Source organism: Tetrao urogallus (genome assembly GCF_951394365.1).
Source record: "Tetrao urogallus genome assembly, chromosome: 1".
In the NCBI taxonomy this organism is placed as follows: Eukaryota; Metazoa; Chordata; class Aves; order Galliformes; family Phasianidae; genus Tetrao; species Tetrao urogallus.
In genome coordinates, this window is record NC_136813.1 from 158652538 (window position 1) to 158724626 (window position 72089).

Genomic DNA, 72089 nt, shown 5'->3' on the forward strand with positions numbered 1-72089 from the left:
GCCCGCCGCCTCCGCCGCAGCTGGCGGTGCGTTCGCCTTTGTTATTTATTAAGACCGTAACGAGAGCGGTGAATTATTGATGGCTCTTCGCCGGCCGGCTCGCTCGGTAACACGAACCAAGGGCAGCGGACCTGCTGCGAGTCAGAGGCACGGCAGGCCCGGCCCGAGCCCCCTCGCTGAGCGGCTCTAACAACAACAATAAAATTACCACAGCAGCACAGCAGCGGGCTTTGCCCTGCGTGTCACTGACGAACGCAAACACCGAACAGATGGCAGCCGCCAATGCAGGCTTCCAGACCGAACAACCCCACGTCCGCCTGGAAAGAAGAGCCGGCGACCGCACGGCCGGCCGGAACGCCGCCCCGACCGCTCGAGGGCAGCGCCGCGCCTCCCAGCAGCGCCCACAGGTGAGAAGCGCGACCCCGGACACGGAGGGCGGCGGAGCCGCCTCTCCGCGCCCCGCTCCGCAACGCTGCGCGACGGCGGATCCGACACCCGGCGACCGCCTCGCCGCGGCTCGGCGACGACAAATCGACCCGAGCACCGCTCGCTCGGCTTCCCCTCACGCCACACAACAAACTCTGCCCTCGGCGCTCCGTCCCCACCGCGCATCCCCTCACCCCCACTTCACGTCCCGCCGGGTCCCGCTCCCGGCCCCGCCCGCGCGGCGCCCCGGCGGCACTGCCCCGCGCTCCGTACCTGCGCCCAGCCAGCCCCAACCTCCGCCGCCGCACCGCGTCCCTCCGCCAACCTGAGGGAGGCGGGCACTGAGCCGCCGTCGCGCATGCGCGCCGCCACCGGCCGGCCCGCCCGCTGGGAGGGGGGCAGGTGCGCGCCCTTCTCTGGGCTGCGGTTGGCTTCCTAATGGTGGCGGGGCCTCCAGGGAGGAGACCGCCTCGAATGGGAGGCATCGCCCTCACACTCTCGTAGCCGTGGCTGCCCGCAGTGAAATGCTGCGCTGAGAGAATTGGTGTAAATGGTGCCAGGCGCTTCGTGAGAGACAGCCCCGCGACGTCAGGAGGGATCCGGCGGCATCTCTGTGCTCTTCATCTGGAGCGAGGGCTGAGGCACTGCTGTGTTCAAGGCTGTTCAAGGACAGGGCTACTAAAGCCTGAACGCTTTTTTACTGTGGAAATGTAGGGAAATCGATCCTCCTGTGGTTAGTGGCACACAGTAACAAAGGTGCTTTATTGCACAATTAAAACTGAGAAAATGAGGCATGTGGCAGATCATTCTGTGGTGGTTTTCACACGGTGAGGCATGTGCTGTCCCCAGTCCAGCTCTGAGCCTGTCCACTGCAGTCATACTGAGCTGCGACGTGTGTGCGTGAGACTTGTGAAATTAGGCCACATACACAGCTAAAACAGTTCGCACGCTAAAAGGATGTGTTGATGTGTTTTTGAGCTCTGCTAATTTGTCCGATAAAGAGAGATTACTGCGACTTCTTGGTTTACCTCCTTCCAAAAGCCCTCATTTCAGTTGCCTCAATGGAGCCCAGGAAGAGCCAGCAGTTCTCCAGCTGCATGGAGGTTAACACATGGCCTTCACGGGTTTTCTTGCCTTGGACTGAATAATTTTATGCTTTATATACCTTTAAAAGCAATGGGCAAAATGTTGGAAAGCTGGTATAAACAAGACTCCATTTTACCACTGGCCTAATTACACAGGTTGCTCCAAAAGTAATGCCTCCTACTTATTTCCATAGAAACTACAACCAGTGCAAAGAGTATGATAACATTAATTGGTAGAGCAAATTCTCAGCTATAAAACACTATTTTTCAACACAGTCGGCACCATTAGCTATGCATTTTTGCCACTGAGGAACAAAAGCCTGTATGCCATACTTGCCAAATTTGCTCCAGTAGAGGTGATCCACTATCGCTTTCACCACTGCTGAAACACATCACCCACTGCCTCACTGTGCTCACATCCACTCTTTGGTCTTCATAAACATTCAGCAAGTGTCTATGAATGTTGGTGGGTGCCATTTTTCCCGAATGGAATTCAGTGACACACCTTCGCTCAGTCCGCGGTTCCATGTCAGATGCCATTCTGTCAGACAGCCCCTCTCCTGCCATCTGTCACACAGCAACAACATGGAATGGGATATTGGTGAGAAGGATTAACTTCTACTGCCACACCACCAACATCCGCCTGTGGCATCATCAGCCAACATAATAAAATAGGAGGCATTACTCAAGCAAAAAATACATGTAAACAAGGTCTTGTCCTATTCATCAGTCAAGAATCCAGGCCACATTCTAGTCAATAATTGAAATGTTAATTGTCTTGACAGCTTTCTACTGAATGTGAAAGAATCCTGTTTGACCAGTCCTAAGGACACAGCCACAGACAAATCATATTCTCTGTGATGCATTAACTACTGCATCCACCAAGCAAAGTCTTCACTTGGGGCAAAATAAGATGACAAATTAAGATGAGAAAGGTGAGAAAAACAAAAGAGAAACACTGATGTAGTTCATCACAAAGTAGATTTATTAACTATAAATGGTAAGATATTCTAAACCACTTTTCAGCATGTAAACCTACAGAGGAGGTTCAGACACCAAAAATGGTTTCAGAGAATCATCACCCTTTCTGGATGTAATTGAAAAACTGAGCAGTGCAAAGAGTGGAGTACTCAGATAGCAGTATAACCTGAAGGTTGTTGCACAAAGCCTCATAGAAAAGAGATTTTCAGCTTGAAGAGCTGCGACCTTTAAAATGATTTAATTTGCTAATATTGCCATGCAATAGAACCCACGCAGTGCTATCAGAACACAGGTTTGCCAAATTAGAAGATGCAGCAGGAAGTTCATTAAAACAGGATTGCAAAGGAGACGTGACAAGTGTAATCAGAAGTTGAAAACAATGTATTAAGACATGGTAAACTGACAGGAGTCTATAATTAGGATCTGTAATCCTATAGTTCTTAATCCTGTACATGACTGTATTTGGCATGACAATCTGCTGTCTTAACCAGATTAGACATCTTGCATTTCGAGAAATAAAAGCAATACTCTTCCAAAGACATTTGACTGCGCTAAAATTAATCACCAACAGATTTATTTTGTCAGAGTATTCCAGTATTATGCTGTATGTAGTCAGACAGCGTCAAACTACAGAAACTGTGGTTAAAATTAAAAGCTGAAACCATTTTGATTAAATCCAGACACATAAAAAGAAAGAGTAAATTTTTTCCCCCCAAAATATCTGTTTTAAAGAACACTTTCATTCAACCCATGGTTCCTTCCCAAGCTACACATGAGTAGATCTGAGGTTCATCCAAGGCAGTAACAATCAGGGAAGGCTGTTTAGTCAAGACAACCCAAAACAAAGTGCAAGCAAATCCTGGTGACTTGGGAGCTTAAAGGGAGCCCTTGAGCCTCTGCCTCTTCCCATACAGGGAGAAGGTGCCTGGCTAGGAGCTCCGACTAAGTCTGATCAGGGCAATTAAGTCCTATCTGTTTCCTTAAGGGGCTTGGCAATGAGAAAAGCTGGAAGTCCTGTTAGAAATAAAAGCACACATCCCCCTTGTTCTTAACAAACAGAGTTGCTGCTTGTGATAGAAAGTGATGAGTGACAGCTTAAATCTTTGGTGGGACAGTATATGCCATCGGTGCTGTCTCTGATTAAAAAGATTTAATCTGACAGGACTGTTCAACAAAACCACACAATGTATAGTATGTGGAAGACAGACTTTGCCGAAAGAGTGTTGTTTCTGAAGACCACTACTATATGCTGCTCCCACCAAATCTATTCATTCTGCTTATTAAATCAATTTGAATTAGTTCAAGTTTCTCACATGTACATGCAAACACTACGTATGTGTTCCAGCCAAGGAAACCTTTCCTTCTCTAGGTTGGGAGGAAAAGGAAAGATGCAATTTTTCTCTTAACAGATATTTGAGTGTGTGTCGTGGAAGGGTGTCTCAAACATCTCACAAGTAAATAAAGCAGATGAACTTTGAAATTTTATTTTTACTTGCTTGTGGTACTCTTTTCTAATTTCTTTTGTTGGTTTTTAATACTGAATAAAATGTAATCAGAACTTCAGTTTCAAACAAGATGTCATAAAACAATCAAAACAATGAACTCAAGGAAACCACTCGATGAACCTACTGATAGAAGTCCCACATAGTTGCAATCCCATAACACGATGAAAAGGAAGAAAGAATGTTCTGCTACGTACAAAAAAGGTACAAAGACTATAAATATTATCTATTCTAAAGATTTTTTTCCTTCTACTAGTTCAAATGAAACAGTGCTAGCAGTTTTTCAACCAGAGAACAGTGAAGAATTCCCCGGTCTAGCATATCTCCTCAGCATTTGGAATGCAACTCTACTAACACTGGCATAAATAAGTATCGAGATTATGGAGTCTTAAAGTGACTTAAGTGATTATCTTTTTGCTACTTTCTCTGATTCAAGTGGTACAACATGATATCTGTATTTTTATTCAAATTTTGACACACGTACACCCAAAAAGAATAGCAGCAAGTAGGCAAGGTTGATGCTAACTGTTGATGCTAACTGCTGCTGAAACTCTTTCTTCAGGCTTCCAGTGGTGGAAGTCACACAGCCTCCCTAAGCAGTGCATTCCAATTCGAAACTATTCTCAAGTTAGAAATATTTCCTAAAGTCTAACCTATCTCCTTTGCTGCGGCATGGGACAAGAGATAATGAGCTTATATCAGTGGTTAACAGAAACAGTCAGTTTGATGGCATCATCTATCCTCTCTGTTTTCTTGAAGACTAAACACTGTTATTTTAATCCTTTCTCATGGCTTATGGCTTTATTCTCTCTGAGCTTCTTTCTGTTGGACATCATTGTAAAAGGGCGATGCTCAAGTCTGGGTACAGCACTCCCGCTGAGGTCTGAACAGCACTAACTACTATGTCACATGCCTGCTTCTATATCTCAGCAAAAGCTTTGCTTTTTTTTCCCCCTTGGTAGCAGAATGCTGCTTAGCCAGTCCTCATCCTGTTTGTATGTGATTGGACTTATGAACGTACTTCTATGTCCATTGCTTCTTATTAAAGCCTAACACATTCTGAACAACAAGAAAAAAATTTCTGGACCTTCCTATCCTGCAAATTTAGTAAGTGCACTTCCTATTCCATCAGCCAAGTCATTAATTAAATTATTGCATATTATCAGAACTAGGATGATTCTCTGAGATGATATGCTTTAATAGCTAACCATTCAAAACTGTGGTTTGAGCATGGTTTTTAAAACAGTCATGTTCTGTCTTGCAGTAGTTGATGCCAGATGGATTTCTCCCTTACTTCTAATGACATGTCATAGTAAGGAATTTCAAAAGCCTGTCTATATCACATGAATAGCTCCTTTCCTATTTCTCTTGGAATTAGTCAAATGATTTGCTCACATCAGACAATAAATCTGTTGCAGAATCAAAACCCAAAACAGTTCATAGTCCTCTGCTGGAAACGTCAGCTGAATCAGCATGAGAAATGAGGGCTTGAAACGGTGTCTTAAAAGTAAATGTTCATGAAGGACTTGTATTCCTTAATAAAATCGAGAGTTAAACTGAAAAATGCAACACTAGGAAAGAAATTCCTTTTGTACACTGTATGCATCTGTGCACAGCCTGCGGAAAACTCATCGACACAATAGAAGAAGAATGGCAAATTCTTGGCCATGTTCAAAAAAAAAGATTATCATACTTCTGTATGACTACACAGAACCCAGCTTAATTAGGGAAAAATATAAATGAATGAAGAAAGAATACCAATTCTCATTTTTGAGGGTACAAAGCAACTAATAAGTAACAAGGATTAAAAAGAATTTTCTCCTTTGAGCAGTTTGCAGTTGTCCACTTTGACCATAAGACTGATTTTGCAAACAAGTTGCTGGGCTAAGCAGATTCTTCTGTTGCTTATAAAACAAATAGTGCTTCTAGGTTTTTTGAAGGTGCTTATAAATGTAATTAAATACTGAACGGAAGGAACAAAAAAGCTGTAATGGCCTCACGAACTTATGTAAGGACTGACGTGTGGTCTCATTTATCTTTAGAAGCAAGCCAGGGACAGATCGTGAGTGCAATTATAAATAGTACGTGTTCATCCCTGGTTGGAAAATGGCAGAGTTGCCAACCCTGATCTCGGAAATCAGACAGTAAAAATATGAAGTGCGTTTTCACCTGAAAGTTTACTCTGTGAAAGTCTAACAAACTTCATAGTCCTGGTAAATCATAGAATCGTAGAATGGCTTAGGTTGGAAGAGACCTGAAAGCCCACCCAGTTCCAATCCCCTGCCATGGGCAGGGTTTTCCATCCTCCAAATCAGGCTGTCCAGTACCCCATCCAACCTGGCCTTGAACACCTCCAGGAAGGCGTTCTTAGTATCCAGTTCATTCTCTGAATATCTTCTGTCTCATCTTTCCCTTTCTCATGCTGTCAGACACTTACACAACTTACACCCTTTGCCCAAGACACAACTGAAAAAAATCCCCCATCCTTACACTCCCAGTTGCATTTGGTGGCAACATGTCTGCAGTTTCGTTTGAGTCCTCCTATAATTTGAGTGCAAGTAATGAAGAGATGAAGAGTCTAGTTTCTCTCATCAGTGCAGCAGTGTGCTTCATTCACACAACTACCAATGGCAATATGTTGCACCAGTGTTGCTTTACACCATTCATTACTGCACAGTGCATTTCTCTTGGTTGTACACTAACCTGGATCTCTATTCTCGTGAATGATTTTTCACATACGCAAATCAAAATACATTCATAAAGAGTATTTTTTCAAAGAATTAGTAAAGTTGTTCTTGTAATTATTAAGTGGGAGGAATGCAAGGGTTCATTTATACTATTAACCATATTGTTCATTGTTACATGCTATTATTATTACGTTTCCATATAGGGAACAAGAGTTTCCATTTGCTACTCTCAGGGACTTAGCACCACCCACTCAAAACCTAGCCTCTTGAGCCATATAGAACATAGAATTGTATAATCACCAAGGTTGGAAAAGACCTCCACGATCATCCAGTCCAATCATTCATCTGCCGTCAAAATTTCACTCTAAACCATGTCCCTCAGCACAGCGTCTATTTCTTGAGCAACCCCTGTGCAGTCACTTCACCACCTCCCTGGGCAGCCCATTCCAGTGCCTGACCACTCTTTCAGAAGTATATTTGCATGTTATAATTGGTTCTCTTGCAAAGTGGAATGGCACTGGCTTCAAACTGTGTTAGTGACCAACCCACACACGCTGTTCCAGATGAACAATAGCACTTCTGAGAAGCAGACCTGAAGTCAAGAAAAAGCTGACCTGACATTCAGTCCAGGCGCTGGATTTTGAGTCCAATTCCTAGTTACCTTACTCTCAGCTGCTTTGTCAATCCCATCTCTGTCTGACAGCTCCCACACCATGACATCAGTTTGCTTTTGTGGGTGTGTATTCCTTCTAGGAATAAAGGGACTGTTGAGACTGATAGCAATCTCAGCGATAACAATATTTCTCATACCAAACTCAGCGTTAATACATAAAAAATGATGTTTATTTCATTGCAACGAAGTTGCAAATAAAGTGTTTCTGAACACGGTTTTGTGGGACTGAGAATTAATCTGTCAGGGCAGCCAGCTTTATTCTGCAGACAAATTCATTTGTAATCCTCTGAAGTATTTTACCATGTGACTTCCAGAGATAAAACAGCCTGCTTTATAGTGTATTTTCACAGCCCACACTGAGTGATGCTAAGTATGGCAGTATCTCTCTCACTAGATTAACTTTTAATTATTGCTATTTCTCTCATGAAAGTGACTGTGAGATATGAAAGCAGCTCTCCACATGTTCCTTCTAAGGTCAGAGGACATTTTATGTTAATTTGTTCATTTATTCATTTGTTTAAGACAGGAATTCTAGCAGCAAGTGACAGTAAGTAGAAAAATAAAGCAAAACCCAATCCATTCTCATCTGAGAAAATCTGACAGCAGCTTCTTTAATATTGCTCTCTTCCTAATATTCTAATTATTCACTTCCTTTCTATGAAAGGATTCTTTCATGTCTTTCAGACCACATTTTTGCCTAGTTGTCATGGCATTTCTTTGGATATTGGCATAATGTGGTGTTGTTACAGATATTGATGTGTTTGCTTGAAGATTCACTAACACACGACATGAATCAGTCTTTCTTCCAGAAATCTTCCAATCTAGGAGGAAAACCAAAAGGAAAACAATGGAAAATAAGAGGAACAGGAAGCACAAAGAAATGAAATGATTTGTATATGATAGATTTTTACCTGCTTCACTGGTCTTGTTAAACACCTGCTGATAGTATCAGCAGAAACCTGTCTAATTATGCAGTGCAAAAATGTTTTTGTCCCTGCATCATTTATGTATGTTCAAAAGACATCAAGAGAACATGAATGTAAAATATATCATTTGTAGTGACTGTCAGTGGAGCTGTGCATTTAGAGGAGCTTCTGACAATTGTTCCTGCAGATGAAACTCAAATTTTTGTCTTCCATGTATGCTTTTTAGGCCAAAGGACATCTTTTGCTCGTATTTGGGAATGATGCAAAGGATGCTCGTCAAGAAAGATCTCAAAAAGCACAGGAAGTGATAAAATTAGACCAGTCATTGCAAATGTGAAATACTGTTTCACACACTTCACAAATCCAACAGTGTTTGATAATCTTTTAAAAACGTGCTGTATTCAAACAGAATTTCTTCATGCTACCTGCCATATGACGCCTGTTAAAAATAGAAAAGGTGTGAGTATCTTAAACAAAGTATTACTCACTAATCATTTCCTGAAGATATCTTCGTTTGGATTAATGATCCATAATAAGACTCCATATCAGTTTTGAAAGGTATGCAAGATTTGCAAAATCATTCCTTAACTACCAGCGTGAAATAATGAGTTGTTTCAAGTGTAAAGATCACTAGAACTCTAGCAATAATTTGCAGGTCCTTACTCATTATGATGAGATGTTAAGAATGTGCTATAAAACATCTTCGTTCACTGCATTGCACTCAGTTACATTTTTAAATCATCATTTTAAAATGATGATGAACATCCACGTATCCTATGGTGGAAGCAGTTACACAGCAGGGTGGGGAAAATAAAAATACAAATCCTTACAGAAGTCTTCTTGTTTATTCTTCCGAATGCACTTATTTATTTATTTCCCGTGTTACGTTGTACACATCAGCAGCCTGCTAGCCAGTTAGTTACTTTGCAGCTTGTCTATCTGAGCATACAATCATAGAACCACAGAATCACAGAATGGCCTGGGCTGAAAAGAATCACAATGATCATCCAGTTTCAACCCCCTGCTATGTGCAGGGTCACCAACCACCAGAAGAGGCTGCCCAGAGCCACATCCAGCCTGGCTTGAATGTCTCCAGGCAAGGGGCATCCACAAATGACTTCCAGTTTGTAGATGGGCAGAATTACTTATTTTCAGTGCTAGTGGTCCCAGGAGTAAAAGGAGTCTGTGTGGAGGTGGTGCACGCCTGGTAGCCAAAGGCAGGTGGGGCCAAAGGTGATATTTAGATTTAAAAATCAAAGAGACCTCTTGTCGTATTGCTATTTACCTGGGAAAAGAGGCAGACTTCCACCTAGCTATACAGCCTCCTGAGCCTCCTCTTCTGCACTCTGAACAGTTCCCTCAGCAGCTCCCCATAAGACTTGTGTTCCAGACCCCTCATCAGCTTCACTGATCTTCTCTGGACACACTCCAGGGCCTCAATGTCTTTCTTGTAGTGAGAGGCCAAAAACTGAACATGGTACTTGAGGTGTGGCCTCACCAGTTCCAAATAAGGGGGGCAGAGGCTACCAAAATTTTATGGTCAGCAAAAAAACAAAAAAACAAAAAACAAAAAAAAACCAACTGTGTTTTAAGTCTGAGTAATTCTCTTAATAGCAACCTTAGAAGATCCCCGTCGTTAGGAGCTTTCTGGCAGAGGGCAGTCGCTGTAATAGGATCGGGCAGCATGTTTCCTTATGCCAAGTCACCAAATGCTAAAATGATTTGTCATCTTTCACTGCAGGCCACAGCCTGAAACACACATGCCCCAGTCTCATGTCTCACCCGCTTTGACATCTAAGTGTCTTCCTCCTGCAACTGCCAATGAGAAGAAACGCAAACCATGATAGCGACTCATTTGCTTTCAGAGAGAGTTTTAATTAAATAAGTGCTCTTGGATAGTTCTTGTGCCTTATAATGGGGCTGAGGCAGGGGGAAAAATCTTTCATCATAAAATGTATTAAGTCTATAAATCTTGCTTACTCTGTCCCCCTGTGACTTCTTTATTTATTTCATAGTCACATTATTCCATTCTCCATAGAGATTTACGTCAACATTTTATGACGTCTCCCAGGCTTTCAGTCTGTCACCTTTTACAGCTGCCTCTTAATGCCAGGAGTCATTAAAGAGGGAGTTCATCTCATTTTGCAGAGGGGAAGGGGAGAAGGAGTTCCCTCCAGCCACACAAAGGCTGTTGTGAGCAGGTTCATTTAGCCCAATATGACTTCCTATAACAACAACTACACCTGTTTTGAGGAATGGGTGTTTTCTGCAGTGTGCCCTGCAGTTCTAATTTCCCAATTCCAGGCAGCAGGTCAGCAAGAGAACAGCAATGAGCCCCAGGGGGTGATCCAAGAGCAGCTGTGGCACATCCCCCAGTTTGTCCCAGATTTGCCCAGGTTGTCCAGTCTTCCTATTTAGGTGCAGTCTGTGCCATTCCCTAACATGTCTCTGCAGAGCTAGGTGCAAGGAGGCAAATCTTTAAAGGTCATGGCGGAAAATGCTTCTTGTCTGTCCCACTTTGGGACAGGGAGTAAAACGAAGAAAACGGGAGGTGCCAGCCAAGCCATGGCGAGATTCTGCATCCAAATGAAAGGGGTCCTTCCGACGGCAACCGGCGTTATAATTATAGACTAGAAAAGAGCAAGATCAGCAGCTGCCGCTGCCGCTGCTGCTTGTGTTTGTTCCCTGTGTAACTGACAGGACGGAGGACTTGGCAAAAACAGCCTTCCCGAAGTGGAAAGTCATTTTAACCCCTGTGCTTGTCAGTCCTCTCTTCCCGGGACTGAGTGGAAGCAACTCCCTGCTCCAGGTTACGGGAAGAGCACAGGACGACAGCAGCCCAAGCGGATCTCCGTGTGGGACATCAGAACAGGAGGAAGGGTCTGGGATTTGCCTTCGTGCCTGGACTGCCAGATCCACGCAGCAGGTCAGTGGGCACAGAGTGCTCAGCGTGCTTTTGTATTTGGTTAGCGTGAATCTCTCTCTCTTGCTTGTTTTCTCTAATGTATCATACACTCATATATCAGATAACTCAGTGACAAGGGGTAGGTCTGTGCAGAGGCACTATTTATTTATATGTTCTGTAATGCCCCTTTAATGGTCAGTTAGGGAACACTGATTGCTGTTATTTTTTACTGTGGTTTCTCTCTGAACACTAATGCATCCTGAAATTCTCAGCCAGGCAAAAAACCCATTTACATTTGGTCTCAGTATCAGAAGGGGAAAAAAATCTTTTATTTTTAGGCACTTATGTCTAAGGGCTTCTGATGATCTTAGCAAAAGTGAAATGCTTTATAACTCACATTTCAGTCCAGGCTGGAGAAAGTTTCTTGAGCCAAAGAGAAAGCAATGTCACAGATGCGAGCCAATGCATTTGCTGGCACAAAAGGTGTATAACTCGTGTCTCATGTCATTGAAACCCTCAAATCCAAACCAACAAAAAGCCTAACCCTTTATCTGCTGATTGAGGCAGGGCAATGCGATTGATAGGTAAGTCTGCAGCAGCAGTTACTGTGGTGTCTGATCCAGAGCTCTGTCCCTCTGTGCCCCAGCCAAGATAGGCAGGAATGCACTGGAGGCATTGGGATCATTTGCTCTTCCTGTCAGCCTCAGCTTCAGCTTTTTAATTTCCTGTTATCATGAGTAATGTTAGAAGGACTCTCAGGCAAATGCTGCCCATGCCCCATGAGTTGGAAGCACCGGGCTGGAGTCAACCATAGATTCACACGAGAACTTGACACGTAAATGTGGGTGTGCTGTACCTTGGTGAGGGTAGCTGTTCATGGAGGAAAAGCACAAGTGTAGAATTAAATCTGTGTTTGAGATGTTGTGAGATCTAACCAGACAGGTATGTTGCTGTCATGGCTTCCTATAGTCCAAAGCGATCTTCAATCACCTAACATGACCTAATGTATATTTTAGGACATTACATTTCACCCTGAATACCCTGTATGAACATAATGAGAAATGTTCAGTAAAGCATTTTCTTAGCAGGAGCTTAAAATACAGAGTGTCTCAGGAAAGGAAAGAAAACAAAGGCACCAGAGCCTGAAACTTCTGTAAGAGTCCCACTTCTATTTGCCCCATTCCAGAGGCAGAAATAAAAATTTGCTGGTATCCAGCACCTCCTGAACTCATGTGAAGATTTTCTGCTCGTAGCCAAGGGCTTCAAAGTGCTAATAGAGGTGGCAGGAATCTGATTAAGTGAAATGTAGCCTCTGGAATTAAGAAGACACACTGCAGAAAAATCACCTCTCCTAGTTTAATGTAGGGGAAAATATTTAATCTGGAATCCTGTTACCATTACATCTCTGCAGCTGTAGCCAAAATCCACCCCCTAGGCATTGCTGCAGGTCCTCAGAGGAGGTGAACCCAATTTGTCCAGCTAATTAGTGCCAATTTTTGGCACCATACAGTCTTTGATGTTTCAGAGGAAAGCCAAGGGGAACACACTACATACACAGATCTCAGTGATGGGGAGGGAAGTGGGGGAAGAAACACAGCCCTGTGCCCAATTCAAGGGAGTGGCAGTGATGGTGGTTTCTGAATTCCGGGCAGAAACAGCTATGGGTTTGATGTGAATCACTGTCTTCCTGCACAGCTGCAGTCCTTTCTCCTTCATGGTCCATGACAGAGGAAAATAAACAGAAAATTTCCTGGAGACCTCGACACCAGAGGAGACCAATTCCAATGTTTGATTGCCTCCCCAGTCAAGAATTTATGTTTTACTTCAGATTGCGTTTGTCTGACTTCTCCTTCTGTTCCCTGCACCCTGAAAGGGTACCAGCCTAGCTATTAAGTCATCACATTATCAGATATCTTGTCAATATCTGTGCCTCTATACAGTTCCATTATGAGCTGTATATTAGTGGGGAGAAGGTTGCTTCACTGTAATGTTTGAACACACAGTTTGTCATTCACAGGCAAGGGCAGAATTCTTCTACAGCCTTCTCAGGACACTCAGTGTGCACTGACAATGCTTTTCTACCCTATTCCCACCCTGTAGCTTAGCCACAGACTTCTCTCCGTGCTTATAAAGCCCTGTTTCTGCTCAAGAATGGAGATCTCTACTTCCATTTTCTTAAATGTTGCACGCTGACCACAGGCTTCCCAGCAGAAGGGCTGCTTGCTGCTTGCCAGGCAGTCAGCTTGGCTCCCAAGATGAACTTTCTGGAGTTCAATGACAACAATGAAATTGAAAGAGATGTGCCAAGTCCTAGAAGCAGAAAAGCTATCATTTGGATGCTAGGGAATAAAAGCTATGCAACTCAAAAAAAAAAAAAAGAAAAAGAAAAAGAAAAAAAAAAAAAAAAAAAACACGGAAAAAACAAAGATCTCAGAGCCCAAGCTGGCAAACTCAAGCAGACATTCGGCACATGGGAACAGACAGTCTGTCAGTAATAGGAGGCTTATGGTGTCTTTTCTCTGCTGATTCCCTGATAAGTAAAAGAAAAAGTGGCACTTTTACAGCTGAATTTTAATGGTCTGTTTTTACGCTCTGCATAGGAGATGTAGCCAAACTGCATTAAATACTATCTAGCCATCAATTAACCATGGGTTCATATTTTGTTCTGAGAGTTAATGACCTACCCTGGCACCAAGAAAATACAGCCAAGAATCACATTTAGGCTAGAGTCTCAATGATGACTACCTTGAGGCTTTGCACTTGTCTTGTTTGCTCCCTTTCTTAAGTGCTGTACAAAACTGCTGTCATCCATATTTAGAGTTTTCTGTAAGCACATAAAAGCTGCTGTGGCATTCCTACGCTCAGTAAGCAAGAATGAACACCAGAGCATACTATTTACCTGTACTTTTTTGGCATTGCTTTAATTAGGCTGCATTGCACACTGTGGACCTGAGCAACCTCATGGCTCTTTGCATGGTCATGCAATGCCAAAGTGAAGTGATGAGCATGCCTGGCTGCCAAGGAGCCAAATAACAGGGCTCCCCAACCACCCTCAGCTGCTGTCGTAACTATTAATGAAAGAAGCTGCCTCCAGATCTCATTTGCTTCTCGATGAACATAATTACCAAAGCCAGCTAAAAATACTGGCTGGGGAGGAAGGGGTATTTACAAATTTTAGCTTTGCTTCTATTGCTGGAGCACTGGAAATTTTTCAAGCAAATTTGCTTTCTTTTCTTTTCTTGCACCAGACTGGAGCAAACTGGGAGTACACAAAAGCTTTGGAGGTGTGATGCATCCCTTCTGGCACTGCTGCTGCCACCCAAGGTTCGGCACTGGCCGTGCCTTTGGCTGGTGGCTGGGGCCATCCCCAAGTGCAATGCTGCATCCATCGACCTGCAGGTCTCAGCGAGGCACAAAACCACAACACCTCCACACTTCTCTCTCTTTTTATATATAGAAAAAACAGCATGTATATCTGTATACATCTAGCATTGTATGTCTGTATGTGTGTGTGTATCTGTGTATCTATCTATCTATACATGGCTGCATTCAGGTTAGGATATGCTGTCTAAAATGTTGTTGGTTTCCTGCTTCTCTTCTACTGTTTCTAGGCTCAGCCTGCCAAGACGATGACAGTCACTTATTCCAGCAAAGTAGCAAATGCCACTTTCTTTGGATTTCACAGATTACTCCTAAAGTGGAAAGGCAGCATCTACAAATTGCTGTACAGAGAATTTATTGTTTTTGCTACCCTTTACACAGCGATAAGTGTATTATACAGGTACACCCTTTACAATTCACATCTCATTAAATGTTGTACTGAAGTTTCACACTTCATAGCATTAGGCTGATAAATGAGTTTGGGGCGGGGGGTACTACAAAGCTGGCTTTTCTTTGGACATTTGTAATGTCCTCTCATTTCCACATTTACTTTAAAGTTCCATAGGAAGCATGTGGAGTGTAAATAAGATACAGTCTATCATATTTGAAACGTTTAGATGTTGTAATGAGGAACATGGTTTAGTGGGGAAATACTGGTGATAGGTGGATGGTTAGACTGGATGATCATGGAGGTCTTTTCCAACCTTGGTAGTGCGGTGATTCTATGACTATGATTTGATTTGAATGAGCACAGTCCTTTGCCTGTGTTGAACAATTCTTCTGAAGTTAAGCCAAATAAGATAGCCTGAATTAGTTATGACAAACAAATGCCCACAGCTAGCCCACAGTTTCTACCTGGTTATTATTGTTCTGACAACGTGCCTCTCTTCTCTGATGAGAATAGGCCTTTCATTCTGCTTGCTGTAGTTTGACAGCTACTCGGAGATAATTTCACTGACGACACAGAAAGGATTAATTTGAGGCAGAGGTTATATTTAGTCTTTTCTCAGGAACTGTGAGGTTTTCCTTCAAGCTAGAAGAGAATGCCAACCTTTATTTTAAGGACCTAATTTTGCAAGACTGCATGGAACACGGCTGTGGTTATTGCCTGTATGCAGAACAGCACCAGAGGAACATCTCCTTATTCTATTGAGGTGTGAGTTAAGCAGCAGCCATGCATCATTTAGTGCAGTGAGCCTTTAATTGATGAAGTGCACTAACATTAGTATCAAAATCATGATTCAGCTCTTACCTTGATGTGTAATTAGATCGCAACATTTTCTTTTTATGGATAGCAAAGAAAATTAGCATCTGTTTGTCTATATTTAATCAACAATTTGGCAACACATTCAGTGGTCTAACCCTGTGCATTCAGAAAGAAAACTACAGTATTAATACATTAAAAGAACACCACTGAAGTCGGAAATTTATTAAATTAACTAGTTTCACCGAAAAGTTAAGCAATTAAAAACCATAGTAAATATGGAATGGAAAGCGTTTCATATGCACTTTAGACTTTACTACAAAACCGTAAGAAAATCCACTAAATATTTGCCACGTGAAATCAAAGAGTGGCTGTAATACTCATATATTCAAATAAAATAATGGCTCATATTTTTGTATTTCATTAGATAACTCGCGCCATGGGAAAAGCTGCTGAGCTCCACTCATTTTCTACTATGTGGTGAATCTTTTCCCCACTATAAAATAGGCACTGTTGCATTTTTCTTTGGTGGATAAGCAAAATTTTGTGGGAGTAAGAGCAAAAACTGCTGCAACTATGTGGCATTTTCAAATAACAGCCAGTAGAGATTGGTAACCTTTTGCAATTCAAGCAGCCCTGAGCTTTTTTTTCAAGCAGCTCTCTGGAAAACAGGAGAGCAAGTTCTGCTTGCTGACTCACCTCTTACTATCATCATTGGCCTCGATGGGATAGCTTGCTAGTTCTCAATGTGCACTGATTTTAATTAGTAGTGATAGTTGAATTAGGAAACTACAAAAGCAAGAGAATACTATCGTCTTCTCCAGTTTCTTTATTACATGCTACAAGTGTTCAGCACTTTAAGAATCTGCCTGGAGACGTTAGCCAAGCTTGCTCTCTTGTATGTATTTGCACTCTAGCAAGAGCCAGAATACTACAAAAGGACATATACATTTTATTTTTGCTGCAGATTTTTTCTTACAGGAAGCCAAAAGCGGTTCTTTGAAAAATTATCAATTTACTGTGACAAATACGCTGAACAAATCCCAGTAACTTTTGTGCTTGGTAAGTACTAGTTACATGTGAAATTACTCTCCAACACTGTCTCTGTTCAGGCATCTTGTTAATGCCGGTGCATGGAAGTATTGAAGAGATGAGGGAGTTTAAAGAAGGTCTCCTTAAAGTCAAGTTGCTTTTGTCACATCAACATTTATGCTCAGTTCTTAATATCCCAACGGAAAGTATTTTCATACATATATATATGTATAAACATATACAGTGCCCACTAACATTGATACATGGTGCCTGACCTTTCAAAGCACTAAAAACATTCAACATTTACTACAAAAGAGAAAATCTGGAAGTTTGTGTTAACACTGTATGAGATACTCAGCTGTAACAGGTCATAAAGTTGCAGTGTCTACTAAATAATAAGTTGTGATTGCATACTGTTTTTGACTTGACATACTACATTTATTCTGGTGCAAGGAGCAGCTTAGTGATGTGAATGACACTCTACAATCTAAATCAAAGTAAGCTAAACTGAAGCACTGAAAGGCACTGAACATTTTTCCTTCTCACACACAGGTTTCTATGTCACGCTGGTGGTGAATCGCTGGTGGAACCAGTTTGTGAATTTGCCATGGCCAGACCGACTGATGTTCTTGATCTCTAGCTGTGTCCAGGGAAGAGATGAATATGGCCGCTTGATCAGGAGGACTCTAATGCGTTATGTGAATTTAACTTCTCTGCTGATCTTTCGCTCCGTGAGCACAGCTGTGTACAAGAGGTTTCCCACCATGGACCATGTGGTGGGTGCAGGTACTGCTGCGTCCTTCTCTGAGAATTTCTTACTTCCCCACATGGGTGGGTGCACAGGGTAGGAAGGTGTTTGCTTCATACAGGTATTGAACGAGGCTTTATTTTCTCTCTACAGAGATTTGGTGATCTCATCCAAATAGCACAAGTCATATTTTTACTGAAAATCTTGCATTTCATAAAATTATTCCTTTGGCACAGATTAGTAAGCAAAGTTGTAGCAAGTTAAATTATGCAGTGCATATATACATATACAAATTCAAATATATGCAAGAAGCTTTGGGTGTTGAAAAAAAGAAATCCAGGCAAAATGCAGAATGCAGAACGCAGAATGCAGAATGCAGAATGCAGAATGCAGAATGCATGCATCTTACCATAAGAAATCATTTGTGTTTTCACCCCATTTTCAAAATTCAGTTCTATTCCTTTTGCTTTCCAACAAAATTGTTTACCTGAGCCTGCAAGAGGTCAAGGAAGCTTCTGTCACTCTCCCCAGCAATCTGCTTCTAGCACGCACTGGAAAATTACCACATTTCCAACAGGCTAATCCAGCTCTGCCTCCCTATTGCTAAAGACAATCTGTTCCAAAAGAGACAAAATTGTAGACTGGAAAACAAGAGTTCTTTTTTTCTTTTTTTTCTTTTTTTTCTTTTTTTTTCTTTTTTTTTTTTCCCCCTGTACGTTGGAAAACATTCTAGTATAAACAGCATCACTAAATAGTGACAGTATAGGCATCTTGGTGGATTTCAGTACAGATTGTGTAGGCTCTTATACATACTGTGCTGCAGAATTTTTGTTGATGTGGTATTGAGCACTTGAGAGTAGATATTGCTACTACTAACACTGAGTAATTAAGATAGTACTCTGTAATTATCCCCTCCCTAATTCCCTACAGCATTATATAACAGGCTGCAACATTTAGTATGAATGTGAGTGGCAGAATCTGATACTTACAGAGCAATCATCACTGAAACAACTTGTGCCGATTTTGCATTTTGTTCTCAAACTGAGAACCACCGTGCTATAAGTACTGCTACACGTTTCCCTTCTCAGCAAATGAACTGCTTAAATGTGTAGTTTTAAATCTGGGAGCAGTATTATGATAATCTAGTCTGACTCATCCACAACACATGGCATAAAAGCTTATTCACCATCTCCTTTTCAAATTGCAATTTCTGACTGAACTATAATACCTTCTAGGAATCTGAGCAGCCCTGATTTAAAATTCAGCTGAGTACAATGGAGAATAAACAGATCTGACATTCACAATTGTGAACTCACTGTTGAAAAGTGGACTTTCATTCCAAGTCTGAACTTGTATACAGTCATCTTCTAAGTCACTGGATTTTTAAATGGGTTTGGTTGTTCTTTTTTTAATTAGATAAAATCAATGTTTCCTATCAATAATTACTTATTAGCAGAGTGTATAGAGGCTTGAGAAAACTTACAAGATTGATCTTCTTTAGTCTCTCCCTGATAAGGTATGGTCTTCATATCTTGATCTTCCTCATAACTCTTTTCTAAACTCTTTTTCATTTTTTAACATTTGTTATGGAACTGTAGGCAGTAGATTGATGTAGATCCATGACATTGAGATGTTGAGTACTGTGACACATGTGCCACAACCATCAGTGCCTAACAGTCATGAGTTTACAAATCCTGTTAGATGCAAGGTGAGAGAGCAAAGTTGGATGATCAAGAGTATGAATCTTGGAAAATGTGAGTAATGAGACAACAGCTGGCCAGAGAGCAGCCCAAGACAAGCAGTAGGGAGCCACAAAGAGAAACATGAGTTATCAGCCCAGGGACATGAACACCTACTGCTGGTTGAAATTCACAGACCCAGACCTGCCGCTGGAATGAAGCATCTGATTAGTCCTTCTCATATGACAGAGAAACAGAAAGTAGAACTTGTATCTGCTTAACCTTTGTTAGCACACTCTGGGGAGATGTGGGAGATGATCGCCAATCAGATCTTTCTTCCTCTAACCACAAGATGTTATAGTTATTTACATGGGTATCTTGAAACAGTCTTGCCTCAGTCCATGCCATTTTGATGGGAGACCCAAACATTCCATAAAGCACTTCAGGGAGAGCACAAGTGTATTTTTCCAGACAGGGTTATGTTCTCATTAATAATTTTTCCATAAGATTACTTTGGTTGGCACTGTTCACATTACTGTCTCTTCATTCTTTGCTGGTTGTACCACCCGTCAAGATTTTAATACTTTCTTTTTCCCAAGCATTTAAGTCCCTGTCATTCCTTAGATCATCTTTCTCAAGATGCATCTTGAGATCTCAATATCTTGGCACAATATTTGCAAATATTTTCAGTTTTCTGGAACTGCCCCCATCTTCCAGTTCTTGTCAAAACCAACAGTTTTGTTCAGAATTTCTCAATTAATTCTTCAAATGCTTTTAAATAAACGTTTAATGAATGTAGTTAGAAACTATTTAATTTTAATAAATAAGCTTTAATACAATCTCCTGTAATTTATGGAATAGAAAATGTTTCCTTATCCAAGCAGTTACAAGTGCTTCTGTACTGCATATTGGTTTTACTGCAGTAACTTTTGCCAGCAATAACAGCAATCAAGAAATGCTTAATATTTCCTAATGTTTAATATTTTCTACTATCTATTATATATGTCCATCAAAGACAATGTTTAATTAGTATAAACGTGAATGCATTGACTGTAATAATAATGGCAATTTGAATGCTATTGTGAAAACAGCGGTGCTTTGTCTTGGTTTTCTGAACAAAAATGTACCCAATTTAAGTGGAAAGCTGAACTGATCCCTGGAGCTTTGCTATTCTTCATGTCCCCCTCAGGCTGTGTCCTCAATAATGACTTCCCAGAGCCTCTCCAGGGATTTTCATGCTCCAGACTGTCAATTTTTTTGTATTCTGTCTGTCAATTCCAGTATGATAAAAACATTCTTCTCCTATCTTGCAGTAAGTAAGCTGGTCAGATGAAAATCAAAGATAGCCTAAAAGAGTGGCACTCAGGAGTCAGAGCAGTCATAACTAGCACAATAAATTGATTGCCCAATTTTTTCTGTGCAACTCGTTATAAGAACTGGATGCAAACTGTGAAGGGACCTTTAAAAGCTATATCTTATCCTGCTTTTATGTTCCAGGATTCTGCAAAAGTACCATCTCTTACTGCTGAACTGCTTGTCTTCTAGCTCAACAGCAGCATGTCCTATCCTTGTACTCCATCTCAGTACTTATGGTATTTCATACCTCCTGTGTTGTGCGGTTCCAAATACACAACAGCAGCATCAATCTCATCAGGGTTGCCTTGTTTAACAAACCTGTTCTTGCCTTATTCACATATTTGTGCAAGAAAAACAACTGTGTGAGTTTGTATACATTTATTTTTCATAGCTTGGTGTATAATTAGCAACATTATTAAGAGCAGGCCAACTCCTAGTTAATAGCTGGAGTCTAGAAAAATTAGTGTCTATTCTTAATTCAAAATCGAATCTTCAGCACTCAAACTATTGTTCAAACTTCTTATAATTAGTTGGAGAAGTCCCTTATTTTGCAGCTACTTTGTTATTAACTTTGTACTGTTTCAGAGCTAATATCAACACAACAAAAGAAGTCTTGCATCCATCTGAGCAAAAACTTAGGTTTCCCAGACTTAAAGATTGCTCGAATCCCAGAATATCTGAGATCTAGGCAAAAGAAAATGTAAAATTCCCTTTGTGAAATTTCCATTGTTTTTCTTAGAGGTGCGGGTGAAGGGAGGAGAGCAGAGCAGAGCAAAGCTTTTCAATCCACGAAGCCCAAGGGGTTGAGGCGTTGCTCCAAAAGGCAGGCTGCTCCCGTGCCAATCCCAGGCAGTGACGATTTTGTCAAACACAGCCCTGGCTGCCCTGGGAGTGCCTTACAACAGAGGGAAGCAGGGCTTCACAAGGCCATGCTGCCTCAGCAGGAAGCACGGTGCCCTCCCAGCGCCCAGCCAGGCAGGCTGCCAGGCAGAACACAGCTTCAATCTGCAGGCCCACAGCCGGGCCTGGCCCAGCGCACCGCTAGCAGTAGCGCTTCTCTGCGTGGCTCCATTTCCTTCCCCTCGTGTCCCTGCATAGCCCCAAAGAAAATACAAAATCTGGCAGAGAAGCATTTCCTTGGCAGAAAGCACACTCTCAGCTGAGCGCTGTTTCATACGTGTGCTTGTGTGCTCCATTTCTTGCTCACTACCTTGCAGGCTTACCAAAAAATTATTAGAACCAGGTCATCCAACCGCCCTCGGAACAGATGATGGCATCCTGCTAAAAGCCATTATTGCCGAAAAGTGATACCTTATTGACTGATGTTATCCAGTTTCTTATTTTTCTAAAAGTAGAATATGAAACTAGAGAGTAATCTGGTGAATCTGTGCAAGGCTTAGTGCTATACGTATCTACAGTATTTCAGCAGTCACAAAGGAGAGCTGAAGCATAGCAAATTGTCACATATATTGATGGATAGGGATTGCTTTTCAGGTAGTTAGAGCAAAAACAATTGCTTCAAACAAGATGCAACCTGAGAAAATAAATAAAAAAGGAGGCTACTAGTTAGAATCATAATTGGTGTTTTGCATGGTTCTATGCAAATAAACATAATTATATATAACATAAGCTGCACTGTCAACACAGAATAAATCAGCTCCTTTTTGTTGTTGTTTTACAAACAGGTTTTATGACAAGACATGAAAGAAAAATATTTGATGACCTTAAGTCTCCCCATCTGAAATATTGGGTTCCGTTTGTCTGGTTTGGAAATTTAGCATCGAAGGCACGAAATGAGGGAAGAATTAGAGACAGTGTGGATCTACAGACGCTAATGAATGTAAGTTGAAAAAGTAAACCTCCAGCAAACCAGTGTTAAATTGCTATGCAGTAGCTTTTCACCTACATAACTCGATTTAGAGCACTCAGCTCTCCAGTGTCATCTGAAAGATCTTAGAGAAAATCTATAACACTTTTCTGGTGTGCCAGTGTACACTCAGACACACACAGAAGTTCACTGGGACTGTGTTTATATGGCTAAGAAAGAATTACTTGAAACAACAGTTTGGTGAGTAAAAGCCTCACTGTAAATTCATACTTGGCCCATTACTGTAGAAAAAAAAAAAATCTGATTGTAATTTGGTAATTCAAAGATTTTAGTGTCAATTTCAGGGAAAACAGACTCCCTAAATATTTTGTTAAGTGGTCCGACATTATTTATGTAATAAAATGCATTCTCTCATATATCACTAAGCTGTATATAAGATAGAAACAAAAGATCATTTGTGAAGAAATAGATATTATATTAAGCATTCCAACTCCATAAATTAAGTGAATATTCAAACATTACAATGAGCAGCTGAGTATTATTATTATTCTGTGAATTTATACGACACCATCTTATCTCCCTGTCCTTTTGCATGTATAAAAATAGACTATAACAAAATGTTTGTCATCCAGGATTAACGCCATTTTAGTTTGTTGGGATATGTTTCTTCTTTTTCTCTCTTTTTTTTTTTCAGGAAATGAATAAGTTCAGATCTTGGTGTAGCCTTTTGTTTGGCTATGATTGGGTTGGAATTCCTCTGGTCTATACACAGGTACTGAATTGTTTCTTTCACACGTTTTCTTTGAAATACTTTCTCCATAAAAGGGGAAAGTTGTGCCAAACATCCATAGTCTGGACTGGCATCTCCAAGATGTCTGGGGCTTGTTGAGTATCAGCATCTGGCTAAATATTTAATGTTAAAATTAATGTTTAATGTGGAGATGTTTTGAAATCCTTGCATAATTTGGGAGAGCAAGGAAGCTCCAAGATGTTTCTGTTTCCTGGTTCTACCTCCTGGCAGTGATTACTCTTGCATCCTCTTTATTTGTAACATTTTGTTCCAGTTTTGAAAATAATATTACAAAAGGCAGTCGGAGGCCTTTGGATTCGTGATGCCTTATGCATAAGACTGTACTATTACATTTCCAATTTAGTTTTTCTCTTTACAGGTTGTTACTCTTGCAGTGTATACCTTTTTCTTTGCCTGCCTGATAGGCCGCCAGTTTTTGGATACTGACCAAGGGTATCAGGGGCATGACTTAGATCTTTATGTTCCAATCTTCACGCTGTTACAGTTCTTCTTCTATGCAGGATGGCTCAAGGTAAGCTGGCATTCTGGGAAGGCAATGGGGGAACCTTCCCTACATGAGCTGCTGAAGTGTCGGATTTGTGGCCCACTAAAATCACCAAGGTTTTGGGGAGTTACAGCAAAGCTAAATTCAGCCCAAAGTGTCCTGTAGTTATAAAGAAAAATTATCCAGTACATTGTTAATTCCACTCAAAAAGATCTTACCATAAGGAGTTTTCAGGAACCTGAAAGATACAATTTCATTTGGAGCAGCACAGCAACAACTCCCTAAGAAAGCATAACTAGCAAAATCTGGTCCCTGGATGTGGACTATAAAGTAACAGATGAAAAATGTTTTAAATATTTTTCCCACTGGGCTATATGGTGGGCAAATACTTTTTCAGACCTGGCATGGGCTGAAAGGAACTAAATCACAATTTCGTCTTATGATCACAGCCTGCCTTTAGTGTCTGCTGCTAACTAATATGATTCAGACAATTTAAGGTCTCCTGTTTCATAAGGCTCTCAAACAGTGATAGCTGTTATTGCTTACAGTCTCACTGTAAATCTAACTCACTAATCTCACTGTAAATCTTGGATGCTACCCCTCAGCCCATTGATGCCTGGTTAGTTAATATGTTGCTGTTGATCTGATAGATAAGTAATTAAGTCACACACCTCACACTGGCTCTCTTCTTTGCAGTGAGGATCAAGATAGATTAACTGAGAAAAGTTTTAAGTAAAAAGCAAATTTGTACATTAGGGCCCACGTACTTAAAGGTTTTCTTGGGATTATTAATCATAGCTGGAAATTTTAAGTTCACTTTTCTTAGGATATAAATTGTACAAAATTGGCCCTCTTTCCTTGAATGCCCCCATTTTTAGAGTTTTTTTTTCCCACAGCCATCTCAAAATGGTAGGGTAAAAAAACGCAGCATATCAACCTGTTGAACTGCAAGGGTTTTGGGAGGGATTGCAAAGCTGCCCACTCTTCAGAGGCCTGCAGGGTAAGCTCCTTTAGTCCTGTATGGCAGGAAATTTTTTGGGGGGGAAAGGAGGCTGCAGTACAGGGGCCAGCCTGGAGAAGGAAGAAGGGAGAGGATTCTGCTGCAGGAGGAGTGCAGTATCCGTGGATGTGGAAAACTTTGCACATGAGAAAAAGTTAGGATTGGTTCTTCCCTTCATGAAATACTTCTTTGATTTCCATCTGGTTTTGCCACCTGCTTAATGATGTTTTATGTTTAATAGCAAGTGAGGTACCTGCAGGCCTTAAATTCCTATCTTTTTTAATTGGGTTTCAGCACCAATTTTCTTTGAAATTATAGAGATGAGGCTTTGTCTCTAGGCACTACCTTTCAGGGTTGTCCCGGTGGGTTACAAAACTGGAAGCTTATCCTTCTGACCACTCTGCCCAATGTGTCAGGAAGCCATAGGGGAATGCTTTCCTCTCCATCAACATCCATCTTTTCCAGTTACAGGCTTCCAGCCAACTCCAGGCAATAGATATGGAGTATCATTATAACTGAGAAATCTTCTCCATAAGAAAATGAGGAGGAGGAAAAGCAGCTTCTAAAAACCAGACAAAATAGCAGTGTTCCCTCAGACTGCCACAGAGTGCATATCTTTCTGTTCTGAAGGTTAAAGCTGTTTCCTGCTGAGCGCGTTGGGTTTTGGCTGCCAGTGTGCATACAGGGCCAGCACTATTGACTTCCAGTAACTTGGCAATTCCTCAGAGATGATAGCAAAACTGAGCTCATTCCTTGGCCTCAAGCCTGATTTGTTATACCTGCAATACAGGGGCAAAGTTTCACAACACGTGAGACTCTGCTAAATCCCTATTTCATTGCTGCAATAGACAGACCATCCAAATACAGGGCTTAGCTGTCTAGCATTGCATTCCTCTCCAGACAATAGAAGCTAGTGGCCAGGAAATGTCCTCTGTCCTAACCCTGCTCACTGTTTTTTTTTAGCTCATGGGAGAGGTTTTGCAGTGGATTTTTGGGCAGTAATTCCTAGGTTAACACTGAGCTAATCTGGTGCCTTCCCTGGAGACCCACAATGCCATTTGCATTCTGCCATAATCTGATTCCAGCAGCCACATAGCTGTACCAGAAATGTAATGCCCCAGGGCACACACACAAATGTGAGCAGAGGTGTTCCCCTTCTGCTTCTCACTCCTCCTGCCTCCTTTTTTGTTCTTATAGTTTGTCTTCTCAGCATTTCATTCGTCGTCTTCCACCACCAGCAAAGGAGAGTCAGCAAGCGGTTAGGTAACAGTGCAGTTGAGCAGTCCTTAAACATGAGGCACATGCAGATAAATAGCCAGGGAGTGACAGCCTTACTATTAAAACTTATTTAGATCATAGCAGCCCATAGCAATCATTTTGCCCAACACCATGTTGAACGTGGGGTCTCTCCACTCGCCCTGCATGGCCCTGGCCACCTCCAGGATCAGCAATGGCATCACTAGCTTAAAAAAACAAAAAGAGGGAAAATGTGGAGGAGGGGAGAATATTTAACATTAGTTCACCAAGAAACTGAGAAATAAGTAGTCTGAATGTCCCACAGCTGTTTTTTTCCAGTTCTCCTATTTCAGATTTTTCTTCATCCTCAGCAGCAGTGATTTCATCCCCATAACGTTTTTGGTGATCATGAGGCCTGGAGCAGCCTCTGATTATTTTTCCACTTATTAAGGCCTTAGCAGGTGGGGAGTAGGTGAGGCAAAGGCAGCCCAAGAGGTTTCCTTCACCTGAGGCACCTCACCATGGACCTGCCTGAGCTCCCTGAGCAGTCACATCCTCCACAAAATAGTCTCTACCCCTGCAGCTTTAATCACTTCATTTACAGAAACAGAAACTCCAGGCTGAATTAAAGAACAAACTCAGACGCTGTCTCTTGGCTTTGGCTACCATGCCAAATGACTTTCACTGGAGCCAAGCCTTTGGGTAGGCTGCTTTTCTCAGACCTTGAGAGGGGTACAGTTAGCATGACCTCAGGTCAATCGGCAGCAGCCAGGGGCTGGTGTCCAGGACTCAGGGGATGGGCTGTGTTCCTTCCAGAAGACCTCAGCTATGTTGCCTAGAAACACTGAGTGGGCAAGTGGAGTATCATAGACCATAACGCAAGAGCCTTCCATTGCTAAATCACTAATGTAAGTCAGCTTGAGAAGCAGTGAGGGAAGGTAATGATTATCTCATGTGACAATCACAGCGGCCCGGACATTTCTCAGTTCCTGTAAAGCAGGACCAACAATCATGACTGACAGCACCAATGAGACACCATGGTCTGCATGCATAGGGAAAGCAAGATATTCCTCTGCTCGACTGGCACAAACATCACACTGAAGCTCATGTTATGATTGCAAGTGACAGGCAGGGAGAGAGAGAAAAATCAGATCATATTTGCTCTGAGGCAGCAGTCCTGACATTGCATGTTAACCTCTATTCACTGTCTCATCACCCTCTCAGGTCGCGGAACAACTTATTAATCCATTTGGAGAAGATGATGATGATTTTGAAACTAATTGGTGCATCGATCGAAATTTACAGGTTGCTGTTGTTATTTCTACTTCCAGCTTTGCGGTATCATAGATCATCATTATATTTAATCCCCTTTCTTACGTCGAGGTACAAATTAAGGGCAATGAGTGTCATTAAAACAAACTCTTTCCCTGAAGCAGTGCCTGTAGCTATGATCCCCAGATTGTATTTTCATAAGCTAATGCATCCTGGTTTGGGTATTTGGCACTGCTTTTTTTCCTGACTAACATGCAAACAGCTGACCTCCAAGTCTAAGCTCACCTTATGCCGGGAAAAGCAAGTAATGTGGGTCAATCCTGCCAAATCCAAAAGCCATCCACTCCCATTTAGATGAAAACAAGCTTTGCTAATCTGAATGTCTAACGATTGCAATGTTGTATATTAATCTTCCTTGTATAATATCTCAGAGAAGATCCCAAAGCAGAGCCTTCGGTCTCTGGCTTAATGCTACCTCAGGCTGCTGCAAGGGTGTTGCAGAGCCCTTTTGATGAGACCTCTCGCAAGGCCCTAAACTGGGACGGTCACATTTGATTCTGAAAGGGTTAAAATGTGGAAGAAATCTTCTCAGGCAGTGGAACATTCAGAGGAACATAACACATTACACGGATACCCACTGCACACTGGGATCACAAGTCCGTTTAACCGCACCATTGGTGAAGTAAGGGCTTCAGACCCAAAGAAACATCTTCACAGCACAAGACTCAAGTTGCATTAAAATTCAGACTTTCACAGGTGTACGAAGGTATCAAGATTGGATTTTAGTAATACCGAGTTTCTTCACAATGACCAGAGCACACGGTTTAGTTTAAAGTGTCTCTAAAAAACCACTGAGCTGAGTAGTACAAAGCAGGTTATTTTGTATGCTGTAATAAATTGAATGTGACATGATTTATTCAAAAAATCTAAGGTCTCACTTCTGGCGGTGGATGAGATGCACATGAACTTACCCAGAATGGAGAGAGACATTTACTGGAACGATTCTTCCGCCCGGCCGCCCTACACAAAAGCAGCTGCTGATTACTGCATTCCTTCATTCCTGGGATCAACAATTGAAATGGGGTGAGTGGCACAACAGTCCCTACTGCCGCCGCCAAGATTGCCACAGCTGCAGCCCCCACCTCTGCAGCTGAGGGATGTGGGCTGTACCAGTGACTGCTGCAGGACCTTCACTGGTCTCCAGTGGCCAGTCCTGCTCATTAGCACTCATCCAGACAGCTGCCTCGAGAACTGCATTTTGTAACACATAGTTAAGACAGTTTCCATTGAGGGAACGTGGTAAAGAGGCATGGGGCTCACAGATAGGGTGATATTGTGAGTGGGAAATGTCAAGATTGGAAAGGGTGTTGCTGGGAGGGGGCAGGCAGGCTGGAGTTGATGGGAGGATGTCTTTAGCAATCCCTGTGCTCATAGAGATGGTGCATCCACAGCACATGTTGTCTAATTAATAACTAGAGAATGCCTGGGGGGGAGTGCTCACAGATGTTCTCTGAGTATTGGACAGCACCTGAAGACAGTGACAGACTTCTTAATAATTTTCCACTTACTATGGCTTCTCCATACACCACCAAACAGCTATTCCTTTGTTCGTTTGAGTAGCAGATGATGGCTGAAATTAGTCCAGATTTTTGAGAATATAAACAGGAAGTGATCTGAAATGTGGTATGGCCTTTAATTATCTTTTAATTATTTAATAATAATTAATAATTTAATAATTATTAATAATTTAAATTATTAATAATCCAGGCAAGGAAGCTGGAACGGTCAGGATTTGTGAAAGGGTAAAGAAGAGGAGTTATGCAAAATAACCCTTGTTGTAAAGAAATACTGAGAGTTACAGGACCACCCAGAGTTGTTGCAATCTATATTAGACTGCAGTGATGGGCCTGTCAGTTTAGCAGGTGTTGAGTTTAAGCACTTGAGACATACCCTAGCATAAAACAAGTCAGTGTGTGTAAATATCATCCTGCCTCAGCAAAGGCCAGAGCAAGTCAACATTTTTATCTGAGTATGTTTATAAAAGCAGCATAGAAGTCTTTTTTGTAACTTCATAATTTATTTCAACAAGTTCTCAATTTTTTCAGAAAAATAAAAAATTTTTAAAAATCCAGCCTTACCAAAACAAAAAATGTGTTTTTTTTCTTTTTTTTCTTTTTTTTTTTTTTAAATTCATTTGGCCTTGGAAAACCAAACTGATGTTTTCTCATTTTTATTTCTCCTATTTGCTCTGTTTGCCTTCTACTGCAAGGAACAGTGCTTTGTATTGGTTCCTTTTCTCATATGCCACCTTTTCAGAAATTCTTTCATTCTGGGAAAGAAAAAAAAAAAAAAAAAAAAAACAACCCTATACATTATTCAAGAGAGAAGACAAATCCATAGACTATAATTTATTTTACTCTAGTTACCAGGGGGGAAAAAAAAAGAATAAATATTATTAAGTCTGAGAACAATTTTTAATAAGAAGCCAACAGCCTCATAAATGCATAGTGAGATTCCCTCTGTCCTTCTGTATCAGTGTTGCCTCCCTGCTCTCCTTGCCTCAGGTTTGGCCCACGTCCTTTTGTAGTCCTTGCCCTTAGGAAAACTGAATGGCCTTGTTTGACTTGTCTTCTGAGATGAACCCAGACTATAGTGTGTAATGCATGGCATGGCAAGCAAAACAATAGCTGTTCTCATTAACCACAAGGCTGGGAAGGGGAAGAGCACCAGCTACAGGTGGGACTTTCAGACACCCTGTCATGCCTTGGAATTAAATGAGGTTTGACCACCTGAGTCTAGCATTATTCATTTATTTATTTATTTAGAAACCATTTCACTCTGCTTCCAGGAGTAGCTTTTTTTTTTTGCTTTTTTTTTTTTTTTTTTTGCTTTTTTGCCTGAAGGTCTCTCTAGATGTACAGCACTGAGCAGGCTTTCCTTCTCCCCCCCTACCCTCACCCTAAGCTCAAGCCAGCTGGGACATGCCCTTCTGAGGGACACGTAAGGGCTTTTGATTCCTAACATTTCTGCCTTCCTGACAAGATAGTAGGATATATGTGCATGCAGACTGCACACTTCCTACGTGTAACACCTACTTACCTACTTTATTTGGCAGGCTGGCTGATACAGAATTCCTCTATGGGGAAGAGTGGCCCTGGGAAGAGGAGAAACACCACAGACAACATTCAGTGCTGAGGAGAGTTAAGAGATTTCTCAGCGTCCACGAGCACCCTTCCTCCCCGACTCACAGGCGCTACAACAGGCAGACGAGTGAGAATTCGGTGTTCTTCCCCGCAGATGAAAAGGGACACATCAGACGGCTGCAGGAAATGCACACTAGGGGGAGACATTCTACCTCCAGCTTCAAGAGGAAACACGAAGGAGCTGACCGAAGTAGCAGACTTCACAGTAGCAGGGATCTAGGACCTATAAGCGAAACCTCCAAGAATGAGGCGCTGCTCAATGACAGTGACACCTCATCTGAGACGAACAAGCCTGAGGTCATCATCTCTGAAGCTGAGGGGAAAGAACCTGATGTGCTGGGCAAGCCAACTCTGCAAGCAGAGAGCGCCGAAGTCACACCAGAAGAGAAGCTCCAAAGGAGCCTAACCGAGGCAGATGTGTCTCTTACGGACCTTTCTTTATTCCCCCCAGAAGTGACTGCACACTTCCCAGGTACTGAGATGCATCAGTCACTGCCTAGCATAAGGGAGCCTAAACACGAAACCCACAGTAGTAACATAGCTGGTCTCATAACAGATCAGGAGAGAAACCTCCAGCGATGGAGCTTACCGAGCTTCCATAGTCCCAGTACAATGCCCAGTGCTGACTCTGCACATCCTGTAACAGATGCTGCAACATCTTCACAACCAAGGACTGTGGTAAGTGATGGAAAAAGCGTTACTTCTGCTACTGCTCCAGAGACATTTGAAATGCACCATCTATTGGATAACCTGGATACCAAAGAAACAGCCATAGTAGAATTTTCTAATGAAAAAAGTAAAAGAAATCCTTAACAGTGCTTCTGGTTCTGGCTGAGCTTCCTGTCTTTTCTTGAAAGTGGTTCTCACAGATGTCTGTTGGAAGGTTCATAAAGGCAGACATGATGCTCAGACAAGTCCTGAGCAAGATCCAGCAGAGGATTCAGGCATCTAAACACGAGGCACTGCAATACTTCAAGCCACTTGGTCACTGGTGGTAAAGGAAAACACAGAGAGGACTGAGAGCCTCAAAAATGGATTCAAACCAGCCAGCGCACATGGTAGTGAAATGTGTGGGCTTGCCTAGAGGAAACACTAAGGTTAAGAAGAGCAGAGGTGGCTTTTTCCACTTTATGTGCACCTTGAATATTGCCATGTAATCTGACAGATGCTCCTTCAGATTTAAATCTGTAACATCCTTGTAAGACAACCAACACTTTTGGTTTCTAGTCAAAGAGCCAGAAGGGGAGATTTGGGCTCAATTCCCTCTCAGCCCACTAAATTCCAATACTTAGAGGTATGCTTAAATAAATCAGGCACCTTACTGTGGCTTGTGGAGGCAAGAGCCTGCTATGGTCCTGCTGAAGCTGTGCCACAACGGATTGAAAAATAAAAATGAAATACTTCATATTAAAACTCCATTAAGAAAAACAGAAAAGGCAAAATTTCTGATGAACTAGGCATGGGAGGTATGAGTCTTGTTCTGTGCTCCTTAGAGCACGTACATAGCTTATCTAGGGGCCATAGAGCTCTCTCAAGAAGGAGCAGCAGAAGTAACTGATCGGAGGCATCCACTCGTAGGGAGCTGCAGCTGGCAGCACAGGCATAGGAAGGATTTTCAGCAGTTATGGAGAAAATCTGGTATACTGTCTCTGTTATTACAGACCAGGAACTGTTCTTCCCTCTGAAAGGAGATTTAAGCCAGAAATTGGAAATGACTCTGCCTGTAATATAGAACTCCCACAGATCCACACTTAGTCCAGTCCCACCACACCTCCTCAGTATATTCCTTCACACAACTTTCACCAGGGAGTGGTGCCTGGCCAGCAGGTCAAGGGAGGTGATCCTGCATCTCTGCTCTGCGCTGGTGAGACCTCATCTGGAGTACTGTGTCCAGATGTGGAGTCCTCAGTACAGGAGAGATGCAGACCTGTTAGAGCGTGCCCAGAGGAGGGCCACAAAAACAATCCAGGGGATGAAACAAACACCTCTCCTACAAGGACAGGCTGTGAGAGCTGGGGCTGTTCACACTGGACAAGAGAATGCTCTGGAAGACCGGAGAGCAACCTTGTGGTATCTAAAGGGAGGTATAAGAAGGAAGGGGACAGACTCCTTAGCAGAGTCTACTGTGATAGGACAAGGGGAAATGGTTTCAAACTAACAGAGGGGAGATTTCAATTACCCAATTGAAATTTTTTAAGAATTTTTTTTTTTTTTTTACAAGAAGAGTGGTGAGGCATTGGACCAGGTTGCCCAGAATGTTGGTGGATGCCCTGTCCTTGGAGACATTCAAGATAAGGCTGGAATGGGCTCTGAGCAAACCTGATGTAGCTGTAGGTGTCGCTGTTCATTGTGGGGGGTTGGACTAGGTTACACGTAAGGGTCTCTTCCAACTCAGACAGTTTTATGATTCTACCTTCATTCCCCCAGCTCAGATGTCAGCTGATCTGTCTCAGAATAGCTCAGCCTGCAGAAGCCTTCCCAGATTCTCATTGTCCAGCTCTGCTCATCTTCCATCATTTTCTTCTCAGCATGGCCACTGCTAAGAGCGCACACTGATGCTATCCACCAGACTTTTGTGCATCTCATGAGCAATGACTTTGCTGCCACTTCCACTCACTCTGTCTGCACTCCCTGCCCCAGTGACAGTACTCCTCCAGTGGAGGCCATGGGGGGCCATACAGTAGCCACAGGGTGGTTAAACTTCAGTTAGGTCCCACAGAGGCATCTGTTAGATACTGAGAGGTTAGGGATGACAATTCTGAAGTCCCACAGTCTATTATGCAGTAAACAAACAGTACATCACACGTAGTAGGCCAGCTCCAGGATAATTAAAATATTCCATTCATTAGCTCACAAAGAAACTAGTGCTGGGATGAATTATCAGAAAAATTTCCGTGCATTTAGTCTACTATCTCACTGTTGCAAACATCTTCAGGCTCTGACTTATATTAAATTTTCTTTGGGGATGATGTGCTCCCTTTAGCACTACTTCTGGTAAACTATTTGCCTTAGCATAGTAAACAGACAATTTCAGCAACCTCAACAATTCACAATTCATGTTCACTGGCATAAAGAATGTAGAATTATTGCATGAATAAAAGCATTTTGAGAAACACAGATGTCTTGACTACATTGAACTGTCAAGAAACACTTCTGGCAGAGATGTGAACTACCGTGCAAGTCAACTCAATTTCTACCTGGAACAAAGAGGCAACCCTACAGAAGTGGGCAAAGCTCGAAAAGACTGAGGAAGTGATGGGAGCAACGTGGTGTTCTGACATATTTATATACCCCGACCCTATCAGGTGATGTCAGATAGGATGAGATGCATCAGAATAAAGTGAGGGACACTCCCTGAATGCTTGTGATGATTTTCCACATATTTCTAAGATGTGTTTATGCTCCATGCCAGGATTCACAGAGCCAAGCTGTCAGCATGCTGTAGAGACAAATCCCACTGCCTTTAAAATCCTCAGTCGTGAACAGCAGATCTCTAACTTTTCCTGTAACTTCTCATTCAGTGAAAAATACATATTTTGGAAACAATGGAAATGTACCAGAATTGTAAGTCAACTGCACAGCAGGGAAAACAAAGATACTGGCTGCTGCGAAACAACTGAAACCTCTTCGTGGATGCTTTTTTTGCCCTGGTTTATGACCAAAAAAAAAAAAAAAAAAAAAAAAAAAAAAGTTTTCCAATTCAAGAAGTTTTCTTATGGCCATTCTTCTCTAAGCACGATATGCACAATGAGGAGATAAGGCAAGGGAGGCATGACATAAGTGCTAACGTCATACAGTTTAAACTTTCCCACAAAAAGAAACAAATGGCAAATGAACTGCTATTGCTATAGGCTGATAGCTGTGGTATCAAAAGTCCAACATAATGTGGTTGCAAATACAGAGTTGTAAAAACACACACCAGAGAGAGAAAATATTTCATATCTGAAGGCAAAATCAACACCTCTGAGACACCTACACACAAACCACCCCACTCTGTTAATACTTATCAAGTCTTACAGCTGAAGCCTTAAATCTCAGACCCGTGATGGTAACCCTGCCAAGATGCCAACAGACACTGTGCTGTGCTGCCTGTGTGCAGAGCTCATCCAAACAGCTCCTCGTGGCTGTTGGTCTCTATTCCAGGAACACCAAAGCTGCATGGGTTCCTAGTCGCCCTACAGCTGTGCCCAGGCCATGGGCTCCACTCAGCTGGCCCCAGTCCATGTTACCAAGTCTGTACCCAATGCCTGGTGCTGAGACTGCTCCAACACCACCAAAGGTGAATACTATCCATATATACCACCACTGTAACCTCCCTCCTGGCCCCACCTCACATCAGGCCCAGCTGTGAGGGGAGGTGGGAGATAACACACCATTTGGGCCTGATGGAGAGAATTTGATCCTTCACATACAGGCCTTCAAGTCATGGCCCTTCTCACCCACCTCACTGGAGACTTTCCACACACAGGTATTTCAGGTTTGGGGAGAGAAGAGCAGCACAAGCATGTCCTATCTCTCCCCCCCGGACTGCCAAGCAAGTTGTATATTTAATTGCTGCTGTCCCTCTCAACCCCCTCAGAGCAGGTGGCCCTGGCATGGCAGGAGCCACTGCAAGGAAACAAAAACCAAGGCAAGCACTGAGTCCAAGCAGAATTCATTTGGTTAAGTTTTATTCACATGTACAGAGGCAGCAGTGGTTTTAACAAGCGAAACAAATATTCCAGTAGGTTTCATTTAGGTAAATCTTCTTTGGCTCGATCAACCATAGAAAGTTCAGCAACTCCCCTTGTGTGGACTGCAGTGTGGTTTTTGCAATGCAAATAGATATCCTGAACCCAGAAGATCAGAATCAAGTGACATTGAATACCAAGACCCAGAGGAGGAGAAGTAAAAAGTCAATAGAACAAACCTAGGAGAAGAGCAGGTTTGAGAGAGCTGTAAGCTGTCTGCAAGGAAGTGTGTCAGAAAGCGTGGTGGTCACTCAGGGATCACTCCTTTTCATAAGAATTGGTTGGAGCAAACCCAACAGAATGTACATGGCAGGAAGGAGACAAAGTTGCCAAAACAAGAACATAATGGGAAAAATGAAGTCAGTGGGAAAATGAGATGGAAATGGCACACAGGAATAAAAAAGGGTACAAACAAACCTGGGATTAGCTTCACTCATTTCTAACTGCTATACTCTCAGTCTTATGCTGTTCAGCATTTTCATCCTTCCTGCCCTCTTGCAGAGCTGTACAGCATACTGAGATGAGCTCTCTTCATCGAGAGAGTTATTCAGGAAGCGCATGTATCTCACTTGTAAGTATACAGATATTGAACCAAACTGAATAATTTGGGACAAGGATTGCCTCGAGCACTTAAAACTAGAGGAGCAGGTCTGCATTCTGGTTCAGTTTCACCTTTAGTCCTTTTTCACAAGTCTGCTCAAAATCATTATATCAGCATCCATGCCGATGCAGAATGAATGCTATTACAACTCACTAATAATCGTCCCTGTGAGCAGATTTTGCAAATCCCACTCTATCATTCCCACGGTCAAAAATGCAATAAAAGGCAGACATAAAGACATCTCCTAAAATCCAGAGCGAGCCACTGCGAGTTGGGATGTCAAGAGACTGGAAGCCGCTCATGCAGAAGGTTTGGTCATCGATGGACTCCTGGAAGAGAAAGAACATCTCCTTGCAGTGGCTCTTCTGGCCCTGACCAGGAGCAGAGAGCCAGGAGGACACGCACCTTCACAACGTATTGCTCTGCTGTCAGCTTGTATTCGTGGTGCCCAATGGTGAAGCTGATGTGGGGCAAGCTGGACAGTCTTCTGCAGTCTACAAGAAACTGTATGCAACACACTGGTTGGCATGTGATTGATTTGCCTTTTTTTAAATACTGTCCTTTGCATTCAAGCTTTTTGCCACTACTAATGGTGAATTTACTGCAGAGGAGCATTAGGCCAACTCATGGCCCAGCGCTGCCACAGGTCCCACACTGGATCATAGCAGCTGCACCAAAGCCCCCGGGGCCTCTGAAAAGCATTGCATGCCCTAACGGGACAAGGTGCAGGGCCATTCTGATGCCCCCCATGTACAAAACCAAGTTTGTGCCCCACAAATAAGAAGAGAGAAGCAAGGTGTGCTGAGAGGAATCCCTCCAGGTGCCAGACTGTGGTGGGGTCCTGGAGCTGCCTCCAGCCCACGCAGTGCCTTATCGAAGGTAACATCACTGCTTCAGGAGAAAAAAAAGGGAACCATTCAGAAAGCTCATGAGGAACACAGCACTTCATATGTTTATACGTTCATATATTCATACGTTACCCTGCACTGGAGTGGCATTTAAAGAACAGAAAAAGGACTGAATGTTGGCATGTCCATTAATTTCTATAAATAATGCATTTGCTTACAGTAACCCAGCAGATCATTTCCTGGCCTTCCAGCTATTTCACCAACCAACCAGCGTGTGAAATGGCACTGCACGATGCTCCAAGCCCAGAGGGATCTTTGAGGCAAACTGTAGCATTTAAAGTCATTGTTAGGGCCTTCCTACAAGGAAGGCACTATTTTTGCTGTTGTTAAATCAACTTAATCAAAATACAGCCATAAATCTTTTGTATACCAAGCAGGTGTCATGCCATTACAGCAAGATAAACAACAGGATAGAGAAGATAAGGGAAAGAGAGCCAGCATAGTGATTTGCAGGATATAAGAAGCATGACATAATTCATTTACATCGTCAGTACATCCAGAGCAAATTAATCCTTTCTGGAAAGAGATAAAAGTTCTGGTAAAATCACTGATGAATGCACCTACTTACACCAGGACAGATTTAAGCCAACACACTCAGCCTGCCTGTGTTTAAAAAAAACCAATGACATAAAGAATGTCTTTTAGGTTTGTTTTTACAGAATTGGAATAAGTGGCCTCATGCTGAAACGACGCATTCCTTGTTTATATAGTATCAATGTGATTACTTTGAAATTACCTATTTTATCTACATCCATGAATATGTCCCGTTATAAAAACAACCTGTTATCAAAACAAACTTTCTAACACGCATCTGAAAACTTTAATTGAAATGTAAGGTTTAACTGAAAAAGAAATCCAAAGCCCCATCAGTTACACAGAAGCATCTCCAGGTCTCCCCCTCCCAAAGGGAGACGGATTAAAGCTCGCTTTCTCTCTGAACTTTGCCTCACACACAGGGCAAAAGTAACACTTAATTCTCTCCAAAGTGCAGTGTTGTCATGATAACTGTGGAGTCACCCAGAACTGTAGGCGGTGGTTTTACTTGCAGTACTGGAGTGTGGCAGGATAGAAACTGACTGTGGGAGTCAGCCAAAGGTCGGCAATAATGCATGGAAAAATAAGCAGCCTCCTTCCTGGAGCTGGGTAGGATTAGCCATCAAAGGCTCACTGTCTCAGTGATTCACATATTGCCAGGGCTTGGAAAAGTAACAAGGAGAAGGTATAAAGGGTGGTAGATGAACATCCTTGCTGAGAGGGCAGCGACCAGCCCAACCTCCAGCAGCCTCAGCTTGTGTAACCCCCAGAGAGAAGTGTGGGGAGCTGGGAGTACAGCTGTGCAGCTGGAGAAGCCATGAAGCAACAAATCCCAGCCACCTCAGCTGACTAGAAGAGGTGGAGGTGCCCCTTGGAAGAACAGCAGTGAGGAGGGGGAGTGCTGGCTGGTGTCAGGAAGGGGGATGCGAGAGGAAAGAGATATTCAAACAATGAGGAAATGCAAGAAAAGCACTGAGCAGGGAGAGCAAGAGGCAGCGAGGTCTGTCCTGTACTCCTGGGGTACTCCAGAGCCAGTGTTGTGAGAAACCTGGATATGTCCCTCCCAGGAGCCCTGGCATGAACCCTCCTGATCTGCAGACAGAGCGGGCAGTGGGAGGTCCATCAGCAGAGCCACTTGGGGCCATAATTAACACACCGTTCCATTGCCATTTCTTTTTAATGTTGATTGGGATGGCCATCAACTCCCTTTAGCTCTGGGGAGCCCACAGCTATAGCTGGGGACTCAGCAAGGTAGTACTATTCTGATTTTCCAAAAGAAAATTACCTTTCAGAAAAAACGTGGAGTACGGAACAATTCTTTAAACAGATTCCCCCAGTTTCCTTACACATCATCACTGAAGAGAACTGGAGAGGAGGTAGACACTGGGAGGAGGGCTGGGGCAACAAGGCAGATGCATCAAAACCAGCATAGCACTGAGTTCAGCATTGTCCTAGAGACAAGGCTTTCTCTGAGACCTTTCTCAGCCATTATTTTGGGTATTTTTTTCTTTTTCCCTCCCTATAAGCTCTTTGCACCAAACACCAGTTTCTCTTTCTCTGGCTGCTTTCTGGTTGCACAGTTATTACCTCTCCAGAACGCGACGGACTTGCCCCAATATACTCCTGTAATCGTCTGATTTGTGACGAGGGACCGGTGATGAGAGAAGTGCCAGAATCAACGATGGCTTCACAGCCATGGGAGCAAAATGCCACCCGGCCCTGGATCTTTATACTGCAAGTGGAGAAGAAGGCATCTTTAAACAAATGGTAAATACACTGCCTCTGAAGCAACACACCACTGCTATCAGGAAACAATCTGGAGAACTGGCTGCCAAGCTTTCTAAGTCTGAAAATACAAGAATGTCTTTTAAAAATGAGAAATAAAAAGAAGCAGCTCTAGAAAGACCCAAGTGTGGAACCACTTTTCTCCCAGGACTCCTGCAGCCCCAGTCATTTGCTGATGAACGTCCTCATGGGTCTTCATAGCTTTTATGCAGTTCAAACAAAGGGATGTGAACAACTTTGACCAAGGTTCAAAAGAAAGATTAGAGCAAGACCTGGGGCTGGACTCTGTGCATTGGTGCCTTAGCCACTTCCATGAACAGTCCACCAATACGCAGTCTGACTGTTACTGAATCATATTAAAGCATTTTAAAATGCCCTCAAAGAAACCAGCCATCCCTTCCACAGCAGATTCAGAGAGCTGATAGTCCTCAGACTCATCCTGGCAAACCTCCTCTTTGAGACCCACTAAGGAGAAACACTACAGCCTCCTTCATCTGCATTGCTGAGCCTTTCTGCCTCTGTGGACTTTATCTGGGGAGGTGAATTCCACCACGTAGTGCATACATACTTGTTCAGATGTATCTGCCAGTAGCTCTTCTCAGTGACTGGGACCCAGTGAATTGAGCCTTTATAGAGGGAGTGGTCTATGCCCCCCAGGATCAGCTCACCACCATTCTCAGTGTCGTCTCCCCTGGAAGAAGAGCACACATCAGCACAGGCATGGGAGTATGTTGGAGTACAAAAACTAGATCGGTCTTAAAAGGAAAAGACAAACCACAGTGCTTTCTAAATTCAAGCATGGATGGCTGAACCTGATTATTTCTGAATTGTAACTTAATATATCTCAATTCAGAACCTCCAAGCACTCTCTGAGAAAATGTGCTGTGAATTGCCAAGGGCTGACAGCAAGCACTAGGAATACACTGAGCCAGTTGCTCTCTCCCCTCAGAATTAAACCTAGACAAATTAGTAGAGCTACAGACAGGTTCATATTAGAGAGCAACATTTTTCTTCCTAAATGCAACCACTTGGGTGTAGCATTGCAATTCTGTTCATCTCCATTGGTAAGAGGGAAACCTCCAGCAGCCCAGCACACTTCAAGTCTGAGTTAGGAGCTTTTCTTTTGTCCGTGATCAGTTACAACAACAAACGTCTGTCCAAAAACTGGTGGTCCCCCCCCACTCCAACATATTTTCCTTTTCACTCCATTTTTCCCATTGGAAAATTGAAGGAAAAAAAAATAATGAGAGCAATTACTTTCTGGCACAGAAGATTTACGAAGATGCTCCATTGCCTCTACTAAGAACTAAAATGCATTTATGTCTTGCTTGGCCCTGCCACTGCTATGACTGACCGCTTCAGGTAGAAGGAAAAGACTGGCTCCTCCACCAGCTTCTGGTTCATGATGCTGTCAAACACAGGCAGAGCATTGCCCACTGCTAGGGAGGGGTAGCCCAGGCCCAGGACACCGTCAAAGTGGGCAAGGGCAAAGGTCATTCCTGGCTCAAACACGGACTCGCCGAAGTCCTGTCCCTTGATGGAGATGTTACTGATCTGTTCAGCAGGAGAAAAAGAAGAGGTGAAAGAGAAGACACCATCAGTGCCAATGAATTAGGCACATGTCAGACTCCATACCCAAGGCCGCTCCCAGCCAGAGGCTCACCTGCAGCGTGTCCTTGGCCGCAATGCCCAGAAGCTGCCCGGTGCCATACTGCAGGGAGAAGGGTTCCCCACCGTGCTCGTATGAATCTGACAGAAAGGACTTGAACCTCTGGTGCACCCCTGCACAAAACAGACCACACCTGCACCCCGAGGGAAGGGCCAGGCTGCTCACCTTCTCCCCATATAGAACTGGCTGTGATGCTGGTGAGGAAGCTTTGAGTTTCGGTGTGAAGAAGGCATCGACAGAGGCACAGCTGCCCTGCAGACACCCCATTTTTCTGCTCTCAAATACCTTGGGGGTTATTTTTGGTTTGTAACTCCCCGGGTACATTTTCATGCTTTCTGCTTGACACTGCTCACCCTGTCTGCCACCAGCGCAGAGAGAAGCGGGCCAGCAAGGCTTCAGGGCTACTCCAGGTTTTTGCCCTCCCACAAACCCCTGACAATTCAGAGAGCAACACCTTGGCCCTTCCCAAATTTTGCCCACACATGCACATGGCGTTACTGGAAAATCAAATGCCAGTTAGATCTTTGCTTGAATGTGGCCAATTTACCCAGGATGTTGGGAGCACAGGGAACAGGAAGATTTCTTACTGCATGCTTCGCTGATGCAATAAACAGAAGGGACCCAAAAGTTGGAGGAGCCAGTGTCAAACACCACGGTGAAGCTCTGAGGCGGTGTGCCAACGCTGATGACTCCGTAGTACTGTGCCTGGGAAGGATAACCCAGTCAGCTCCACCACTGAGGTGGTGAACCCATGATTTCCTCTGGGCCTATTGCAATGAGCAGCTATGAGCAAGTCAGAAACAAATTCTGTTCCACAGACTGTATCTGATGTACTGAGTAAAGTTCATCCCGCGGTTAAAGGAACCACTGACCGTCCTTGGGCATCAGCTGAAGATAGAGATATCTGTGGACACGTGATTGCTGAAGTGAAGAGCTTATCAACACGCAGCATGCAATTGTCTGAGTGCCCGTATCTGGCCATGAAAGAGCACTTTAGCATTAAGAGACTTATTTATAGGATGAAGCATTTCTGGAATTCAAAGGCACAAGTCTTTTGTAACAGTAAAAAGTATTTGAGTATGTATCTTCAAGTGTATGCTTGTTAATTAATACACTCAATACAGCTTGTGACCCTGGAGTTTACAGTCTGAACAAGATAACCATAATGCAAGCACGCGTGCAATGTAACAGAATATTAGAATATCCAGCTGTACAGCAGGGAGTCCTTTCTTTCTGTATCAAACAACTTAATACTGATTAACTGATAAACTGAGGCAGCCCCCTGTTACTTCAGTAAAAAAATAAAAAAAAAAAAAATCCCAGAAACCTGCAAAAACCCCTCACAAAACTGTTACAGATGCAAGCTGGATATGCTGGGGAAGTAGCTTTTGTTTAGTTATTTCGATAAGTCTAAGAGCAGATTGAAAACTTTCTGCCTTTGTTCTTCTTCACTCACATCTCCAGCTTATCTGGAGACTTCTTCATAAGCCTCAAATGTCAGAAAGCTCTTTCTGAATAATTCACCTTCCCCCCACTGCCCACAGCAGCCTCTACAACATTTCTGCAGCTTCTCTTTGCTTTAGACAAACATAACAGATGAACCAAAGCAGGAAACAGACCAACAAAATGGACAAAATGCTAAAACCAGAAGAGACACTTACAGAATGGCTGACCTGCTCACTTGCCTTGCTCACTTGCCTGTCTCAGATCCAAGGAAACTCAGATTTTTCCTTTCTCAGCATAGAGACCCAGGTCAGTCACAAATATGCAACCCACACTAGACTCAGCAGATAAAGCAAAAGAATAAAAACTCTATTTGGGTCCTCATTATCACTGATTTATGACTCCAAGTGATGAAACAAATGAGATCTGGGGATCTGTTATAACACGTAAACATACAAGATTCTGATAAATCTGAACTAATCTGACTCTGCCCAGCCTTCACCCCAGATTGATAGACACAAGCATTCCACCTTTCTTTGAAGACCTGATGAAGGCCAAAACAGATCTGTACAGAAATCAAACTCATCACAGAACTACCCCTGATAAATTATATCAGTTTTCTGTCAAGGTCCCATATTAGCCTCTATATGTACACATTGTGTTTTGCAGACCGCTAAACTAATTTTGATGATCTAGTATTTACAATGAGTCTCCCATCTCAAGTCCTACAATGGAGAGACTCTATTTCAAGTGTTGTCCATTTCAAGTGGAAAAAATCTGCCTTCAGTGGAAGAGAGCCCATACAGTTGCATTACCGTAACCGTACTTACGTTCATGTAGTCATACAGCCTTTCTGAAGCAGTTCCTACTGACAAAGTGAGATCTGGAGGGAAGCAATAGAGGTGTCTCCGAGCAAAAATGTCAGGGTGATGATTCCTCCAGAATTCCTCCAATTCTCCCTTTTCTTTAAGTTGTGTCTTGATAGATTTGAATCGAACGAGCGGGACCCTACACAAATAAAAAAACTACATGAAAGCTAACTGAATCTCCTTCCTAGAGTCCTTGTATGCTTTTCTTTGTATCTTTTTGGAGACCCCAGTAGCAATAATCGCTGTCATGCCAGGAGCCAGCTGGAACAGGAGGATCCAGGGAGGTCTGGCACACTCTTACCGTTGCAAGGCCACGGTGAAGGGGATGTAAACCACAGTCAGCAATATGGCCCTCATGGCTTCAGCTGCCCCTGAGTCCAACAACACTCATTTCCTCTGAAGTCCCTTTTTTATACCCCACTGTGAGGAGGGAGCTGCTCGCCAGGTCAATCAATCAGAGGAGGTCAGAGCTCTGGCAGCAAGCGGAGGGATTTGTTCTCAGAGCAAGCACTGGATTGAGCAAATATTGGTGCCCAGAGAAGCTGAGCACAGATAGCCAGGGCACAGTCTAGACCAAAAATATGTTTACTGACAATCATTAGTATCTTTCATGTAATTACAATAAATGGGGGAATCTTGGCTCCTGTTAGCACAGGAGAGAGAAGACAGCCCAAGGAGCTGCTTGCTTCCCTCTGCATAAACTATTTTTCAAGCTTGCTTTAATGACAAGAAGGCCAGGAGTGCCAAAGGCAGAGAGAGAAGACAGAACACACAACTGACTCACTTCTACAGTGGGCAGTACTGAGCATATGGGCGCTTGGTTGGTTGGTGAGAAGCCATTCTCTAACAACTGAAAATCAATCCCCTATTTACACAAGAGCTCTGGCCCAGAAATAATTATGATTGCCACCCAAGAGAATATGTATGAATGGGCCTTAAAAGTAAAACAGACAGCAAAGCAATAAACAGCCAGTAGTTTTCTCGGCTAAGGCTACTTCGATCCAGAGCTCTGTTGTGCAGGTTCGGAGCAGCTCACTTGGACTGATTCTGTTCCTGGCTGCTCCCACTCCACCTGGCACCTGAGCTTACCTCAGGCTGGCAGGAAAGCAACGGTATTAAAAAGAGAGTGATGTGATGGACAGCAAAGAGCAGCCCACCAGCCCCCTGGGAGGGGGCTTAGCACCCAGCCTGCTTCCTTATGGGACTTTCTGAGCCTCTGGAATCCGAAAGTGCATGACAAAGAATGAATGACAAAACCTGGCCAAGATAAGGAGTCATCACCTGCTCTACGGGTGATGTTCCAATGAAGAAAAAAGAACAAGCATACAACATTGGTGAGCGAAGAAGGGATCTAAATGCCAGCCACAGATTTAAAATAAATCTATATCAGATGATTTGCAGCAATTAGCAAGGACTATTCTCAAAACTGTTTCTTCGAGCTTCTTGCTTTAATACACCAGCCTGACCAAAGAGAGAGTTTTACAATGTAGAGCTCTCAGAAAGCAGCAGCACTGTTCACAAACCCCTCCCATACCCTCCATGCACAGTAGAGCCCTCTGCTGCAGCACTGTCACTTTGACAGGAGCAAGACAACGTCTGTGCTGAGCACCTTTATCACTTGAACTTTTCCTGAAATGCCACGAATGCTTCTGGACAATCACTAATGCCATGTTGCAGGGCGTGAGGAGCAGCTCCACAAATGCAGTGACTTCCAGAGCACTGCAGTTGGTCTGCAGAGGGGACCATCTCTGCCTCATGTCCTCCATTGAGTCAGTGATTCTCAGACGGTCCAGGATTGTTCATTTTATTGCAAATGCAGACCTTCATTATCCCACAACATGAAGGTTATTTTTCCCAAGCACTGATCTCACACTGTGTTCCAAACAGACCTTCGGTGAAGCCAGCAGAGGTACAAAATGCAGCAATAAAAGGTCATTGTGACTTTTTTTGATAAGGCAGAATAATGATTAAACTACAATGCAGAAAATCCCAAATAAATAGTTTTCTGAAGCTTAAAAGATTCATTAAGTAGAAATGATTCAAGGAGAAAAATACATCTACATAGCTATGTCTATAGATGACATATATTGCATACTTCTCTCCATATGGCTTATTAAGAAAACTATATCTAAACCACATTATTGACAGCTGCTCATCTATAGGCTGCTATGCCATGCGACCAGCAAGTCTCAGAGGGGATTTGCCTCTGGGACTTGTCTTTGTTGTGGGTGTAAATTCTACCCCTCAGCCTGCAGTGTTTGTACCAAACGCCGTTGTATGTGGTTATACAAGGAGTCTCTGTTCCCCAGCTCCACATTCCACCCGGCTCCTCAGCACCAGTGCTATGGCATCAGGCTGTAGTACTGTTCTCCATCCCCAGCTGCCCTTTCTGCTGCACTCCTGCCAACCTCCGTACACTTCATGCCATTGCTTCTGCACAGTGCAGACCTAAGGAAGCACCCTATACCCAACATACATGAAAGAGCTGATGTACACTTAAAAGCAGGTGATCAGAGATCTCTATCACCAGATCTAACTGCAGTTCATGAGGCAACATAACCTGTCTGACATTGCTTTTTTCTCAACCTCCTGTCTGTCCTGCTTTTTGTTTCTCCAAGGATACGTGGCCTCCCGGCACTCACATCTGTGGGTGTGTAGCACCTGACCCCCAGAAAGTGACTGCAAGAAAATAGCCTCCCTGAAGTAGGTGTGGAAAATGGCAGCATTGGACTGCAGAGGGCAGAGGGCCAGCTGCCAGGCAGGCTGCTTCCCTGCCTGACACAGCTCTGGGAGGTACAGCAGAGCCACAGGCTGGTGTATGCACACCCACAGCAGTTTCCCACCGAGCCTCAGCCCAGGGACAGCCATCGCACAGCTGGAAGGCTGCAGAGAGCAGCCTGGGCTGGCTGCGATTGCGTGTGTGAAGTGGGGATTCAGGAAAGATGCAAAGCAGAAGCCAGTGAGAAGGCCCTGCATGGCTCAGGATGTCAGGGACTATAGTAAACGTGGCTACAGAACATAAACACTGCAGCAGCTAAAGATAGCCGTTTGCCAAGGATCTGTATGAAAGGTTCCAGATAAGTACTGGGTGGCAAGTTACACTGTTCAATTGTGTATTTGGCACCTTGCAAGGCAAGTGCATAGAAGTGCTACTCGTCTGCAAAGTCGGTCAAGTCCTGACAGGTATTTCAAACAGCAATTCGATCACAGCCAACATTTCTGCTGAAAATTTAATTAACGTTGGAGCTGAAAAATTCAGTCTTCTGTCGTGTTTCGTTTCTGCAGCCAATCCCCAGCACCGTGCCAGCTGCACGGACCGCACTGACACAGAGCAGTGAGGGGGCATGGAAGCGGCTGTTTGGACGCAGCCGCAGGGCAGTGTGCAGGCCGGGGGGAGGATGGCTCACTGGGGAGCTGAGGGGCGCCAAGCACTGTGGGGCAGAAGGAGGCCTGCGCTACAGGTCACCATGTCTGCAACCATCACCAAACACTCGTTCCATTATCAGGAACATTTCAGAGCTCTTGAGATTAGTGGCTGGTGCCATGTAAACAGAGCCTTATATTGGGCAGACGGAGTTACCACCAGGCCAGCGCGCAGCGGGAGGAAGCCAAGGCCGGCCCCAGCCCTCAGTCTCCGAACAAAGAAGGACCCGAGATGGGCAACAGCCTGAAAGCCATTGTCGCTTTTGTGCCCTCCGATGAGTGCCAGAAGTACCTCCTGGAGGACCTGGAGGAGATGCCCGTGGACAAAATGGTGGATCTGAGCGGCAGACAGCTGCGGAGGCTGCCCCTGCACATCTGCTCCTTCAGGGAACTGGTCAAGCTGTACCTGAGCAACAACAACCTGGCACAACTCCCTCCTGAGCTGGAGCAGCTGCAGAACCTGCAGATTCTGGCACTAGACTTCAACAACTTTCGAGCACTGCCGCTGGCCGTGTGCGCGCTGAAGCAGCTCTGCATCCTCTACCTGGGCAACAACAAGCTCTGCAGCCTGCCTCTCGAGCTGCGGCTCCTGCAGAACCTCAGGACCCTCTGGATCGAGTCCAACTGCCTGCAGCAGCTGCCCGAGGTGGTGTGTGAGCTCAGCCTGCTCAAGACGCTGCACGCTGGCTCCAATGCGCTGCGCACGCTGCCCACCCGCCTGCGGCGCCTGCGTGAGCTGCGCTCCATCTGGCTCTCAGGCAATTTGCTGGCTGAGTTCCCCTCCGTGCTCCTGCACATGCCTTCTCTGGAGGTGATCGATGTGGACCGCAACGCCATCCGTTTCTTCCCCAGCCTGGCCCACCTGCCCGGCCTCAAGCTGGTGATCTATGACCACAACCCCTGCCGCAACGCCCCCAAGGTGGCCAAGGGGGTGCGCAGGGTGGGGAGGTGGTCGGAGGAGAGCCCCGAACCCCGCAAGCGCTCCGGGGCTGTGATTGAAATCTCGCTCAGTGAGAGACCGTCACCACCTCCTGCCAACAAAGCTGAGCCAGAAGCGGAGGCCTGCTGATCTCTGTCGGCCCACAGCACGACAGAGGAAGCAACGTGCAGCAGAGCTCTGTTCTTACAGCTGCTGTCTTCTTCCCAGAAGATCTGTGACCACTCTGGTTTTGTTGTTGCCAAGTAGCAGTTAGAATGATTGCGAAGGCAGCTGCATGCGGTTCCGCTGGTTCTTGTGCCTGTAGGGTCTGCCTTAGGGGCAGCTGCGCGTGCCAAGGTTTGATGCAGTAACAAAGAAAACCAAAGCCCTGGCTAAAATGGGAGAACCATAGCTGCAGCAGAGGGAAGCCTGCATGTGGAACCAGAGGGCTGGGAGCCCACCTCTCCAGGCTCACGCGGGAGCTGTAGCTGAGGCAAGTTACTGACTGTCCAGCCGGGAACGGCTCCAGCTTGCCAAACTCAGACCTCATCAGATTCCCTTGGAAATGCACAGAACTTCTGTTTTCTAAAGTGTATTTTGCTTTGATTGTATAGCACAGAACAGACACAGTTCAACATGTCTTGATATTTAGCTTTTGATTCCACAGCTGTTTACTGGAAGACAGCCCTCTACCGCAGGGCGGGCAGCCCTCGGTGCTGCAGGGCAGCCACAGCCCTCTCCCAATCTCCGCTGTGGTCAGAGCCACCTCCCCAGCACAACAGGCAGCAGTGACGGCTGGCTGCCCCTGAAACCTCGGAGCCAGTGCTGGTTTGTTTCTGCTTAATGTCATTCTCAAAAAATTCTCTGAAAATATATACTCTATTCACACTTGCTGGCTTGTTAAATGAAGTCTGCATTTGGATCTGGCTGGCACCTAAGTGTACTTGCAATATTCATTAAATAAAGCGTTCCAGAGTCTCATCAGACTGTCTCGCTTTGTAACTACCTGCACCCTCCCTTTCCCCAGTCCTTACTTAAACTTTTTTCCCCACAATCTATTTCATTTTACAAACAGGACAAGAATTTGGGGCTTTAACTCAACATCCTACAGAACTACCTTAGCACTCTGTTTAGTGGGTGGTGGGGGAATATGTGCTTTCACCTGTTCCTTGAAGGCTTGCATTGAGGCAGTACTATCACTGCAGTAATTTGAAGTCTATTTTGATTTGGAGGAGTATTTTGGGTCCACTCTCTTCATTTCAGGAAGAAAAACCATTTGCACAGATAGATACTTTCCTGATTTCAAATTAATCTTCCTGCTTTGGCAGACAGCCCGTGTCATTTGCCAAGGTGCTGTGTTGTCTGCAAAGAGCCAGATGGGTCACCGAGCTCAGCCAGCTCCTTTCTGCAGGCTGCCATGCAGACGGGGCGCCGCCACTCGGCCCTACTGAGAATCGCCTCCAAAACTTATGAGAAGGCTGCCGTTGGAATCGGGCTTCAACGCTGCTTCAGCTAAAGGCACCACTAGCCTACTAAGGAAAAGCATTACCTTTGCACCAACTATCGAAATAGGAAGGAATGTACACTTCACAACAGAAACGGGGCTAAAGGGGGAGAAAAATGGGAAATCAATGCAGTTTGGCACAATTCCCCACCAACTGCCCTAAGTTTAATAATAGGTATTTGCAAAGACAGGCAGCCTGTGTCTATAACCTAACACACACACAGACTCTTCAATCCAGCATGTTCATACTTCTTCCTATTTCCCTCTGAAGCATCCTACACTGAATTTGCAGTGCAAAAGGCTGCAGTGTGATTTAAGTTACTGTTACAGGCACTGCCTAAATTTCCTCTTCAGCTTTTCATGTTCTTAGCATCAGAAAACAAACTACTCCACAATCACTAGAAAAGGCTAACAACGCTAGAGCCTATTTCTTGGATTTCAATTCCAAGCCTATGCAGCCAGGACTGGAATAAACTGCTTATAAAAACTGAACAAAGTCAACCTAAAGAAGGTGATAATGGCACAGACAGCAGGTGAGAGAGCAACCCTAGCATTAACTTTAGCATTCACTTTAAAGCATCTTAAGTCTGAGTGAAGATACGAAACACAAAGACCAACACAACACTGATGAACTTTATTTTTTATTTCTGTGTATCTTAAGTGGAACATGGAAAGGAACAGAAGCTGTACGGTGTATAAAGCCCATGTTTTATGTGGAAGTGAATCTTACCCACAACACACATAAACCGAAATAAGTTAAAAGAAGCTGAAAACACTTTCTTCTTGCCATTGTTGATGGAGATGCTCATCTTAAGCTTCTGTTCCATAACCTCACAAAAACTAAATCATAAAAAAAAAATTACTAAGTGAGATCTGGTCCACGCAGTCTCAGGTGCCAGGAGAAGTTTAACATGGGCGATGGTCTGGAACGCGTTTTCTGGGGAGAAAAAAGAAAACTCAGAAAGTTTTCCCCTGTGCTGAGGTCGACCAGCCTCCCCCCACCTGCCTTTATTTTTTCAATTGACATTTTGCATTCAGTGCTAGTTTCATCTCACAGCTTTGAGATGGTACTGTCTTTTGTGATAAGACACAAGCTTTGGCCATAGTAAGAAAGAACTGTGAGTCATAAAACAATAAAACTACTTTGTAGGGGCAGCATAACCTGCCTAGAAGTAAGATTTCTTCCTATGCTTTGCAACAAACACAATTTTGTTTTAGGTGCAGATTCTATTTCAGAAGCAGCTGCACTTTCAACTATGCATTCTTCTAAAGAAAAGTCCCCTACATTTTGGTCAGCCACTTCTGCAGATGTTTTAGTACTCTAAGTGGCACATGAGGAGATGGTGCCTTCACATTAAGTAGGCATTTCTCAGGAACACTATTCTGAGTGCACTGATGGCTCTGAAGGCCTGTTCATATTGCTCATACAAAAATAAATCACATATAACAAGTGCTAGCATGTCAGATGTCAGTCTTCATTCCAATAAAATAGTTTTAGAACGAGACTTTTTCTGCAGTCACTCTTGCACGGAAGGAGGTCACTGCATACTGCTGGAACTGACCAATGCAGACATCCTAGTCATACCTCGGTGCTGCTTTAATGATGTCATCTACACGAAGAATCATTTCTGCTGCTTCAGCTGCACTCAGCAGAACTTGTCTCTTGACTTGGAAACTTTCTGTTACTCCCAATGCTGCCATGTCTCCAATGATCCCCTCTTTCATATCTGAAAGAAAGCACAGGTTAAGAAGTAGTTTGTTTTGTATGGATTTTTTTCCTTCTCTTGCTTACTTGGAAGGAAATTACCAAAAGCTGACAACCCAACAGTTTACCTGCTCAAATGAACCATACTGATAGTAGGGGAAGTATTAAATAAAGTAATTCACATCAAGGTCCATGCCTTAAGTTCAAAATTCCTCTCCAATTTTTTTTATTATTATTATTTTTCAGATGAGCACGCTTACTGTGCCATCAATATACTCAGTTCTTCCAGCTGAATTTATTAGTGACAAACAAGTTCAGGAAGTCTAACTCCCCTCCCCCCACTCAAACACCAACCCAAGAACAGAAATAACATCAAGCTCTTTACCAAGTCCATAAGTTGTCTTCCCTTCACTGTGAGCAGCTCTGAGCTGAGAAACCAAATCTGCACTGTCATAGCCAGCATTATCAGCTATTATTGTTGGGATCTAAGCAGATAAACACAAACACAAGTTGGTTTTAATTAACACATGAACTGATTCCTACAGTCAAAAACATCACACACTTCCACACTGCTACTTATTCAGTTTCAAGAAGAGCAGCTGATTAAAACCAGTAGATTATCTGTTGCACTGATCAGAACTGAGGAAACACAATCCAACCCAACCACCTGTTTGTTTAAAACTGGAAGACAACCGCTGAGAGGACAGAAGTGCATCAGCAGATTTGTCACCACATTTTATATGAACAGAAAGAAACACGTCTCTGTGTTAAATCACTCTGAATTACAATTGGAGGATTTGAGAATCCAGCTTCCTGGTCAGCACCAACCACATCGCTCTGTTTGCAAAACCTGCACGAGCTGACAGAAGAGGTAATGCCAAGTCTTACTTCACTCTTTAATTACTTTTTTTTTTTAGAGAGATGCTTCCTCACAGTCTAATTCCCTAAGGAGGGGTTTCCCTAATTTAAAATAGAGAAATTGGAAGGCAACTGGTCCTCACACTGAGTGTCTGTTAGCAGCATAATATCCTATAAATTTATTTTCTTGCAGTACTCTAATTCCTACTAAGATGCAATCTCCAGCAGGAGTCTAGAAACTTCTGGATAGCACTAGAGCACAAATAAAATTAGACAGAACACAAGGGCTTTTGTAGAAACCCTAATTTTTCATCCAAGATACGTTTGCTGTACTTCAGTTCTGAGTTTTGAGAAAACCAGAAGCTGGATAGAGAAGCAACTGCCTGATATCAGGAGTCAATAAACCAACGAGCTCTTGTAGCTTTACATTAATCCAGCACTCTGATTAAACAAACTTACCATTCGTAAAGCCTTAGCAAAGGACTCCATTGCAACAGATTCTTTGCCAGGTGTTCTGATGGCAAGTTCTGCAACAGCATTAGCCATCAGCATCTCTGAACAACCTGTATGTTGAAGACACACAAGTATTTCATACATGAGTTGAACAGTAATACAAAACGTGTATCATGTCCATAGCACAGAGATTTTAATACTCACCTCCACCATAAACAGTTCTAGTGTCCTTCACAGTCTGCGCAAGAACACAGAGAGCATCGTGCAAAGACCTCTCAGCTTCATCTAGAATTTGTTGTGTTGCTCCACGCAGAACTATGGTACAGGCTTCACCTACAAAGTTCAAATGCAGGAAGATTTAGAACAAACAAACCAAAACAATAAGATGAGTGTTAACATGACACAAGACAACGATATCACAAAGCACCTGAAATGGTTTTAGCTATGGCCGCAATTAAATTCCACATAAAGTAATCGATCTGCAGAGAGGAAGAGGGGAATGACATTTCACAGGCAGATTGAAATGATGTGCACTACACTGCTTTCATCGGTGAGCTCCTCCAAATCTTTCCTAATTTAATAGAAAGTGAATCCTTTACCTCAAAACGAGCACCTGGAAATTTACGGTACTGGTATTTTATTAGAACAAGCGAGCCAGCTCTTCAAGCATGACAGATTGCTACTCCTCTCGTCAATTTAATCACCCCAAATAGAAATGCTGGATACCACACTTGCACTTATGTAAATGTTCAATGTTATGTAAATGAACAGTTTTCAAGCATGAAGATGTATCTGTGCAGGAATCATGCTTTATTGAAGAGCAAGGCATTCAGAAAAAGTTAGATAAGTCATTACATGGCATTGCCATCCTGGTAACTGAACAGTGCTAGCACAGAGTTAACAGATATTGCAGCATGCCATCCCTGTTAAAACACTCACCCATTGCCACACCAGAGAAATGAATGAGTTTATCTTCTCCAATCATGACTTCTTCAATAAGCTTGCAACTTCCTAGCTTTACCAGCTCAGGGTGATCAAAGGTTGATGCAATTTCACCACCTACAAATGTAGATTATACCAAGTCAAGAAGCACAGTTCTAGCCAAGACCAAAAAAGGAAAGAAAATTTATCATCCTGCACTTCCCATGGCTAAAGTATCTTTTTTCTACAAAAACTTTTCAACTTTTCAAACTTTTCTAACATTTATCAAGCAGGGACTTAATCTGAAGTATTTTTACAACACCAAAGATAATTTAGCCAGTTTGTATTTCTATTTTTCGCTTAGTGCCATCACCCTTTGTTCACAGTTGGTAGAAAAAACGTGTTTACATCATTGTGAAGGAAGGATTCAGAATCAATCATTTTACAAGTGAAATGTTATATGCTGAAAACAGAAACTGAGTCATCTGCTACTGAAAGAATGCTGATTTGATAAATCCACAACTTAGTGTTAAAGTTACTGATGGTTAATTTCATAGCCCTCCATACATGTCTGTATGCAAGTTGTGTAAAACAAAGCTTATTCTAAGTACTTTCCATGTTCACAGATCAATCTTTGACATTTACTGAAGACAGAAAAAATAACGTGGCCCTCCAAGTGGCAGGCAGTACCGCAGTCTACATACCTGTAACAAGAGCCAGACGCTCCACACCAGCGAAGTCTGCATGTTCTATGGCCATGACACCAGCAGCCCCAAAAAGCTGTTCAGGATAGTTGTAGATGAGCTGTCTACAATTAAAGCAAAGGCACAGCTTCCCATTAGAGAAAGAACAGATGTTTTGAAAGATTCTACAACCTCTGTTACCAGAGTAACAAAGGACAGCCGATTCTTAGCAGCATGGACGTAGATTTCTGAAAGCTACAAGAACAGCTGTATGCGAGGCACCAGCCACCCAAAGTTACACTCACACACAAGCAAACAGCAACAACAGGAAAAAAAAAAACCTACTAAAAAAAAAACTACTATAGTTCTGAATACATTGCCTCTGATGACACACTATCAATGCTTTAAATTCCAAGCCCTTTGATTCTAGGTGCCTGACAGAAGCTTAGCTGCCAATTCTACAGCAGGGTGAGCTAGAACAACACGGCAAAGACTTTCTTCAGTTCCTTACCAACACAAACACCCAGCAGCACACAACTCTGTGTGTACCTGGCCAGTCTTCTCACACACACAAAGCTAAAAGACTACAGAGAAGAGTATGTGCTTCTTTATTTATATGGATTCTCCTCTCTTCAAAGCGCGGTCAACAACCAAATTATTTTTCCCTTCCAAATTAGAGGAGGACTGTAGGAATTCAGAAGCTGGGAGATGACACCTCAAGAAAATAGATACTTATCATCTATCTTCAAAAGAGACAGGTGGCATTTCTGATTACATACAGAGAAGATTCTTCCTACTGTAAATCAATATTGCCTTGACCCATCACACATCTCCTCAGTTGTATTTAAGTGGTAAGCATGTGAGATGTGGAAGAGACCTACAGCATGGCTGTAAGCAGAAATCAACTCTACCAGTGAATAAATCAGACTTAATACATTCTAACTAGAATATCATTAGCCTGGCTACAACGATTGATGGCTACCTGAGCTTCTTAGGGCAGCCACCACCTGTTTTACAGGCAACACTGCACAGCAATGGGAAGTTAAGAATTCTTTCTGCACTGCTTTGAAGCTTTCTTCCATCGATCCACTCACTGGAGCCCTGCCTCTAGGACTCTACACATCTGTACCACGTCTACTGGACAGACCACTCTTTTGCCTACACTAGAACAGAACGTAGTGAGACGTGACACAGGTGAAAAGACTCTCAGATTCATAGATCTATCACTGGTTATGCTAAAACTACAGCAACACTACTTAAGACTACTTGAGCTTCGCCATGGATCCCTAATTACAGAACAGCCAAACAGCAGGACAATAGTGAACAGGACGTTGGGGGGGGGGCGAGGAAGGGGAGGGGAATGGTGCAAAGGAAAGGTGCAAAGGAAACACTCGCCTCAGCATCATCTAATTTTACAGATCTAGGTATAAATAATATTCTTCATACACATACAGTATTACAACCTCAATACTTCGTGTTTGCATTATAAACCCTACCTCTTTTCCAAGAAAACATACCTGTTAATAAAGCAGTTTATTCCATGCTTAAGAATACGATCTACCTTCTCCTTCATTTTTTCCTTTTCTGCCTGTTCTATTTCTGCAACCTTTGCTGTAGAGTCCACTCTAACACGAGAGCCAAAAATCTAAATTAAAGAGAACAAGGAGTTCAGCCTGCACAGTTAATTCTGCTTATGAAAACGCTGTTTCAAAACAGTAGTTCCATCACATACCTTAATCTTGTCTGTATCCATACCAGTATTTGCAATAAGAATCTTTGCATTCTCAATCCTTTTGGGCTGGTTTACACCAATCTTCTTGTCGAGCAAAAAGCCTGTAGTAATAAAAGATATTGGGTTTTTTTTTTTTTAAGACTTCAAATTAAGAAAGGACAGCAGTCCACTTATATTATTGCAAAAACAAAACTCTTGTGCTTTACAATTCAGTATTTCCATAGCGATGTCTAACTTGTAACAGCTTCCCTTCTTAAGCACAATTACAGCCAACACACAAACGCTTACCTTCATCTAAGTAAGAATCAGCCAAACTTCCACCAAGTTTCTTAATGATGTGGATAGCCTCCAAGTTTCCAGAACCCTTCAATCTAAGAACAGCTTCTACAGCTAGCTTGACAAAGTGATCTTTATGATGAGTAAGTAATTTTGATGAAAGAGTCGTTCCTGCAATGTTCATCAAGTCTTCACGGAACTTCACTTCATCGTCACTACAACAAAGGCAGCAGCACAGCTCCATTAGTAGGCCTCAATTTCACAGCCTTAAGTACCACCAGACTATCACTATCGTGGCATTTCTGCTTAGTGCTGTGAGATAAGATTCATTACTCATTTTGAAATTGGAGAAGCCACAGGCGAAAGACTTTTTTGAAGCTGGTTTTAGTTTAATTTAGCCTAGCTTTTGTTGAAACAGTACTTTGTTAACTGTTGTCTTTACTTTTACAAAATCAATTCAGCCTTACAGTGACTTACCAGCAGTTTGCTGTTTTGATCAGGGACCATAATAGCACATATTCTATCAGCAACCTGCATGTCATGACAACATCCAAGATTTTTGGCTATGTAACATGGCAAAACATTTAAACCTACACTGGTAACTAAATATTGGTGCTTCTTCCTATATCAAGGCTTTAAAAAAATCTTATTTTGCTGTCCTTGTACTAATTGTACCACAATACTGAGCTGGCATTCTATAATGTGTAATTTCACTACAAAAATGGTTCAGACTGATTAAGAACAAAAACGTTGCACTTGGAAAAGCCTGTGCCATCACGTAAAGGATTCAAACACTCTTAAAATCAGAGCAAGAGATCTGAAATAACAACTCAGACTTTCGGCCTATGGGGAAAATTACTGTTCATTTTCTGTTTCTGAATACCACAAGTAATTTTCAATAGTTTTACAAAGCTTCTACAGCTCACCAAACTCAAAAGTAGTCTTTTCCTCTCAAATGTTCAATTCAATCACTCTGTTTCTTTCAAACAGCAAAAAAATTCCCAGCACTCTTTAAGTCTCACTGATAAGTTTTCATCTCAAATAGTTTATAAAGAGCTACTGCAACTATACATTACTAACCCATGATCCACAGCTGCTTTCAAGAGTGCCTCTCTGGAAGCTTTTGTGGCTGCCCTCCAACCTGCAATGATGGTCTGAGGATGAATCTTCTTTGAAATCAGCAATTCTGCCTCCTATTTGAACAAAATTAATCATTAGCTTTCTTACACAGGACATTTACATTAACTAGGAAAGACATTTCAGAGTAGTCTGAAAATTCTGAATGCCAGCAAAAGCATCAGAACTATAAAGTGAAGACCTAACAGAAGAAGAGCATTCTAGGCACCTTTCCACTCCCTCCTCCAATCTAGGCAATTACGATCTGCCCTTGGAATGAAGAAACAAAACTAATTCTAATACAAACAGAAACCAGACACATGCATCAAAACAGCCAACTCTCACTTGATTACACATCAGTTACACATCAGCTCCTTGTTCACTTAAATCTGTAACATAAGGTGGAGTGGGGGCCCAGAGGAGAACAAGGAACCCCCTCAAAGTTCCTTTTGCAAGGAAGTAGGCAAGCTGACACGCCATTTCTCAGATGCTCCTGATCTCAGATCCACAAACCATGACCATTGATTCCCCTGGTACAGTTTGAGTTCTTCAGTTCTAAGATCTATTTCACAGTGACTTCAAACATAGCATTTGGCAATCTTCAATGTGCTGTGTTTACAAGGAACGTTATGAATTCAGGTCTTGTGCACACAACAGAATTTGACAAGGTTGGTCTTTCCCCTCCTTAACATAGTGGAAAAAGATTTCAAAGGAGCAAAATGAAATAAGGAGAATTTTTTTTTTTTTTAACTGTACCAAATCTAAATATTTGTGAATTTATAACTTATATGGACCACAAATATAAAAATATATTTCAAAAAATACATGAAGACAGTACCTAAGGGTTTTTTCCCATCAGTTTAATGGCAATGGGGCAAAGTATTCCTATCCTTTGGGAGCCCACTTCATAAGCATCAGCAACACATTTCCTATTGATATCCCAGGACTATGCAGCCTATATAAAAACATCTAAAAACATTAATACATCACCCTCAGTAACTCAGCTGCCAATACTGTGACAGACGTAGTTCCATCACCAACTTCATCATCTTGAACCTTTGACATATCTAAAAGAAAGCCATTGCATTAATGCTTGGATTCACAACAAACTGAACACCCGTGGCAGCTGTAATCAAGAGCATTTTTCTCTCTCGTTACTTTAAGGAAAAAAAAAGAATTTTACTGCCAAAGAGGCTGTCAAACTGTAACTCACAGAAAAACCTGAGATGCAAATCAAACACAGCACCCCTCAAATTCCCTGTTTGTTTGCAACACAGACCTATTCTAACCTGTCAGTGGTCAAAAGCCATCCCTCTCTCAACCTGTGCCTAAAGATCACCACCAAAATGAAGTAAGGCCAGACAGATGCTCTCAAGTATAGATATGCAATATCTATCACAGAATATGTCAATTTCTCACACCATGTAGAATATATTTTTCTATGAAGAAGTTACAACTACGTAAGAAAGTTGCAAGTGAAGAAATTCCAAGTACGACAATGACAGACTGTTAGAAACTCACCAACCAAGACCTTGGCAGCTGGGTTGTCAACTCCAATAGCTTTCAGGATGGTTGCACCATCATTGGTCACTGTCACCGTGCTATCCCTGCCAGTACTCAGGAGAATCTTGTCCTACATGATGCAAGAATTAGAACAGTTTGAAAAATAACTGTTATAACTAAATTATCATACAATGGTTTGAGTTGCAAGGGACCTTTAAAACCATCTAGTTCCAACCTCCTGCCACAGGCAAGATTGCCACCCACCAGCTCAGGCTGCCCAGGGCCCCATCTAACCTGGCCTTGAACACCTCCAGGGATGGGGCATCCATAGCTTCTCTGAGCAGCTGTGCCTGAGAGAGAAGAATTTCTTCCTTATATCTAATCAAACCTGCCCTCTTTCAGGGTAAAAATATCACACCTTGTCCTGTCACTGCACTCTCTTCCCAGCTTTCCTGTAGGCCTCTATTTAGGTACTGGAAAGCTGCACTGAGGTCTCCTGGAGCCTTTGTTTCTCCAGGCTCAACAAGCCTAGCTCCTTCAGCCTGTCACCGTAAGAGCGGTGCTCCAGCCCTCTCATCATCCTTGTGGCTTCTACCAGACCAACTCCAATTGCTCCATGCTCTTCCTGTGTTGGGCACCCCAGGCCTGGACAGAGTACTGCAGGCATGCCCTCTTAAGAGAGAACAGGGGGACAAATGCCCTCCCTGTCTCTGCTGATTACACTTCTTTTGATACAGCCCAGGAAACGGTTGACTTTCTGGACTGCAAGCACATGTTGCTGGCTCATATTCAGCTTTTCATTCAATAATCTACCCAGGTCTTCCACCATAGGGCTGCTCCTTATCCACTCATTGCCCAGACCGTGTTCATGTTTGGGATTGCCTTGACCCAAGTGCAGGATCTTGCACTTAGCCTGGTGAAACTTCATGAGGTTTACATGGGTCATGGCCACAGATCAACAGGTAGAACCACTGAGAACTTGCAGCTATCTTACCATGCCTTTAGGTCCCAGAGTGCTCTTGACCAGGTCACCGATAGCAATTGCACCAACAAAGGATGACTGTAATGAAAGCAAATATGCCTTAGAAAATTATTTCTACTTTAAAACAATAAGTAAGTGCTAAGATATAATTTCCAAGGGGACATCTTAACCAAACTCTTCTACAGGCAAACTCCCAGCAGAATCCAGTTCCAATTTCCTTGAATGCTACATTTCAACAATGAGACAAAATGTATTCCATTTTTGCAGTAAGCACTAAACTACATATCAGAGCCAAAAGACTTCTGAGGAAGTCTTAGGAGGTTCTTGTGAACCTCCAAAGCTGAGATACAGAAGAACTCTGTTGATATACACAAAACACTTCTATTTTCTGCAACAGCAAAAGACAATAAGAGGCAGATGAAGCTCTACATCACCACAAACTGGAAGTAAACTTAAATTTAAAAGAACGACTATCATTACCCAGAGCATCACCAGTTTATCTTAGAGAAGAAACTTACCAACCGAGCGGTTTCTGCCTTCTCTTCATCTGCACCTGCCTTGAAAATGTTCACGGGAGCAAGGGAAAGGGACGCCTACAACAGCGAGAGCAGAGAATTCTTCTGCAGCCTTCACAAAACACCGCATTTTAAACACAAAACCCCGACACCAGCAATCTTAAGGAACAGGTTTAATGCTGAAGTAATTCCTGTGGCCCATTTGGCTTTGATAACTAGAACATTAATACTGAATACACCGACTCCTTGTTTGAAATCCGTATCGCGATCTGTTCGCCGACAGATTACGTGAATTACGCGGTGAAGAGACGGTGAGACAGACCGCGTCTCTTGAAAGAGACGCGACCAGAAGCGTGCCGCCATCCCCTCGCTTCCCAGGGCCGGCCCGGGCAGCGCCTCAGGCCGAGCGCCCACCCCGCATCGGCCCCCACCCGGCGCCGGGACCCGCCCGCGGCCTAACGGGCGCGCCTCGTGCGCGCTCTGGAACCTTCCAGGCCCGACCTCCTCCCCCACGCCACACGCGGGCTCCCCCGCCGCTCCGTGCCGCCTTCTTTTTCCTCTCCCCCTGGGGTGGAAGCGCCGGGGGCACGGCGCGGGGCCGCCCGCCACTCACCATGCTGCCGCGGGACACCCAGCCGCCTCCGGTACGGGATGAGCGCGCACACCGCCGCCACAGCACCAGCGCCCGGCGGAACTGCCGTCAGAGGAAGCGGTGAGGCGCCGCGCGGCGCTGTGGGAGCTGTAGTCCCCTCCCGGCGGAGGCGGGAACGGCTGCTGCCGCGCCAATTCCGCGCGGGTTGCCGTGCCCGCTTTTTCGTTCCGACGCGCGTCTGCGGTTGGCGTCCCGTGAGCTTGGCAGCCGGCCTCAGCCTTGTGTCATTGTATCGCCCGTATGGCCCATTGAAAGCAAGCAGAATTAGATCAGGGAGGCAGTCCTCGCGGTCCTTCTCTTCTCAGTGTTTTCCCATAGGCACCCGGAGCACTGCTGCCTGTTCTCTGGGAAGTACAGCTGTGCCGGTGCCCACCTAAGCCTGGTGCTGTTATTTTTTTCTGCTAACAAAAAGCCTGTCACCTACGCTCGTGGCATCATTAATAGAATCATGAAGGCTAGAAAAGACCATGAAGATTTCTATTCCAATCATCAGCCTACCACTCCATGCTCACAGCCCCCAGTGCCACATGGTTCTGGAACACCTCCAGGAGCAGTGACTCCACCAGCTCCCTGGGCAGCCTGTGCCAATGCCTCATCTCTCTTTCTGAGAAGAAATTCTTCCTAATACCCAGTCTGAACCACCCCTGGTGTAAATAAAGACCGTTTCCACTCATCCTATCGCTGTTTCCTGAGAGATGAGGCAGATCCCCAGCTCAATACAACTTCCTTGCAGGCACTTGTAGGGGATTATAAGGTTTCCCTTGAGCTTCCTCTGGACTGAACAATCCCAGGCCCCTAGCTAATCCTCATAAAGCTTGTGCTCCTGATACCTCATCAGCTGGTCAATTATCAGAAGGCTCTGGGGACACCCAATAGTGGCCTTTCGGTGTCTAAAGCTGGGCTACAAGAAAGAAGGGGACAGATTAGCAGGGTCTGTTGTGATGGGACAAGGGAAATGGTTTCAAAGCAACAGGGGAGAGATTCTGGTTGGACATAAGGGAGAAGTTTTTTGCAGTAAGGGTGGTGAGACACTGGAGCAGGTTGCCCAGAGTGGTCGTGGATGCCCTGTCCTTGGAGATACTCAAGGTCAGGCTGGGGGGCTATGAGCATCCTGATGTAGCTGTAGATGCCCCTGTTCATTGCAGATGGGGTGGACTAAATGACCGATAAGGGTCCCTTCCAATTCACACAGTTCTATGATGTACACATAAATTGGTTTCTATGACTTATTCCTCAAGAACGTATTCTAACTGGTATTCTCTTACTGTCAGATTACTTATGCCAGAGATTGGGACTGTGCTCTCTCCAATGTTGTGGGTGGGTTTTTTGTTTTTTGTTTTTCTGGCTAAAAAAGCCAAGCCTTTTGAGAAAGCACATCCCAAGAAACATCTCTGAATGTGTGTTCGAGACTTAGGCTGGCCAAAGCCAAGTGTCTTTCCCAATGGAGAGCTATAACGACCTCCTAAAACTCTGCCACCTTTCATAGTTGTCTCTCAATGTAAGGATGCCTAGTTTAGGATTTTTTGGAAGGTTTTTTTGTTCTATTCAGGGAATGGGACATGGTTTCACTCCAGTCTTGTTCTGAAAATGAGTACTGATTCAATTACAGCATCTTCAGTTTCCATCATAGATAAAGAGAAAAATGTCTGAAGTTTTGGGTTGGGTAATAGACTGGAAAAAAACAAAGATAATAACTACTTCTATCTCAGAGCATTTGTAAGATGCACATTGAATTAATACTGATTTTAATTCACATTTCTGCTATCGTGGTGTAAGTTGAGCTATATAAACAAGCTGTGTTCTGGGTTGTTTTAATATGAACTGAGACAAGTTTTGTGCTTCACAGTTATATGTACAACCCCCAGAAAACCCCAGAGATCAAATAACCAACATAACCTTCTTAGCTAAGATTATTTGCACTTAAAAATACACATACATACTCAATAGCAGATCATGCCAATGCTGAAGCTGTACCTTCTGATCTCTGCTCGTTGCAATATTTTGCTACAAGCAGAAGCTCCTTAAACTGATATTACTTCTCACCTCACCCTGTTATGGGATGACTGTCTAAGAGCAGACTATGCTGCACGTTTCAGCTCTGGAGCCGACTGTTCTGCATGCTCTGTGCCCCTCAGCTCCAGGTCCAGTGCAGGCCCAACGCTCAGGGAAAACAATCATCACAAAATCCAGCCCTTTGGATGCCGTAGAATAACACATGTATTATTGTGCTTTCAAGAGCAGTCTGTAGCATTATTGGTGGAGAATTGGCTTTTAAACATCATGTAAGTCAACTTCAAAATTTCAGAACACAACATATTTTTACTGGTAACAGCGATGGATTACATCAGTTGCATGATATTTTAGCAACTATATCCCTCACATTATTAATTTTATTTATCACTTATTCGGATTTTACTATGGAGACAAGCTGAAAGAACTGAAACTGCTCAGCCCAAGAAGAGAAGGCTCTGGGGAAACCTCAGTGCAGCCTTCCATTACCTAAACAGGGACCTAGAGGAAAGCGCTTTGTCAAGGAGTGCAGTGACAGGACATGGGGTAATAGCTCATTTTAGCTATTATAGCACAGAAAGAGGGCTCGTTTAGATTAGATATAAGGAAGGAATTGTCCACTGTGAGGGTAATGAGGCCCTGGCACAGCTGCCCAGAGAAGCTGTGGATGCCCCGTCCTTGGAGGTGTTCAAGGCCAGGTTGGATGGGGCCCTGCGCAGCCTGAGCTGGTGGGTGGCAACCAGCCCACGGCAGGAGCTTGGAACTAGATGGTCTTTAAGTTCCTTCCAACTCAAGCCATTGTATGATAATTTTGTTATACGATAGTTTAGTTCTACGATAAATTAGTTACTAATTCAAACTAATCTAAATCTTGCATCATGCAGGACAAGATCACTACATTTTATCATCTCTGGAGGAAATCGTAGAGGCCATCTGGACAGGGCTTCAACCTTGTATTTATTTTTCCTATTACGCTTTCTGAAATCATTGGGTACAACGCTAAAAGAAAAAGTTCAGGCTTTATTAAATCTTAGTCATTTAATAACTTGACGGTGATTTGCTAACAAGTAGCAGATAGCAGCAGCACAACAACAAAAATCCAGGCCTGTGGGCAGAAGAAAGGAACAGAGCTCTAACAAAAAGGAAACAAAAGCCTGTAGAAAAATTTACAAACACCGGGTCACTGTCTTCTGGATCGTCTTCCCGCCACTGAATGGAATACTAGAGGGAAAAAATAGCTATTTATCATTGCCTTGAAGCGATGACTTGAAGAAAAGCAAAAAAGGCGACTAATGCAGTATGTATCAGCACTCACGGTAGTAAATATTGAAGTAACCCACACATTGTTTTCAATGTAAAATCAATAGTTTATTGCCATGCTACAATTATTATTTTTTTTTTTCCAAATGAAGTTGGCACTGGTAAAGGGGAAAATATTGTCGTAATACATAACACATCTTTAAAAATGAACATTTGGTAAGCTTTCTCAGTAAGGATAGCTTAAAACAAGGGGGGAAATTGTTTTTCAAGGTTTTTTTGTTTTAAGATTAACGTGGAATGGCATAAAAATACACTCTTTCTGCATAGTATAATATAATTTTCTTAAAAGAAATATGGAATGTTTGTAAAAACAAATTCAAACAGGGCAAATTAACTGAAATTTTATAAACAGTTTGGCAATGATACTCTCACTGTTTAGACCTTTTTATATAAAAGAAATAAAAATCTAGAAAGCTACCTTTATACAAAGTTGCTATATTTATGCCTTTAAGTAGGAAAAACATTTTATAATGCAAATTAGGACATACAATAATCTTACAATATCATACAATATAATGACAAGAAAGGAACATACAACATAAGATTTTGGCCTTTGTAGAAATGTGTATTTCTGCATTTAATAAATGCATTTGTGGCACACTGGTGACTATTGTATTCTTACTCCTACCAGCCAGCACACATGATAGAACTGTTGTCAGCTGTATTGTAAGGGCAGCTCTGCAGTTTAGGTAAAACACAGACAATATTTCATGAGACATAAGGTGATGCTGCAGTGGATTGAGATGTAACACGCAAAAAAAGGCAACATGCCTGCTGGTTGAGACATCTGTATCGTGGGGAACTCTACAACATTGCTGTCTTTCATACCAGAGCATTTCATATACATTCAGTTATTAAGTACCAAAGTCTTACAAGTGAGAACATTTGTCTTCAAGATTTGGCAAATTTCAGGGGAAATACAAAGTTAGTACCAAATATATAATATATTATATATAAAATGCAGGTGTATGATATACACACATATTCTAATGCAAAAAAACTGCATTAATATGGAGTTAAGTTCACTGATATCCATTCCTAAATAACACAACCATTACAAAGACAGGTGTAATCCTGACCTTTCACACACTTTAGAATCACTTCCTCTCATACAACATAGTTAAAGCAATATATATGCAGGTACGACTACGAAATCAAAACTCACATAGTAATCTGAACTCTGACCACAACAAATAGGATTTCTGTTTTCAGTACATGTAATTAAATATATTTATATTTTTACAGTATTTTTAGACCATTCCTGAAGAACTTGACCAACAAGGTCCTCAGGTACAACAGAGCTGCTGTCAGCAGAACTCAATCTTGTAGGAACACACTCAGAGGCCCAGACGCAGGTATGAATTAGTTTGGCTTCAAGGGATGCTGCATGAGGCCCAAGCACTAGGAAGGCAGATTCTCTGACATCAAAGCTCCTACCTCAGACTTCCTTTTCTATTGCCAAAGGACAGGACCAGAGCAAAGGACGCACCGACCCCAGGCTCTCTGGGCTGCTGGCAAGTGGTTGGGAGTAACCACACATGGCATGGCACTGGGGAGCGGCAAGGTGAGCTTCATGGCACCTTTGTACTGAGGTTCTTCAGAGAGCAGAACAGCTGCTCCTTCACATTCATCTCTTGACTTTATTCACCACAGGTCTCGGATGGGAGCTGTGGCTGGGACCCCGAGGCATGAAGGGCTTTGCAGACACGCAGGAAGACAGTCCCTGTTCCAAAGGGCTCGAGCCTATTTCATAATCGGATTTGTACAGAATCTCCTTTGTATATACACATATTTGCTACATAAAATAGAATTACACCAAAGTAATGGGTATATCAGAAAACAGTGTCACAATGCATGTATATTACCACACGAAGTAATTATTAAAACTGCAAGAAAAAATTCAAAATGCCCTTTGTAATATATAAAAATATAGAAATGTCCAAAACTCGTTTCATCAACCATAAAGGTAACTTTATATCTCATGTTCTATCTGTACACCTACAGTTCCAAACAAAACACTGCGTTAATCTGGAGCAAACACCACATTAGGATAACATCCTCATAAGACATCTGACAACTTAGTCACATACCTTACAGCACAATATCACAAGAAATAACGTACAAATGGTCAGAGTTACAGTTACTAAGACTTTTTTTTAATTCACTTATCTTGTCCAAAGGAGGAAGTAATTTCTAAAGATTGTGAAAGGACCTTTGTTCATGACTTTGTGTCTTTTCAATGCACGCTATGTATGAAGGACACCAACAGCCTTGACTCCATCTTAACGCAGTCTTTTGTGATGGAATTTCTTCTTTTTTTCTTTTTTTTTTTCTTTTTTTTTTTTTTTTTTTGGAGTGTATGAATTTAAAATAAAGATGTAAATGAACTTAAGTTGATATTAAGTGAATACTGTCAAATATAAACGCCTGATTTGTTGTATCAAAGAAAAGATGGGAAAAGATCTTAAGAATAAATTCCAAAACCACTTAATTTTGTCTATCAAACCAGAAGGTTCAATTTTCTTTCGGCTTCTTGGGGTTACAGAAAAACTTCAGATCCCAGTCAACTACCAGCTCCTAATAAATCAGTTTTATCTTATTTGCAACCACTAAGTTAGTTTGTACAGTGCAAAAAAAAAACCAAAAAAAAAAAACAAAAAAAACCACCATTGAATCCACTTTACACAAAGAGGAGAATACTGCTCAGAAATAGAGGTCCAAATCAAATACAGCATGATACGCTCAAAGCAGTATATGAAGCTGACCAGAACTTGCAGTTTTACTTCCCCAACAGTGAAGGCAATTTACCATTTCGTGATTCCATCTCAATGTGAAACAGTTACATAAAAAACAGATTCTGAGCAAACACACTGTCAAAAATCCAGCAAAATCAACTGCTGGCCAGTTTCCAGCAAAAGAGCAGCCCTTTCTCTGACGTTGTTTTGAACCTGATACAGCTAAGACCCTTCCCTGGTCACTTCTATACCGAAGCCCTACTCAGAGCTTTAAACACACAAGAATGTTTAGGTACCTGGGGCAGCGAGGGGGGTGGAAATTAAGCAGTTTATGATATGCAATATATTTAAAACCCTTCAGATTTCTACAAAAGGTTTGTAGACTTTAGTAAGAATAGTGTTTCAATGCACACCATTAAATTTAACACATATGCAAAACGTACTTATGGGGGGAAAAAAAACAGTCAGGAATAATAGCTAAAAGTCATTTTTTAATTTTCTTCTGGAGCTGCAGGGAAACACTACCAAATTAAAATTAGACTCCCTCTTCGTATCGATTTGAGGAGAAATATTTTTGTTACACAACCAACGGATTAGATTCTCACTGAGTGTATTTCCAGTACAATTTTATTACATACTTTTGGTCACCGCTTTAACATTTTCTTTCTTTAAAAGATACTCCAATGTCTTTCACAAGTCATTGCACTGAAGGAATATCTACAGTTAAAGGCTTTCCCTCGTTAAACGTGCTTGAAGGGCAGCAGCCAATTGCATGCTATGGAAGAACAGTAGAACTGGTAGCGGTGTTGCCATTCTTGCAGGACCTACTGTGTAGAAACTTAGTCTTAGTTACTACAGAAATTTGTTACCTACTTGAAGGTTCTCACTCTATACACCTGTGGGGCCAAAATAAATACGAGCTAAATACTGTGGTGAGACTTCAGCTGAAAACTGAATCCTAAATTACAGACACTAAACCTAACAACACAACCTTTAAAGAGACTGAAAATACATTTACCAAGTCTCAAAGGGTAAAGTGCATCACAACTACATCTACTTCAAGGGTCATAAAATAGAGAAATAAAAAGAAGGCTAAAGATGAGCAGTGCAGGTAACGGGACTACCCAGTACGTTTGCAGCCTACACAAAACAAGAAAGCGTTATTCCACCTGTAGAAGAAGATATAAAATATAGTCCTAGAAAATATGGTGCCAGATTTGTTAATATAGCTAAGGCTACACAAAGTTTTCACTTGACTCTGCTCGGTGAGTATTTCATTTAGTATATATTAAAAACAAGAAGAAAAATAATGCCATGGCTATGCATTCAGAAATCATAGAGAACAAAATCTCAATGAGTTCTCAATTCTGGGGACCAGACCTAAGAAAATACCCCACATGAAGTACTGTGAAACTTGCATTAAAAATATATATATATATATATTATTCAGATCATCTCTTATATTTGAGACTAGGATAAATGCATAGGGCAGTGCACCAGAACTAAGGAGGGATCTTTCTTGTAATTTTGGCAGCTTACTTTGGACCTGCACTAGGTCTGTTTCCCTATCTGACAATTACGAATATTGCTCCTCTGCCTCACAGCTGTGTTACAGGGGTTCAGTTAATCAGAATTTGAGGCACCTGTACCATACAGATGAGGACCAAATATTTCTAGGCAGCTATCTAGATCACACACATTTGCCTCAAAACACATGCTGAAGCAGTAGGCTGGCTCACAGATTTAAGTGTGCTTAAAAATATGTTCCTAAGTTAAGAACCACACCAGTATCATTAACCCAGTATTGTGCAACACCTCATAGCTTCTCTTCAGTACAACTGGTCCATAACACAAGGTAAAGCAACGGAAAAGATATGAAGGAGCATTAACAATGCAGACCTGTAAAAATCTAGTTCTAGGTAGTCTTCACCTTCTTGAATACCAAGTTCTCCCCACAAGTCAACAAATCTATCACAACAGTTTGCATAGGTTGACAATGAAATCATTAATTATCTCATTAAATTCCTCGTAATGGTCTCAGCACATCCATCTCTTACTTCTGCAAATTGTGTTCTCTGTAAACCTGGTATTTCGATACCACACCAGTCTATAAAGAATAATTAAAGTCTTTCAGAGTTAAAAGCTTGCCTGATATCCCTTAATGATGTGGCAAGAAACATGTATTTCAGATGCTACCGTTGCTACCACTAAAAACTGAGAGAAGACCAAAGAAAGAGTTAACAAAGATACAGGGATACACTCCAATTTAAAAACCTGAAAAAATATATATATTTTTAAATAACACAGTTTTAAATATTGCATGAAGACCCTTATTTATTTTTCAGATCTTCACATGGCTTTTCTTGCATGTTTTTCCTCACAAAGTTCAAGGGTTATTTTACATCACACCAGTTCACAAGTGTCAGTTCCTTTACAGGCTCAAGAGTAACCTCTGCTGCTGCTAGTACCAAGGTGCACCTGCAATACTGCCAGAATTCTAAAATTATTCAGAGCATTGAGAAAAGGAAACAATTTCTACTAAGGGTGCATCTGGCATATTCAAATGACATTCTGCTTGGATGTACCTGTAACACTGTGCAGCTATTACTGAAACCAAATTCACCAACTGCAAAAAGGAAAAGAAGTATACTCATAGATAATACTACCTTCAGATAATTTACTACATTTCTTTCTAAATTATACTATCAACTATGGATGCACATTGCTAGAATGTACAGTTTCCTACAAAGAACTACGAAGTCCAGTACCCTGACTCCCACGTAACCTGCGTCTGAATCTTTAGAGGAAGACAATGACTGCATAATAAACCTTTCCAGTTGTGCAATAATGCATGCTGCTGGAGAGCTGGGATATCTCAGTCAGGCATAAAGAAGTACAACACTGGACAAAGACGAACATTTGACCTTCAAGAGTCTTTCTTCGTCAAATGCAGAGAGTGAGACAAACACATACACAACCCTGAACAATAATTAAAGCTATGTACAAAATTTTGACTCTTAAAACAACAGATAAAAAGGAACACAAATGCAAAGAAAGGAAGGCACAGTGAACTAAGAAATGACAAAAGGGCCTTAATTCATATAGCCAACCTGTGAATTCCTTCACAAAAAAAACTCTAACATTAAAATCCATCTGATTTCACAGAGAACATGATATGCCACTTGGAATTCTCTTCTATCTGAAGTAGCTTAAGGCTGGGTTTAGATGTGTTTATAGCAATGATCAACGGACTTTGATGTGACCTCTCAAATATCACACCACTTAAGAAAACTACAGGGAATTAAATGCCTTCTTGCCCATATGGTCTTTGATGAAGAAAAAAAAAAAAGTTTGGTATTTATATCCCTTGAGATGAACCAATACATCTTGTGTACATCAAACTGAGTTAATGAATTACATACATTTCATTCTGAAGGAGCCACGTCAATGAGAAACGAAGGTAGATATCTGTCTTGAAAGATTAGATTTACCTGCTAATAACACATACATCAAGAGGCTTTAAAAAGTGTTATAAATGCCATTAACGACTATAGGCACCAAACCAGAATATTTATAAATTCAAAACTGGCATGTCACTCAGACTCTAATCAATTTAAAGAGGCACTGTGAAAGGTGGCGATGCTGCTATGCAGTAATTACTACCATAGAATGAAATAGTGTTACCTAAATGAATACTTGCTCTACATTAATTCCCTTTAGTTAGACAAGTACATGAAGTATGCAGAAAAAGTTCTATTAGTCTATAAAAGGCGTTAGTGTTAAGAAATGCAAAGTACTTGCATCTTCAATTTTATAAACTTCACAAAAGGTGCAAATGATTTAATGCTTCCCAGGCTCACATAGGCAGGTCAGTACTGTTATGTCTAGTTTTCCTAGAAGTACCATCATCTCGGGGCAGTGCTTTTTGCAGGCTTGACATAGCAGCAGTTCTTTCAATGTCTATCACAGCATACAGCTCTGTGCGCCTGGTTGGAGTTTGTGGAAGTGGAGTGGTGGGGGTTTTGGGAGTCTGAGGGTTGTCGGAGTCACTGCCACCTTCCAAGTCAACCTGTATGTAGTTGAGCTGCCTGTGTTCTAAACTCGGACGTCTAATGTCAAAGTTAAAGACTGTTGGGGTACAGTCCCGACGTCGTGGAAATTCTATTTTATGAGCACTTGATGGTACTGTTACATTCTCTGTATTGACATAATTATGCATTGGATCTAGGTTATTGTGGTAGCCATTCAGAGACGGGGTCTTTGGTCCTAAACTGTCATCTTCATCTCTACTCAGCTTGCGGGATTCCCAAACTGGAGGCAAGGATGGCAAGTTCTCATAGTTCAACAGCGCAGTTCTCCTCTGAGCAGAGTTGTTAATGTTCTGGGTATCTGAGGTACTGGTGGATGTCAAACGACCTCTCCTGACCCCGGAGGCACTAGGGATTGATAACCTATTTATATTTTCATACACCAACTTATTACCAGATGGTGTTTCTCTACGTTCATCACTGTCGTACCCAGTGTCCCATTCAGTATTGTTTGTGCTGCTGCCACTAACTTGGTCTCTCCCAAGTTGCTCCAGTTTCTCTCTTTCCATTAACTGCCTTTGAACAGGGGTTGGTCCTAAAACAAACTTGACTCCTTCAGGCTCCAGGAGAACGTGAGCATCTCTGTCATCAGTACATATCTGATCTTCTTTTACTTTAGTTGTTTCAGTGTTTGAAAGCTTTGATTCCAGTGGCGCATGCACACTCGATCGATTTTTTCTTTCCTCTTGTACACCAGTAGTGTTGACATAAGTGTGCACCTGAAAGGGAGAAAAAAAAATAAAGGAAATTATGCTGTCTCTGTCACATTTTGTTGAGCTGTGCTCTATTTTCATTACTGTTGCTTTATTGCTGGTTTTGTTACCGTTACTCTAATAAAAGAGTAGAATTTAGCTGTGTTCTAGTTGCAGCTTTTCAGGTTCTATTCCAGCTCTGCTCTGGTCACGGAAACGTTGGGCTTTTTTAGCCCAGCTCATTTGTACGCTTGGACAAATTAGTAAAGCAGAGTTCTGCTTTGTCCTCTCATACCATGACAGTGACCAAAAATTCCAGAGTTGCTTTGGCTAAATTTATCTTTCTAATTTCCACACTGGAAAGGAAATCCGCTGTCCATTAAAAAATATATATATTATCAGGACTGCACCTTGTATACCACTCAGTTCAAGAGTGAGAATGAGATTAGCTTTCAGAAAGAACAGGCATTCCTTCTTCAAGAGCCAACAGCTTCCTCATACCAGAAGCTGAAACAGAAAAACTGCATTTCCACATGAACCGTGGCACTCAGAATTAAGAAGTAGCAGAAGTTAACAGCAGATGCCACTAAAACAGACAGGAAGATACTTATTTATCCTTCCAAGTTCCCACATCAGAGCAACATATAAGTCTGAAATGGAAAGACTAAAGAACACCACCTCAAAACTTAGACTTTGCCTGCACACTCAAATAGCAAGGGCAGTATTTGACAGCAGGACTCACCCCACCTTTACAACTTCTCTGTCAAGCTCTACAAATTGAAGTGTTATTTACAGCTCACTTGACTCTACACTGATTCTTTAAACTCATTTAGTCTGCAGTAACTCCTAAAATTTTCTGTGGTGGCTCCAACCTAATTCTCTCCCAAAAGACAGTTCACTTTGCACTGCTCACCTTCTTTTATTTTCAACAGTTTTCTCTTACCACCAGGTTATATTTTATTAAACTTAACTAACATTTTCATCAGCAACCTGAATGATGAGAAAAGCCTCAAAGTTTCTGATAGTGTTCTTTCTCAGACTGGT

At 42.6% G+C, this 72089-nt stretch overlaps 5 protein-coding genes across 5 annotated transcripts in view; 2 read left to right on the plus strand and 3 right to left on the minus strand.

Annotated features, from left to right (window-relative positions):
- Positions 1-14814: 14814 nt before the first annotated feature.
- BEST3 (bestrophin 3) lies at positions 14815-31232 on the plus strand (the record flags this gene model as incomplete). Its single annotated transcript, XM_079549592.1, has 9 exons — positions 14815-14966; positions 16738-16832; positions 17355-17588; positions 22271-22425; positions 23108-23185; positions 23583-23735; positions 27169-27249; positions 28148-28299; positions 30332-31232. 9 exons carry the CDS (start codon positions 14815-14817, stop codon positions 31230-31232), a joined length of 2001 nt encoding a protein of 666 aa, XP_079405718.1.
- A 4670-nt stretch (positions 31233-35902) lies between these two features.
- Positions 35903-43315, minus strand: LOC306950878 (cathepsin E-A-like; the record flags this gene model as incomplete). The annotated part of the gene is made up of 9 exons (XM_079541276.1): positions 35903-36079; positions 36156-36254; positions 38780-38924; positions 39546-39668; positions 40332-40531; positions 40641-40759; positions 41234-41351; positions 42920-43097; positions 43260-43315. The coding sequence occupies 9 exons, from the start codon at positions 43313-43315 to the stop codon at positions 35903-35905; spliced, it is 1215 nt and encodes a 404-aa protein (XP_079397402.1).
- Positions 43316-46613: 3298 nt separating this feature from the next.
- Positions 46614-47450, plus strand: LRRC10 (leucine rich repeat containing 10; the record flags this gene model as incomplete). Its single annotated transcript, XM_079539109.1, has 1 exon — positions 46614-47450. The coding sequence occupies one exon, from the start codon at positions 46614-46616 to the stop codon at positions 47448-47450; it is 837 nt and encodes a 278-aa protein (XP_079395235.1).
- Positions 47451-49464: 2014 nt separating this feature from the next.
- CCT2 (chaperonin containing TCP1 subunit 2) lies at positions 49465-59911 on the minus strand (the record flags this gene model as incomplete). The annotated part of the gene is made up of 16 exons (XM_079533209.1): positions 49465-49741; positions 50390-50531; positions 50895-50994; positions 51827-51930; positions 52025-52153; positions 52760-52879; positions 53446-53549; positions 54942-55069; positions 55157-55257; positions 55445-55647; positions 56513-56625; positions 57539-57615; positions 58070-58181; positions 59046-59111; positions 59552-59626; positions 59837-59911. The coding sequence occupies 16 exons, from the start codon at positions 59909-59911 to the stop codon at positions 49711-49713; spliced, it is 1680 nt and encodes a 559-aa protein (XP_079389335.1). The 3' UTR covers positions 49465-49710.
- A 10210-nt stretch (positions 59912-70121) lies between these two features.
- The window catches only part of FRS2 (fibroblast growth factor receptor substrate 2), a gene marked incomplete at its 3' end in the record, with an annotated part of 9075 nt that continues 7107 nt past the window's right edge, over positions 70122-72089 (minus strand). The window contains exon 5 of the mRNA XM_079549833.1: positions 70122-71072. Within this exon, the coding sequence (XP_079405959.1) occupies positions 70122-71072 (951 nt within the window). The remainder of the gene's footprint in view (positions 71073-72089) is intronic.